Raw genomic sequence first — 72089 nt, 5'->3', positions numbered from 1 at the left:
GCGTTGGATGCTCAACAAGGTTCAACAAGTACGATGACATTGTTTGTTGTTGCATCAACTTAGCCGTCCCCTTCCTGGGCTACATTCATTTTGAACTAATTTGATGTCTGATACATGTGCCTGGTTCTGTTCTAGGGGGATTGTGTTTTGTAGAATGTGTACACATAAGTTTTAGTTTACAGTGATGAGCAGGACTATAGTCAGTTACACTTTGACATAGTAATGGCGATAGAGCGATGTGATGTTAATCTTGTTCTTTCCAGCCTCCCTTAGACCTTTATCATCTTGTGTCTTGTTCAGCTTCAACATAACTGTTTATTTTGTAATTACTGCTAATCTTGGTGTCAGAGCAGTTAATTTGGGCTAAATATCAAGTGTTGGCAGAAATGCATTTCCCACTTTAAGAGAAGCATATATACATGTCCAAAAGGAAGAGATTAGGAGGATTTCTATGGTGCAATCCCATTGACAAAGTTTCTGGTTAAACAAGGCATACCAAAACTAACGGCAAATTTATATGGTAGACAACCGGATTTGCATTTTTTTGGGGATAATATCAGAAACATTCCCTCATGTTTCTCTAGATATCACCTAGCAACCTTAAGGTTTTAAAAATATCACTTATCTCCCTTACTTTTGTTATTTATGTAACAAAATTTTGAACAGCTCTAAACTAGACTTTTGCTCACTAAATAAACATACTCCTAAACCACTTTGTTTACTCCAAAAAAACTATCTCCTAAAAAATAATTTCTAATTGTACTACCACGTCACAATGTTATAGTCCATAAAAATATAAATTTGAAAAATAAAAAAGATATTTACAAAGAAATACAGTAGCAGCAATTTAACTCTATATGCTCCCAACTTCTTAATCCGTGTCTAAACCTTCAAATTGTATTGATTATTATGAAAATCAACTCAAAATAAATAAAGAGATCATATCTCACTTTATCACAATCACAAAAAGTAAAAGATAAAGAAAATTTAATTTACTATAATTTACAAATAAAAAATTGCATAGTCATCCAAGAAAAGTGAGTAAGAGAGAATATTGAAAAAAGGACAAAGTGAAGAAAGTGACTTTTATTTCTTTTTCTTAATTTTTTGAGCTCCATTTATTTGATATGCAAATTATTTATCAAGTGAGGGTTAACATAGTCTTTTTACAATTGCTTGGAGAGGTAAGTGATATTTATAAAACTTCAGGGGTGTCAATTGATATTAGGAGAAACCTTAAGGGAGGTTTCTGATGTTATCTTTTTTTTTTTTTGAGCGAGACAACTAGATTTGCTTGCTTGGAACTATCATGTGCGGCACGCATGGTATGTGAACTGACTAAATTACACTCCACATGCTATTTATAATTAATAAAATAAGTCAAGATGACTTTGGATAACTACCAGTTTTATAAAAACTTTTAAAGTAATAAAACGTAATGTACATAACAAGCACATTTCTTTAATACAATTTTCAATTGTAACAAAAGATACAAAACTAGAAGCCATAAGCTAATGTATATTATTACAAACTTCAAATATGATAATAACCGGTAGTTGCACCAAATTTTTTTTTTCTGGAGATATAGGGAATAACTAGAATGTTTCAAAAGAATTTTTATTATGAGTAGGTAACTAAAAAAAATTGGTAATTAAGAACTTGTGGGAATAATTTGGTGAATTCATAAATCCATGTGTGCTGCACAAGACCAATGCATCTAGAAATTGGGCTGTGAAACACAATTGTATTTAATTTAAAAAATTATAGTAGCACAGGGAGTAAATTGGTTCAATTATACATTCGGGGCGTGATATGATGAAAAGGCATTTGTCAAGGGGCTTTTTTGTAATTAATCCTTAAAATAGTATGTATCTATAGTATTACAAAAGTGGTTGGCATTTTTTCTGTTTTGGAAGTAGTCTATAACTATATCCTACTTTAGGATACTTCAAGGTTGGTTAGCAAGAAAAAAATGAAGGTTGGTTAGTGATAGAGTTGATTTGTTCAAAGGAGTTTTCTAACAGGTGTCGGGCACTCGTTAACACACCTACATTTCATTTAATTTATTATGTATATAAACACACTAACAATTATTACCTTTCCTTACATTTATATACTTTCCATAATTAATCCCCTTGCATTTATATATTTTTCTTAATTAATTTTGTATTTTTAAAAATTTAACACTTGAAATATATTTTAACGAGTGTTCATGGTTATATAAACAATTGTTCAAATTATGGATATTTGAAGATAAAAGCCTTTTATTGGTGTTGACTGGGCAAGATCTATTAATGATTGTGTTATGCGGTGAAGTGACAAGCAAAGAGATATAGCTTACTGACGTTTAAAGTAGAATATAAAGGTACGACTATAAAATTTGAGAGGAGAGCAACGTCTCTCAAGATTGAAATTAGATGCATGACAACTAATTTGAATTTTAATTTGAAATCCAAATTTTATTCATGTATTATGCATTAACTCATGATAGTCTATACAATATTAACGTATATAAGATTTACTAATTGTATATTTGGTAACTAACAATTAAGTTTGGACCAAAAAAAAAAGTGTCGTCATAACCACCAATATCTTTAATCAACATTTATCCGTCTGAATTCATGCCAGTTCTATTTTTAGTAGAAAGATTAAAGAACCAGGTTTACATATCTCAAAAGAATTCAAGGCAACCGGATACTGGATAGACAAAAGGATTGATGGACTGGCTAAATAGAAGTAGTTGGATATGGCTTTATCATCATGTTGTAGATTTTGCCCCATAAAGTGATGAAGATTTTTGTAGATTTGTGTCCCTAGGAGAGTCGATCACGGGATTTACGGGTAACTATGGAACCAATCGAACTACCTATGGGGGCAATCATACAAGTCCAATCATTGATGAAGATTTTTGAAGATTTGTGTCCATTTAGGATAATTTCTATCGTTTGGATAGATGTTGAGAGAGATATGGCTTTGACATTTAATGCTTTGGATATTGAAAGAGTGCTTTATCAAGTACACCTAACCAAACCACCAGTCTTTGAGCTGATGGCCACCACCAAAGTATTAAAGTTTGGTAGGAAATCTTGCCTCCTATCAATTCGCAACATTAAAAAAGTGGCTCTATTTAAAAAATTCAAATGGGTATGTAGTGCATCCGTCTGGTTCGATGGTGATTTAGTCCCCTCTGAATTACCCTTGGACCTCTTCTGATCCTCCCCCCCTAGTGTAGGAATCTATCGTATCGACAAAAGAAAAAAAAAATACACCTACCCAACATTGAAAGACAGAATACTCACGGATCATGTCCTACTTGTCATTTTCACTAATAAGTGAGGGTGGAAAGTGTAAAACTATGAACGAACAATCTGTCTTCATTATGTATGAGTTTGAGATTAAAAGTTAAATATTCTATAGATGAGATACCATTTTGTATTACTTCAAAGAAGAGCTTAAAAAGATTTATGTGAAATGTGATGGCCCTTTTCCTTCGTTCTTCCGTTATCATGTGCACCTACTCGACGTTCAAAGATCAAGAATAGTCAGAAATCACATCCTGTTTGATCCTGGTTGCCGGCGACGATGGGGAAGTGCAAAACTAGGAATCAACAATCAACTTTATGTGCCTAGTTAGTAAAAACTCGTATAATATATGTTTTATCTATAATTATAAAAACTTTCATGTATTTTGTACATTTTAAAAATATTTTAAAAAGTACTCATACTTTTCAGATAATCGTATGAAACATGTAATAAAATTTTCAAGTATACTTAATGTATTATACTTTGATATTTGGCAAAATGTGTAAAAATACTAGCATATCTTCTGAATTATATACAAAATAGCAACAATGTGGATCATAATTTTTATAGGTTATACACTTAAACATAATAAGGTGATAAGATTTTAGTAACATATAATCTCTTATGGATAATAATAAGAGTTAAAATTGGTATTGATATACATAATCTTTGAAAATTATAGTTATTTTACCCTTATATTCAATTCTACAATCCTCAAATATATTCATAATATTCATGTAAGAATTTGTATACATAATTTTATCAAATTTGTTCTTGTACGCCAAATTTTTAGCTGTATTTAAAAAAAACTTATAGTATATGTACATACAATATGTTATATTATACTAGTGTCATGTTTTACTAACTATGTTTATATTTATAGATTTGTGAATTTGAGTTTAAACTAATGATTTTATACATTGAGATTGACATTTTGCATTACTTTTAAGGTGAGAAATTAAAAAGATTTTGTCAATTGTAAAGGAACATTTCCTTCATTCTTCCAAATGAATAATTTCAATGTTTAATTTTCAAATCCAATTTTGCTGGCCATATAAAGATGATGACGTTAAAATACTATATGAAAACAAAATAAAAAGCAAAAACTTGTGTAGACCCAATCTACGTACCTCACCCACAGACCGAGTGACTTAAAATTTGCCACACCATCAATTCAAGTATTAAATGCACAATGAAAATATGAAAAAGTTTGGATGACTAGGTCTAGTAGACTAGATCTATCCAAGTTTTTGCTAAATTAAAAAGTCACAATTAGTTTATATAAGTGATACAAATGGTCCCTCAAAAATCCAAAATCTCACCTTTCATCAGCTAACTTTGTACAATGATATGAGACATCGACCCATGGATTTTGATTCTAATTAAATAGCTTTAATGAAATAACTCACACAAACAAAATTTTATAGGGTTACTAAATGCCATTGTATTTGGGGTTGCAGGCAATTAGTGTTCTATTTTTTTTTTGGCAATGTTACTCTATTTCCTTATTTTGCTAATTATTTCCTTCTTATTCCTAGCGTAAAACAAACAATTTTGTACTAAATTAGCCCTAATGAGTCAATTGGATGACATCGAAGTTTGCAAATTTTTATGTTGCGTGCAGTCAAGTTGTTTTTCCAATTTATTAGAAACTTATTGAAGAAGATCAAGTGTCTTCCACTCATGTTATCCCTTTGGAAAAGCCATTTTTTCTCAAAAAAATTTTATGTTTTCTGTGAACATATTTTTCAATTACTTTTTTATCTCAATACATCAAATCGCTATAGTATATTTTTTTTACAAAATTTTCAAAAATGACAATCCAAATGAGCCCTTATGAATAGAATTGTTCATGAACATGTTTGTGTTCTGCACATTTGAGTTTGGAAAAGGCTCGATCATATGACAAACGAATCAAATTCGAATACAAAATTAGACTCATTTAATAATCAAATCAAACATGAGCCTATTCACAAATTGTTCAAATAAATTCATGACCATATATATAATTATAAAGAATAAGTAAATACAAATATAAGTACCTTATATATTATTAAATATAAGTATATAGACCTTGTATATTCTCTCAAAAATATAATTATACATAAAATTAGCATTATTTAAAACAAAACAAATGCAATTACACTTATTTTAAATCATGTATTAGTTATAAGATATAAAATTAAATTATTTTCAAACTCAAATTCGAGCTCGAACTCAAGTTCGAATTTGGCTTTTTTGTTTAACGAGTCCAATTCGCATAGACCAGTTCGAATATTTATACACATTAACAAATCGAATCCAAACAACACTTATAGTTTATTTCATAAGTGATCAAACTTGAATCTTGTTCGTGTAATATACAGAAAAAACCTAACCATTAAATATTTGACTCAATACAACTTGTTAAAATCTCTATTCAGAGGGGTCGTTCTCAGCTAAAAATTAATTAAAGAAGGTCATGTGGATTTTGCTAAATTGATACAGTTCACACTTGCAAGAGATTAATTTGTTTTTTTTTTTCAGTGGAAGGGATTTTAAAAAGATTTTTTGTGCAATGCGAGGTACTATTTCTATCATTTTCCAAGGTGCATTTGATAGAACTGAAGTCTGAAATCTAAAGTTTGAAATCTGAAATCTGAAATTTGAATATATTAAATTATTGAATTGTTAAATCCTAAATTTGATACATTTGAGTGCATATCACATTAAATGATAAGTGAATAACTTATTACTTATTTTTTAAAACAGGTTGTGCCTACGAAATTTAGTATCACTTAATTAATTCAGATGTTCAATTTTTCATTATCAAATATGTCTGGATATATTAAAATTTAAATTCATTAAATTTAAGTGCTAAATTGAGTTATCAAATAAGGCTTAAGCTTCCTTATCAGTTGGAACATTACTTTCCGTGTACCCTTCGCAGTTGGATGATGCTTCTAGGAAAAAAGTTACTACCGCTAGTACTTGCCACGATGAATTGTATAATGACCTGGTCTACTGGCTTCTCTAAAGTCGTCAAACTCTATCATATCAGGAATGGCAATGAAGCCAGGGTGGGGGCCAAAGACCTCTGTTTTCAAACTCGGACCGGACCGGCCGGTCGAACCGGGAACCGGCCAGGTAGCCGGTCCGAGTCACATTAAAAAACCGGAAATTTAAAACCCGGTCAAAGCCGGTCAAAAACCGGGTTTGACCGGGAAAAAACCGGTTTTTCCGGTTCAACAGTAATTTTTTTAAAAAAAAATTCAAACTTTTTAATATTATGTTTTGACCCCCTAAATTGTTAAAACTTATTGATATACCTCAAATATTTGATACTTTATAAATATTGTCCTAAAATTTGATGTTATTTTTCAATTAAATTCATAATTTTAATTCTAAACTTGTTAATATTTATTAAATAATATAAATTGCTACTTGATTGTTCTAATTTCTTTGTATTTTCTTGTTAAATATATTTGAAACATCAAATATATATGGATATACCTTTATTAATATCAATATATTATTAGATATTATATATATAATATTTTAATTTTTAAATAATTTTTATTTATGACGTCATCCGGTTCGACCCCTATCGACCCCCGGTCGAACCCATTGACCCCTGACCCCTGACCTCGGCCGAGCCGCTATCCGGTCCGGTTCTGAAAACATAGCCAAAGACCCCATCCCATCTTGTAAAACTTTCCTCTATCCCTGCCTCATCCCTCGCCACCCACGAACACTTCCTCCCCCACTCCCCTACCCTGGTCCCATTGATTGCAACAGATGTAAAGTTGATTAGATTTTCATGGGCCATAAAAGAGAAAATGGAAGTGAGGAACATGAGAAAACTGCAAAAGTCCACTATTCTTTTGTAGTTACCTAATAAAATTTCACAAGCTAACCAAGTATGAAGTCAGAATTCAAACACAATAAAGCCAAACCCTTCATGCAATCCGATGGGGAAACATAAACAAAATTATGTGTATTTACCTTTATTATTAACGATTTTAGCAGTTGTGCTGGCAGATTTCAGTGACGGCAATGGTTGATTCGAGATACGCAAAAATCGTGTGTGTTAATTGTCCATAAGGGAGAGGGAGAAATTAAGGTGAGACTTGTACAGGTAGGTATGTGTGACAGTGTTCAGTGTTAGCCAAGAGAAAGGAAAGAGAAAGAAAACTAGGTTAACTTTATTTTTTTGGAGAAGTATGTTAACGTAAATCTCAGATTTTATGAACATCATTTTATTTTTTACTACTGGAAAAGCACACCTTATAGGTGCGCAAATTAAGAAAAAAATTAAGTTATTTTTATTTAAACTGATGGAGGTTATTAGAAAATTTATTCTTTTTTGTTGCAAACCAAAAGAAAAATAAAATGATTTTATGAATATTTTGTTTTTAAAACAAAAAAAAAATTATTGGAGGTTAAAATAGTGGAAGTTTCTTGAACTCTAATAGTTATTTTTAGTAAATTTTACTTTTGTGAGAATAAAATTTAAAAAAATAAAAGATGACAAAAAATTTTAACACCAAACTTAATGATATTATAGAAGGACATCATTATTACTATCATACTAGTATTTTAATCTGTGCATTGCATGAGTTTATATAGGAGGGAGGGAAAATATAGCCAAATACAATATTACTAGTGTGAATACCCGTGCTAGGCACGGTGTTGACATTATTAAAAAAAATAAAAATAAAATAGTGAATAAAAAAAGATTAAAAAATTGTACCAACATAATTAAAATGTAATATCTGTCTAACAATAGTTTAAAATATGATAGAATGTGTATATCATTCAAGAACTGCTCTTTTTTAGAAGATAGATCCTGAAAAAATAATAAAAATTTATATTAGAAAATGAATGATATATAAATAAAAATGAATGTAATTGAATGTTGTTAAAATGAAATACTTACAAATATTATGCATTCGATTTGATAATCTTATATGAAGGTGCGAACACTCTTCACACCAATCAACTTTTAGTACGAAAGCCAAAATTGGTGATTTAATTAATTCTGTTAAATTTTGTGGAGTGCATACTACAAATGAAAATACACGATCTTTGCATGAATTGATTCGTTGGTTGAACAACCTATCACCAATTTCCTGAGAATTAAGTACGTACGAAATTCAAAATTAGTGTATTTTTTACATAGTTTATAAATAGCATTATAAAAAATAAATATATATCAAGAAATTCTACATTCCTTTGTAATTCTCTGAGATAAGAAGCATGACAACCAAATACGAATCGTACATGTCTGTCTTGTAGATTAAGATGCATGTTACCACTGGAATCTTTGATTTGTATGTTAACATTGTACATGTTTGACAAATAAAATGTTATATACAATACATAAAAATATGTTGAAATTAAAAGTACATGAAATTAATTACCTAACAACAGTGTCGACCCCGTCATTACAATGCAGACCAAAGTGACAAAGAATCAGATAATGACAATCTTTTTGTGATAAGAAACATTAACTCTTTTGACCTCAAGGTACGGAAACTGTCATCATGACAATATCAAATACTATACGTAGTTATTGAACTCCAAAAATCCAAACTAAGTCGCAAACAATTTGAAGATGTAAATTTTCTATTGTAAGAAATTTTTCATATCAAATTTCATCATTTTTGTATCTGGAGGAAATTTGATTCCATCAAAAGTCAAATATCAATACTTGTGCCATAGGGAAAAAGATGACATAAAAACAGTGATGGACATCTATTGCTCTGACAATAAAATAAATTTTTATGCTTACTGTTGCATAATAAGTTGTTATTGAATCATGAGAAAATGAGTATAAATCGATGACCTACTACATAACATTTCACTTCTATTTAAAGATGAAAGACAATAACAGTAATAATTAATCGAAAATATTACATTATTGGGAATAATATTTAAAAAAACAATGGAAATGCAAATGTTTAAAGAATAAACAGTACCGAAATTTCTAATTTGATGCGAACGACGTTTTAATCGGTGTAGTTGGGATTTTGTCCTTCGAATTTGATGTGAGATTTCTCTTTCATCAACTCGAAGTTGCTGAAACTTTTCGAATTGTTGTGTGGAATCGTTGCAGTGTACGTTTCGTTTTCTAAACAAATCTTTCCTCCATTGCAATCTTGCGAGTTTGAAATTTAGCTATCATTGAAATGCTTGTAGGCGGGCATGTTCCATAGTGAAATTAGGTTAAGGGCTAAGATGGACACCATAAAAAAAGTTGAAGGAGATAATAAGTTCTTGGGGAAAACGCAAGAAAGTTCTCTTAATTGGAGTGAGCATACAAGAAAGTTGAATGAGGATGCTATGTTTTGGAGGAATCTTAATTGGAATGGAAAATGTGGGGGAAATGTGGGGAAAATGTGAGCATGATTATAGGATTTGTAGTATAGTCAATAACTTGATAGTATATTCAAATCACCGATGAGATAAAGTTTGCTTAAATAAGCTTTACAGTGTCCTAATTCCTTGCAAAAAAAAAAGCGCTAAATAGTTCTAATTGTCATTGCAAGTTACGGCAATGTGCCAGTAGCATCTAGTGTGACGCCCCTATTTCTCCCTAAGTCGAACCAAAGGGTATCCGCGGGACGCCTGTCCAGCTCTCGCTAGGATTCGGTACAATTCCCGTTCAAGCTTAATACAATAGTAACTAATTCGACAAGACAAAGTAAGGAAGTGCGGAAACTTCTATAAATAATATCCAATCTTACACTACAAGTTCAAAATATATCAATTCCCAAAATATACAATTGCCAAAAGATCTAGTCGATTACATTTGAAACCCTAATACAAAAGTACATCCTAAGAGTTTCTTCGAGTTTCACTTCAAGTCCGTTCCTGTTAAGAAAAACAAATCTACGGGGGGAGCAATTGCTCATGAGGCCAAGAAACACACATGCAAGCACGTTGTCCAAATAACAATCCCAATTAACAAGAGAACGATAATATTCGAGTAATTAACAATTCAAGCGAAATATAAACGGAAACAATTCAAGAATATGGTAGCTCTCAGGAGTTAAGTTCCACTTGCTTTGCCAGATCTCAATCGTGTACCTTCCCGTGATGACACTTCGTCAACCGGGTTGGTATTTCCGATCCGTAGAACTCCACTTACTTCTCATGTCATTCCACTGTACACCGCACCGGGCCCAAACATCATTTATGAGGCAGTACTCCACGAGTATGCCAAGCAAGACCTCTCCAATAGATCAAGTTTATCATATTATTCTCATGGCTCACTGAGATTCCCGACCAGGCCCATGCTGACTCGAGTCCCAAGGTCGGCCTATGAGATTGGGCGTCTCCCATGTAATATTTGTGAGTCGAGGAGGTTCACTCCAACGATGTATGCAGCCATAGCATACCATTCCATTTCATTCAATCATTAAATCATTCGTTTCATTTCAATCAAGTCATTCATGATTCATTCATTTCATTTCAATCAATTCAATCATGAGTCATTCATTTCAAATGAGAACGAGTGTGGTAAAGTACACACTCGACTCCATTTTCAAAATCTCCAGTCATTAATAACAGTTAAGCATGCATCAAGTTCGCATACACTTGACACTCACCAAGTAAAATAAGGAAGCAAGCACAATCGTGTGTCTAGGCGTCTCCTGTGAGATCCTCTTGAAGGTCCTCTTGAGTGCCTAAGCAATTTATAATGAACTATTACACACTATAGGTTAAAACCCCTAATTATCGAGGAAGATTGCACTCTTGTACAATCTAAGAAGAAATCATGAAAATGAACCTTAATTACTCGCAAATCGAAGCTCAAAAGTGGGGTTTTAATAATACAAAGAAATCTGATTTTTATCTTTGAAATCAAGTGCAAAACGGTCAAGCAATATCGAAGGAAAATGGAGAGTTCTAAAAACTCAATTTCCTTTAAGGTTGGGAATTTCAGATTTGACAAGCAATCTTTGAAAAATCGTATCTCACTCTCTGTAGGTCCAAAGTTGGAAAACTTGATACCGTTGGAAACTACTTCCAAAGTACTAAAAGTTCTTAGAAGACACTTTTCGATGATTCAAAATGGAAGACACTCAAATTTTGGCTTCAAGTTGCTGATTTGGACTACCAAGATAGTTCCGGTGTTGGTTTTTGGCCAATTTTGGAAATTTGGCAAAATTCACAAAATGCGAACTCTCAAACTTGAAACTCAATTAGAGTTACAATCAAGATTTAAAAAAAAATAAACGGAACAAGAATCGGAGTTTTGAGCGCCAAGATATAACAGCTCAAAGTTGCTGAAAATTTTCTCACTAAACAAGAATTTCCAGGTTTGAAACGTAAATTTTAGGACTTCAGTTGGGCATTGAAATAGACTTGGAATGGCACCAAATTTGGTAACAATACACTACCACATAAGAGCTATTTCTTTGTCAAATTTCATGCAAAAATTCGTATGGGAAGTCAGTTAAGAAAACCACTAAAATTCCAAGAATTTCCAAGGCAAATCTGCCTTGTACTTCCATTTTCCTTTTCTAACTTTTGGCCAAATGAAATCAGCTCAAATCTGGTTCATTTATGAAGGCAAGGTCTAAGAAACATCCAAAATATGTTTGGTAGGTGATTAACACCAAGAGTTTCAAAATAACAAGTCCCAATTCAAAATAAGCCATTGGCTAGTCCAAAATTAGGGTTTTCAATCATTAACGCAGTTCTGAAATTCAGCCACAACTCACTCAATTCAACTTGGAATTGTGCTTGGTAGGGTTGGAAACTGCATTCATAAGGCTACAATTTCTCAGAAGAAATCATTTTGAAATTCTATCCATAACTAGTTCATATTCGAGCAACAAGTTCCAGCACATAACAGGTTCTCTAACACAGCTGAGAAACAGGGCAGGTGACTTTGAAAGGCTGGTACGGTTCGCTCAAGTGGAATCAGGGATGCATTTTATACCGTTAGAAAACTGGAAGTGTCTATTTTCTAATGCTGGAAACGGCACTCGATTTCGACATTGGAGCAAAGAGTTATAGTCATTTGAAATTCACTACCAAAGCAACTATGGACACGTTTTCCAGCCATGAAGAAATTTCGAAATCCAAACAGTTACGCAACCAAATTAAGTGATTTTTGGTGGGAATTTTCCACATAACCTATACAATATATCTACATCAAAATCAAGTCAATTTAACCACAAAAAAATCGCACCAAAGGTTTGACAATAACAGGGCAGATTTGGCCCTTCCACATGCATCACCTCCTTTGATTTTCTTTTCATTTTTTCCACTTATATCTACTAGATTAACACTTAATCAACACAAATAACATCCAATCTCATCAAATCATATCATCAAGTCCATTGTGGGATTTCATAGAGCCTACTCACATGATTTTCAACAATCCAAAGCTACCTACATGAAGCTACAAGCTTCTAAGCGTAATTTAACTTACAAAAGCTAAGATTCAAGGGTTGGATGATTAGCTACCTCCTTAGATGATGAAGACCAGAATCTTCAGCCACAAGAAGCTCAAGAAAACCGTGAGAATGAAGCTCCTTTCCTAGCCCAAGATGATCTCCAAGTTATTTGCAAGTTGTGGTATGAATTTGAGAGGATTTGGTGCAAGAAAGTGAGGTGAAATGGTGAAGGTTTTTGCTCCTTCTTCTCCTTGGGTGGCCGGCTGTCTTGAGAGAGAAAAGAGAGAGTTGTGGCTGATGAAAAAGTTTCTAGAGTAAGCTTGGTAGTTGTGAGGTTTAAATGCTCAAAAGTCAACTCTCCAATAGTGCGCTTATGCGCGTGTTTCGTACTCGTTTCCTTTCGGGTTTGTTTCACTTGTGCACTAAACCTCTAATGCACTTCCATTAACACTATTATTATTCGCTCTTGATAGTCTAATAATAATTTTTAAAATCCTCCAATTAGTCACGCACTCGAAAACGCGAACTTTCGATTTGAGCGCGATAAAGTGAAATTTCTAAGAAATTCATATGACGATGATATAACTAACTAATACTTGAGTACTTAAACTTAAAAATACCTATTTTAGTAATAAAAAAATGAGTCCTCACATGAGTCTAGTATTTCTTTCTCAAATCTCCAATTAATTTGTATCAGCGCGTCTTTCAGAAAACTATCGACGTGCAAGCGGTATGCGCTTAAACAGAACTCATTCACCTTTAATTCCTCAATTAACTTTTCTTAATCTACTATTGATCATTCTTAATTTCTCAAGATAATTGCACTCTTGGATAGAATATCACCTCGAAACACATGTACTCATTATTTCTCACTTAAATGAACCTCCGAAAAATTAAATTTGCTAACGCAGCGTTTAAAACATAAGGAAGACATTGTTCCATACGAATGGATTTAAAATGGTTGAAATAATTTATTCGGAGAAAACAGGTGAATAGATATTTAAATAAACCAATAATATTCGATAAAAATAAGAAAATTTTCGGGTCATCACATCTAGTCCTAATTTTTTTTGGGGTCAAAATCTAGTCCTAATTGGTTTTGCTGTTTCTTGATCATGTTGTATGCTTCCGAATTCTACTTAGCGTGTAATAATTGATAATGACTTATTCTATTCTTTCATGATATTGGATAGGCGAAAACCACGCCAGAAGTGTGGTAAATTTACTATAAATTTCTAATATTATCTCCCCTAATTTTTGTATACTTTTTAAAAAATTTAAACTTTTATCAACAATAGACTAGTCATGCAAATAATAAAAAAGGGGGACTGGCCACACATCTCATTATTTGTCCTAAAGAACTCAATTTAGCAAATTTCTTAGAATAATGGTGAAAAAAATCATAACAATGAAGGAACCTGGGTTTGTTTCTTTTTTTTTTTTTTGGATCTGAAACAGCCGTATTCATTTTTAAAAAATAAATAGATCGGCCATCTTACGTTCATTAAGAAAGAAAAATTTTTTGGTCACTACACATGGATGTCCGACCATCCTAAAGAGAAAAAAAAATCAATTGTTCCGTTCTTGCGATTTTTTTTAGGATTAAATATAGTAAACCCCTTAACTTTACATTTATTGCACTTTACCCCCTTAACTTTACATTTAATTGCACTTTACCCCCTTAACTTTACATTTAGTTGCACATTTGTGATTTTATTGAAACGTGATTGTAATTTGCAAAGCTCATTTGTAGTAATGGTTATAGGATTAGTTTAGTGATAAATATTTCTTAATTATAAAATGTAAAATTGTATTAAAATAACATACGAATGAGCATTTGTTTTTAATTAAGGAGTAAAAAGGATTTAAAGTATAAATAATAAACTATAAACGGTTTATGAAATAAATAGTGAGAAAGTTTTAAATTTTAAATTTGACTGGTGATAGGATTGGTTATAACTCACTACTTTTATGTATTAAAATAAATACAAAAATCTAGAAAAAAGAATGAGAAGTTTGGAAGCCATTGAGAGGCTCTCTTCTAAAAACCCACTCTGCAATACATATAGATATAGATACTGAGACGCTGAAATGGAGATATGGTGTGGGCGCCCTGTCCTGCCTCCTCATCCTTCAGTCCCATTCCTTTTGTGTATGCCTACCTCATGGGTTATCTCTGTATCATGTTAGTCGAGAATGGAGTTATCGACAATTGGCAACAATCATCGTAGCCCAGATGGGCTAATATATATATATATATATATACTAGAAACTTTTTCGGCTGTGCCTTGCCCAATGTGTTGGGCTAAATATGCAGGAGAGGTATTTGGTTTTCCTATATAGATGTATGGAGATGCATATCATAAATTTTAAACATGAAAAATTAAACTACTCGTTTGGAACCTTAAAAAATACTGATCTGATTAGATGATGATTCATTTAAGTCGAATAGAATGTCTAACGATGAAATTGTTGTGCAGAGAATATAGTTGACAGCATACAGAATGTAAACCATCCTCATTGGACCATTTACTCATTGCAATACTTGCACCATTTTATATGTGCTAGCATTTCTGGTTGTAGTTACAAAAAAATCTTGATTCGTACAATGGCTCATTCACTCAACCCATAACCCATTAACATGTTTGAACTGATTCTATCTTCCCAATTTCGAGCAAAAACTAAAATATCTGTCCCCTGGAAATCATTTCACTCTAGCAAGTGAAGGACCTCAGGAGTAACAACAGCAACTTCTGATTTCAACCACTAAAAGCATGGGCACAGGCCCCAACAGAACCTAGCCGGATAGTCCTTGAGATAAACCTCTCTACCGTTTTCGATAATATAGAAACTGAAAGAGCAATTATGATGGGCCATAGTCACACGAGTGACTGGGACAACAGAGATGATATGTCTCTCACTATAACCCTTGTAGTATGAGGGACCGAAGCCCTTTCTGCAGTTTACTTCAGAGGAAAACTTGTTGAGGAAGAATGAATCGGCAAAAAAGGCAGGAGTGCATTGGTAGGCTTGGGTATTGCACAACTGGATGCCTTGCACTCTGTGGAAAACATCGTCAGGAACTGTAGCAGCTCTACTTGTTGCACTCACTTTCCGAGTTGAAAGTGTCTTCCTGGACAGCCAAAAACACAGACAAAATGCATAATCGGTACTTAAAACAATTATGTTTTCCTTTATTTCTCCATCATGGCACAACTATGAGGCAAATTGAAATAGGCAAACAACATAACTTGAAGGAATGCCAGGCAAGAAACAACAAAACTGAAACAATAAATCTTGTGGACAGAGTGATTTCACATTTTCTGGTCGGGTTCACTAAAGCTCTTTTAGCTTTGGTAGGGATCTCAACATAGCATCCAAACGCATAAATCACAAGCCAAAGTTGTTGTAGGCTTAAGTGACCTATTACGCATGTCCACAGGGTGTACTTGGCCATCCATGACAATTACTTCAAAGGAGGGTTTCAAGCCTAGCACATTTAAGTTTGTCCAATGAAGATTCTGTGAATACTTGACTTGCCATTCTTGAATGATCTTGAATGAACCAACATACTTGCCATTCTTGAATAAACCAACAAACTGAAAAAGTAGTTATAAAATTATTCAAAAGAAATCAGATGGTACTGCTTCAATATCTGGCCCTGAACTGACTGTCCAATGGATCATGGACTAAATAGCCCTTACCTATGAGGAATGTGCATAGGGACCAACTTTTAATGACAAACTGAACCCCAACTTTTACTTAGTTATGTTCTTTTAGCATTTTAACAATTTTTCTCCCAAAATGCTTCAGGCTAGATTCAAAATCAATTTACCTGTCATGATAACAAGTTCATTTAGTTATGTTCTTTTAAACTAAATCCAAAATGTTCTTTTAGTTATGTCCTAAAGTCTGTAAGAGATATGGCATGCCAAATATATTGTGCAAAACAACATAGGCCATACCATCTCATAACAGCCACTTTTCGAGTCAAAAGAGAACCACCACCCATGCACGTCACACATTTGATAGGCCCACAAGAACCACAAGTTACTCAAGGCACCATACACTTCCCATTACATTTTGAGCATCTGCATGGAGATTTTTCGACAAGCTATCAGCTAAATAGAAAAACTTATATCCGATAACAATAATTACAGAGAGAAAGCTGCTAACGATCAAGATGGGCCTAACATAGCTAAACTATGAAGTGTGTAACTTTCAGTTTATGGTATGAAGTCTCCCTACAGATACAACAAAGTCAGAGTATGGAATACAACTTTACATTGTATCAAACCCATCTCTGAGCAATTAGACCCCTCCCATAGCACGCAGGACAATGCATCATTTTATTTTCTTATTTATCTCCCAAAGGCAGAGCATTATTCTTTTCAGAACTTTCCATTGCAGGAACCTCTGATAAGCCTATGTAATCATGTTCCTCAAAAGGCATAGACATCAAAGTTATTTTTAATAAATCTTAGCTCAGCCACAAAAAAGATTCTGGAAAAGTAACGAAAAGATGAAGAGTTGAAAGTATACATGGACCAAATTGAACTTCAAAGGCATATAAAGGTTGAAAGAATGAACAAAATTTTTCAAAAATCAAACTGAAAGATCAAAATTAAACTTCCATATGACATCTATCACCAGCAAAAATATAGCGAACGTCAACATAGAATGAGCAACATGAGATCAAGATCAGAACCAAAAAAGGTCGAAAAGGAAAGATAAAGTGCCCTAGAAAACACAAAAAGAATTGGCCGTAGAAGAAAAAAAGGATATAGAGCAAAATAGAATTTACCTGTGTAATCTTTCTCTCCAGGTTTTCTCTGCTAATTATCCCAAGTTTCATATAGACATTTCATCAAACGCTTGATAGTCATTAGTCTATGAGATTTCACATACTTGACTTGTTTGAACATCTGTATTTGTTTGCAACCAAAACAAACACCACCAACCAAAAAAAAAACTCAAACATCAGAACATCATTTAATAAAAAAGATGAGAAAAAGAAATAACAAAATGAAGAACATCTAATCAAAAACTTAAAAAAAATGAAACAAACCTTGTCAACGAAGATAAAATCCAAAAAGAGACTATGATCAATAATGTGTATACATTAGTTTCTTTATTTATCTACTATTGTTATTTGTTATGTAAAGAAATTAACAAAAAGTAAAGAAAAAATATGTCTTACCCAAGAAGGCACCAGAGAAAAAGCAGCGAAGAGCAAGGTGGGATTTTTTGCTACTCCTATTTCCTTCCAATAGTAAAAGCTCAGATTGCAAGACAAAATAAGGAGTGATAAATATGTCTGTTCCCTTTCTGATTCCATATTTCCGCAAAACGTAAAGACCTAAATTGCTAAGAAGCCTATCTGTCATCATAACTGGAAAATCGATCAAATCTGCAAAAATGTCTTTTTTGCAATAATCACATGATTGAGAGATGAGAAGAATAGTCCAAGAAACGGGAACAATGAAAAGGAAAGGAGGATTATCATCTTTTGTGGAACAATCCCACAGTTCGGATATGGATGGGCAGCCATAATTGACTCTTTGTGGGAGAAAAGAAACTTGAAAGAAAAATTAACGGGAAACAAAGAGAGACAGAAAGGAAGAAGAAAACAAAAGATGATGGGCTAAAGTTGTAAAATGAAGTAGAAAGGGAGTGTTTTGCTTTCCTGCCATCAGTGCACTTCCAGATTTTTATTTGACTTTTTGACTCCTATGACTTCTTGTCTTTGATAACGGAGACAAAGAAGTGAAGAACAACAGAGGTGATGGCAACTACGTCTAAGAAAAGATGACAACTGAGAAATAAAACAAAAGGCTATTTGCGAGAAGTCAAAAATAGCCCTCAACAGTAAGTTACTGTTTTGGAGCTAGTTATTTTTATCTGGGCAAGATAGTAATTCCATGTGAAAAGACAAAAATGACCTCAACAGTGATACACTGTTTGGAGAACTAATCAAGATTCTCAGGGCATAAACGGAAGAAAATTTTTCTCTCTTCCCTCAGCCTGCCACGTGTCTAAACCTGGGAGTAGAAGTCTTAGCTTTTTATATATATATATGTAAGATATATATATATATATATATACCATGTTAGCAAGTTCAATAAAATACAGGTTAGTGTTAGAATATTGAGAAACCTCTCTTCCTGAAGAATTTCGGCAACTTGGTCTTCCATTTGCTCAATCATTTGAGACCACGTAGTTGTGGACTGCTCTGCCACAATTCGGCTCTTCAACCTGGACCCAGCTCATTTAACCTGCCAGAATGTATCACATTTACATTTACTAGTATAAACATCCTTCTCAAGCAAAGAATGTACCATCTCTGTGACGCCCCCACTTCTCCCTAAGGCGCACCAAAGGGTATCCGCGGAACGCCTGCCTAACTCTCGCTAGGACTCAAGCAATAAACGTTCAACCTTAAAGCGATACTAGATACCAAAATCAAATTAGTAGGAATACATATAGTGCGGAAACGTTCATGCTTAACAATATCCATCCATTACCCAACCTGTCAGCATATGGCTCTGATGCCAACTGTGACAGTTCTCATGGTTACATCACAAGGTACCTATCAGCTTGCCACCCGCACGTCGTGCGTTCATAATACAACTTAAATTTCAAAATATACATCACAGATATCCGAATGATACATTAAACTTCCAAGGTACAATCATAAAGGGGTCAAGCCAAAATACACCTAAAACCCTAAAACAAAATATATCCAAAAGGAGATTTCTCCGCGTTAACTCCATTTCCAGTCCTGTTAAGGAAAACAAATCTACAGGGTGAGCAAAACGCTCGTGAGGCCAAGGACACACATGCAAGCACATTGTTCAAATAACAATCTCAACTTTATTAAATAAAACCGTGATATTTCAATAAAGTACCATTTGAGCAGGAAAAAAAATAATCAGAAACAATTCAAGGATATAGTAGCTCTCGGGAGCTAAGTTCCACTCGCTCTGCCGATGTCATTCGTATACCTTCCCGCATTGACCCTCCTGTCAACCGGGTCGGTATTTCCATTTCCGTAGATCACCACTTACTTCCCTCCGTCCACCGTACACCCCAAGGGCCCACAAGTCTTTTGTAAGGCGATACTGCACGAGTATGCCAAGCAAGACCTCTAATTAGGTCGAGCTTATAATCTCATGGCTCGCCCAAGTTCCCGACCAAGCCCATTGCCGGCTCGAGTCCAAGGTCGGCCTATGAGTTTGGGCGTCCCCCATTCATTTGAAAGTCGAGAAGGTTCACTCCAACGACATATGTAACCATTACATAGCATTGCATTTCATTCATTCATTCAATACATTTCATTTGAAAGTCGAGGAGGTTCACTCCAACGACATATGTAACCATTACATAGCATTGCATTTCATTCATTCATTCAATACATTTCATTCATTCATTTGAAATCAGAACGGATGCGATAAAGTACACACCCGCCCTTATTTTTAAAATCTCTAATAATTACCACAATTAAGCAAGTATCAAAGATTCACACACTTGACACTCACCGAGCAATTTAATAAAGATTATTCGTTGGAGGTTCAAGTGTCCACGGTGAGATCCTCTTGAAGGTCTCCTTGTGCGCCTGGCATTTAATAGTGGATAATTACTCAAGTATCTCAATTATCAAGTAAGATTGTACATTAGTACGATCTAAGGAATATTTCACAAAAATGAACCTCAATTACTCGTAAATCGAGGTTCAACTTGCGTTTTATGAAGTATAATATTAGTTGAGTTTTTATCATGAAAATCGTGGGCAAAACGTTTAGATAATATCAAAAGAGTAAAGAGTTCTTGAAAAACTCTATTTCTTTGAAATTGGAAAATTTTCAGCTTTATTATGAATCTTTGAAAAATCGTAACTCACTCGGTACAAGTCGAAAATTGGAAAAATTTATACCGTTGGAAACCTCTTAGAAAGTACTATAAGTTCCTAGAAGATGCTTTTCCATGAATCGAAGTGGAAAGTGTTCAAAAATGGGCTTGAAGGTGCAGACTTGGTTTCAAGGCAGCATTAAGTTGGATTTCGGCCAACTTTGAAAATTCGGCACGATTCACACGTTGCAAACCGGCCTCTGAAATTTGCAGCTCAATTAGTGTTGCAAGTGAGGTGTATAACAAAACAAGCGGATCAAGAATCGGAGTTTCGAGCACCGAGATACGGTAGCTCAAAGTTGAGCAAATTCAAGACTGGATGAGAATTTTCCAGATTTGAACCTCTAACTTTAGTAATTTAATTGGGTATCGAAACGAACTTGAATTGGTACCAAAATTGGCAGTATTTCAATACTATATGGAAAGTATCTCTCTATCGAATTTCGGGGAAAAATACCTTCGGCAAGGTAGTTAATTAGCCAACCAAAGTTCAAGAAAAATCCTAAGGCAATCTGCCTTTGACTTTCATTTTCCAAATTTCCAATCGTTTAACCAAGAAAGTTATCCAACCATGGTTCATTTGTGAAATAAGGGTCTAAGATACATCCATGATACCTTTGGTAAGTGTTTAATATCAAGAACATCAACTAACAAGTTCACTCCAAGATTTTGTTCCAAACCAGTCCAAACATTAGGTTTTTTTCCAAAACAGAGCAGTCCACTTGTTTCAGTCACAACTCAGCCAATATAGCTCGAAATCGAGCATGGCTTACGCCGTTGGAAAATAAATTCATAGAGTTAAAATATCACAGAAGAAATCGTTTCCAAATTCGGCACCCATCTGGTTCAAAATCGGGCATCAAGTTGCTGCCTGAACACTTCATTCCAGATGAACAGAGCAACAGGACAGCGAACTTAAAACATTTGGTTCGGCTTGCTCACAAAGAATCAGAACGTACATTATATACCAAATTAAAGCTAGGAATGTCTAGTTTCACACGCCACTGACGGCACATGATTTCGACATCCGAGGACAGAGTTATAGCCGAAATACCACAGCTGGTCTGAGCCATACGGGAACAGTTTCCAGATTTGCTAGTTTCGAACAAAAATTTCATTTGCCCAACCAAACCTCATTATTTTTCAATGAAATTTTCCACACCTCTAATACATCATATAGGCATCCAATTCAAGCCATTAGTTCATTAAAAACTGGCCTTAAAATGGTCGAACATGGCAGGGGCAAAATCGGAAGTTTTTGCTTCTTACACCCAATGAAGTTTCTACTAATTACCCACCACTAATGCATCATTATAACCACTAAACCAACAATATAATCACCATCACTCATCAAATCAGCAACAACAACCCAAGTGTGGGAATTCAAAGAGCCCACAATCACATTTTTACACCATACACAAGCTAACCAAATGCATGCATGAACTTAACAAGGTAAGATAGCTTCCAAACTTCAAGTTTTCAAGAGTGGATCATCACTTACTTTGGGTTGGTGTTCAAGCAGAAATTTCGGCCCTCTAATGCACCAGAAAAACCGTGATTTCCAGCCCTTGTTTGCAGCTCAAAATGATCCTCAAGTGTCAAGCTAGGTGTGGTGCAAGTTTGGTTAAATTTGGAGATGATTTGGGGTGGTTTTGAGTGAGATTAGTGAGCAGAAATTTTGTTGCAAATGAGTTAGAGAGAGGAGGGAGTTTGGTCGGCTGTGAGGAGAGAGAAAATGGAGGGAAATCTGACTTCCTTTAGCTTCCAAGAGAAGGTGAAATAAGTGGTGGTAATTCACCCAAAAGTCAACTCTCATTAGGGGCCGTTTGGTGCGATTACGGCTCGATTTTCTCGCGCGTTGGGTTCACTAGTGCACTAAACCTCCAAGGCATATATATTCATGTAAATATTATTCACTCTTAATTGTCCCGAAATAAGGGTCTAAAGTCCCTCAATTGAAGTCGCGCGCGTGAAAACGCGTACCGTCAAATTTAACGTTATAACGCGAAACTTCCGAGAAATTCTTATAACGATTGCACTACTAACTATCACTTGAGTATTTATTCATAATATTACCTATTTTAGGACCGTAGTACAAGTCTCCAATATTCCAAGTTCATTGTGCTCCTACGCGGTTAAAATCTCCAAGCACTATTCACTATTTTTACTAAACGCGCTCTAGGAAATTAATTTTCGAAACGAATCATTTTAAAAATATAACGAAGTTATATTACCATGTATTTAGGTCTAATAAGACTAGAAAATATTCCTTGGAAATAAAATCCAATTAAATAATTTATTAAGCCATAAATTAGGTTTAAATAAAATAATAGTTTTTACGAGTCCTCACATGAGTCGAGTATTAACTCCTCAAATCTCCAATAAATTTGTATCCATGCGTCTTTTGGAAAACTATCCACGCGTGAGTAGTATATGCTCACTTAGAACTTATTTACCTTTAATTCTCGATTAACTTTTCTTAATCTGCTATTGTCCGTTCTTAATTTCCCCAGGATAATCATACTCTCGAATATAATATCACCTCGAAACACTCGTGTTCACTATCTCGCACTTAAACAATCCTTCCGAAAATTGAAGTTGTTAACGGGACATTTTAAAAACACAATGAAGACATTATTCCATACGAATGGATTTAAAATGGTCGTAATAAATTATTTGGGGAAAACAGGTGGATAAATACTTAATGAAACCATTAATATTCGATAAAATAAGAAATTTTTCGGGTCTTCACAATCTCTCTTTCAGGTCTAAACTACTAAAGAAAAAGGAGGGGTCAAAAAAAAGAACACCCTGTTGCATCACCAAAATCATCTGAAATGAACTTCTCATGTAGTGATTCATTCAGAAGGACCAACACTGATTGATTGGCATATTTCTCATTCAAAAATGCAGCAGGGTATCAATCTAGGGGGAAAGGCTTAACGTTAATATAGAGTTATAAAAATCTTAAGAACCATGAAATTACTCAAATTAGTGGCTAGAAGCTTGAGAGGTATCAGCAGGTATGTTGCAGTCCGAGATGGCATCACATTGCAGACAAAAGAATCACAGCCAAAACCAGCTACTTGCAGGCAAGATCTCAAAACCATTTTTACCTTTTTGCCTTTAGAAAAGTGTGGCTTGTGGGCATGACCAAAATCCAAAATGGTTCTGACTTGTGGTGCAATATTGAGTTTCAATCATAGAAATTTCCCCCGTCACTAGATGTAATGGAGCATAGCAATATCATATTAAGTTAAAATACAATTACCAATCACTAGAACACCTTCTCATTGAAGCATAAAAATCACAAACATGCACAAAATGCAAAGCATTCTACAATTGCAACTCTGCAAAAAGAATATGAGGCTCTTACAATGGCTTTCAGAAGAGACCGATCATTGTCAGTCACAAAAGTAACAGCATACCCTTCCCTACCAGCTCTAGCTGTACGACCGACTCGATGAACATAACTGGAAATAAAATTAAGAAGAAAAAATTAACAGAACAGACAGAATTCAAAGATACAATCAATCCAAAGAAATTCAATTTTCAGAGACCAGGGAAGGCTCCAAAGAACAACATATCCATAGAAGAAACTGCATATGGCTGCATACAAATACGGAATCAAGAAGAGAAAAACAACTGAAATCATGTAATTCCAAGCAATTTTTTGGGGGGATCAATATTGCAAACCTTGTAAGATCGCGAGGACATGCAAAATTGACAACTGTTTGGAGTCCAATAATGTCAAGTCCCTAAAAAAAGAAAAGAAGTTAGGCCATAAGCACGTGATATTTTAAATTTGTGTTTTAACTGCGCTGCCGAGTTTTCAGACTGTACAATATAGACAAAATAAAGAATTGAAAGCAATGCTAAAATAAAACCCTACAAAAGATGGACTAATTATCTTACTCAAGCAGCAACATCAGTTGCAATCAAAAAATCCACTTGTTGCTTCCGAAAAAGTTCCAAAGCTTACAAAAAAAGTACCAATGAGAATATGCTAGCTGAACAGTTACAAAGTAGCCTACTTTAATTTTTAAAGCAGGATGCAGGATGCAAAGTCTCACGTCTAGGCGTTGAGCCTGGGTCAGATTTCCATGAAGCTCAGCAGCTTTTAAGCCAGCCAACCCAAACAAAATTTTCAACCGATGGGCAGCCTGCTTTGTCCCACTGCCACATGAAAATGAAATTTCTGAGAAAATGTAGACTTAAATCAACACTAACTAGTGTTAAGACCTGAAAGGTTCTCAATTATCTGAACTCATAACATGGATGATGTAAACATAAAACATACACTCGAATAACCTATTTATCAACCATATTTATACATCAGGAGTCGAACAAAAATTTAACGAATGAACTCGTATCACTTTATCTGCGGAAACCTGAAAATAATGACTTTAGATGTGAATGCCCTAGAGCACACAGCAAGAAGTACTGCCTCCTGATTCCCTTCACGCATCCGGCGTATCCTAACCACCCTACATAAATGCAGAACAGGATAATAAATTCGCAATGTCTAAAGAAAACCAACTTTTTCAGAAAACCAGTTGACATGGTGAAGAAAATGAATAGCGATGTAGTACATAATAAAAATACAAGGCTTTGAGAACCCTTTGCCATCAGCATAAGCTGCTAAGTGCCAAAGCATCTCTAGGATGACTTACTCTTCAGTTAAAGTTGCTGGCCTTTTTGTGGATGGATCAGCTAAAAGTCGCAGAGGTTTGTTCAAGGATAGCTTGATAAGCTCATCAACTTCCTCTGTCATGGTAGCTGAAAATAGCATGGTTTGTCTACGTTTAGGACACAGTCTTACCTGAGACAAGCCCTCCAATAATCACTTAAAGAAAGCACACCCAAAGTACAAAAACAACCACAGAAGGGATTATTAAAAACGATTGAAAGAAAAGAAAAATATTAGAGGAGTTGAAGTAAAATGGATTCTCATTGCAAAACTTCCTAAAAATGCCCATTCTCCATACAAGGAAAAAGACACAGTCGTCAAACATACCAGCTCACGAATTTCAGCACTGAATCCTAACTCCAGGAGACGATCCGCTTCATCAAGGATCAAAACAGCAAGCTCATCCAAATCTATGGACAGAGAATTGCGGAGATGATCTATCATACGTCCTGGAGTAGCAACTACTATATCCGGCTTGGACCTCAAAGCTGCCTCTTGCGTCTGAAAATTGCTCAAGGTTAGCAAACTTTCTTTGGTAGACAACCAAATGCTATGAGTAGACAATATATGATAAACCATCAGTAGTGTCAAAGTAAAGTCCTTGAAAAAACACTAATAGTTAGATAATGTAATCACATGAGGAACTGCCATGATCTGGTACCTCCATGCATTTTTTAAATAGAAACTGAGACTAACAAAATTCCCAAATATGTACCACCAGTCCCTACAGAAGAAAATTAACTTCAACCCTAGGCAATTGTTTCTTCTACTTTTCCTTTTCAGCATTTAGGGGCAGAAGGGAAGAAGTTCTGCATACTCTACCCAATTTGTATTTGCAAACAAATGCAACCAAGTTCCAACTATTACCTATTATGTGATACAAATGCCTAACTCCTATTCACTAGTAGCATGCCACCTTTCCATCTAACTCCAAACTAATGTGAAGCTTGACAATGTTTTAAGCTTACTCATATGTAGAACCAAATTCAGCTCAAAATCCACTCTAATTCTAGAAGCAAAGGCAGTGGGGGGAAAAGGAAGTAAAGAAGGCATTGACTAGCATCATACAACCCAAAAGATATGGGAGAACTGAAAACGAACTAAAGAGCGTTTATCTGGCAGTCAATACAACTACATTTAAAAGATGCAGCACAGTGAAAATGAATGATAAAAAAGCATAAGATGAGATGGCATAGTTCTCTTGCAAAGCAAGCATGATAAACAACAAACCTTCAATGAAAGCCCACCAACCACCAGACAACATCTAATATCTGTCATGAATTGAGCAAGCTTTTCTATCATGCTGTGGACCCTGATTCAAATGGTTGAATAAAAATTAGCCAATCAATTAAATATAATTCAAACATAAACCTGAGCAGAGAAGTCAGTGCACCACTTTTATCATCATTAACATATTTCGGTTGACTTTGAAAAGAAAGAAAGAGTTTTATTGAGGAGAAGAAAAGACACAATTAAGATCATGGGGAATGATTGAGGAAATGGAATAAAACTATTTTAATTTTATATGACAAATCAAGTGAATCGACTGACAGCCTAATCTCAAAACTTACTGCACAGCTAACTTCCTTGTTGGCGTCAGAATTAGAACTCTAGTGGCAGGGCGATTCTTTGGACGGAAATGTAACCTTTCCAGTGTTGGCAAGGCAAAGGCAACCGTCTGCATGAGCAAAGTCAAACAAGAAAACATACCAATAACTGCAATTAATTTTTTTTAATATCTCTTTCTTATTACTACAATTTTTTTAATCCCTTTCTTATTTCTACAAGCATAATGGCATAAATACAGCATACATCAGTTAAAAGAAACAATAAGCAAATAAACCCCATGAAACATCTCCATTTGTATATAACTTCCATGGACCTATTATTGCACTTCCAACTTTTAAAAAAAAAAGTTCTCTCTCTTTTTCTTCCAATCATAATGGCAAAAAACCAGCATACATCAGTTAAAAGAAATAAGGAAATAAAGCCCATAAATATCTCCATCTATATTATATACCTTCCCTGAACCTGTTATTGCACTTCCACATATATCACGGCCCGCTAATGCCAACGGAATACATGCAGCCTACAACAAAAGATCCTCAAATATTTATCATCTCACAAAAACATAAGACTACTGGATGCGTGACTTTATCATATATCCATCAAATTAAAGTCACATTTAAAAAACCAAAAGAAAAAAATGGAAAAGAAACAGAAACCTGAATTGGTGTGGGCTTGGTATAGCCCAATGCTTCACAAGCTCGAAGTAAGGGCCTCGAAAGATACAGCTCCAGAAATGAATTTGCGTGGTAGGAAACTTCCTCCACCGACCCAAAGAATGGTTTTTTATCGCTGACAGCATTACTATTAGCCATATCATCATCATCTTCCTCCCCATAGTCCTCCTAAATTTTAAACCCATAAAAATTATTATTATTTGAAAAAAAAGAGGCTAATGATCTTGACACTCCAGCATTAGCTTCAGGCACTCTTCTCTTACTTTATATTAGCCAAAATAATACAAATACCCCCAAGTTTAGGTTTTTTAACAACTTAAATGCCTAGGTATAGGGACAGTTACAAACTAACAAAAAAGTATTACTTTCTAGCTTCCTTTCAATCATACTAGTTACTATTTGGAGTACATATTACAGTTTTAACCCAAGAAACAAAGCAAAAAAAAAAGAAAGAAAAGTATTTTTATCACGTTTACAAGCTAATACCATAAGAGAAGTGCCAAGATCATAGTGTATGTATGAACTTGATAACATGACACAAATTGACAATTCAATCAGTAGAAAAGTGAAGGTGGATTGCGTAACTTCCGGGATTAAATACTGAAGTAGGGGTGAGCATTAGCCGGAATGAATTAGATTCCACTAGCCTCATTCAAAAGAAGGAACAAGAAAAGGAAGAATTACTGTCTAGGTAGGTTTATCGAAAAGGCAATTCCACCCAAAAGAAAAAGGAGAAAAGAAAAAATGAAATGAGAAATTAAGGGGAGGTTGAGAGCTACTAACTTGACGGTCAGGTTAGGAATTGGAGTCGTGGTCATGGTCGTGGTCGGAGGTGGGGATAGGCGGGGAGGAGGCAGGGGCGGATCGTTGTTGGAGGAGGTCTGGGGAGATTTTGAAGTCAATGGAAGTGGTGCAGCGGCGGGCATGCTCGTCGGCAACTGACTGGGAGTAGGAAGAGAAATTCCAGGGAGAGTGCTTGGATTTTTTATTCTTTTTAGCTGGAAAAATTGATATTTCGTCTTCCTCCTCGTTAACGGCGTCGTTTTCCGCTTCTCCGTTTTCTTCGCCTGAGTCGTCCTTACTGTCGTTGTGCTCGTACTCGATTTCCTCATCGCTCGGGGGTTCAAACAAGAAATCTGAAGCCATTGAGTGGCGACTAGCGAGATGATGTTGTGTTTGGTGACTTATGGGGATTGTCAATTTCAGCTTTTAGGAGAAGGAGCTGCTGTTTTTTTGGACCTTACACACCAGCAGTTGCCTAGTGACGTTTTGTTGCGCTGCGCGAGACATATTGTGGGTTTTAGCTAAATTAGTAGCTAAATTGCCAACCAAATAATATACTTAAAAAAACTAAAAGATTAGGATCCTGTGTTCCACCTCCCAATTCTACCTCGATTTTACCCATTGACATTTAGCCACGTATTCAATCTTTTCTTTTTTTTTTGGTTTGGACAAGCTTTTACTTGTAGTCGTAGTAATTTTAAAAATCAATGTACCGTACAACAATCGTTTACTGAAAAAGCATGCTGGAAGTGGAAGTGAAATAGCAGAAATCTACCAAACCAATATTGGGAACGCTACGACTTTCTAGTTCCAGGGGCAGCCATTCTCACGAAATCTCATTAGGAGGAGAGAAGATCATCATCAAGTTCTCGTTTGAAATCTGTTTCTTCACCCCTTTTCATGGGCGGGGGCCAGAATGAAAGCTTCCCAGTTCGCGGCTAGGGATTCAGCATTGAGAGTGCACGGGCATTCATCAAGCTAAATGCACAAAATTACAACATCCTAAAATTGTAGTAAAACATGATGCATCTTTACATCAAGTTTCACTTCAAGCTACGGTTGATTTTTTTTATTATTATTATACATAAGAACCAGGAATTCGAACTCAAGAACTTCTTAAAATAAATATCTGCTCTCAACTCCATACGAAGATTCAAGATGAAAACGCATCACACAACAGGAGCAGAAAATGCAAGTCATGAATTTTGCACACAAATAAATAAGTAAATAGGCACTTTACAATCTCGGTGGCCAAGACGCGTTTTCATGCATTAAAACAGCAAAACGCTAATGAGAACTTGAATCCAAGCACACAAGAGATTGTGCAAATCATACGCCTTTCCGCAAATCTCCGACCAAGTATCCTGCATTACACTGGGAGCTAGCACAGGCAGCAGCATTGACTGACGTTCAGCAAAGATTCAGCTTGAATACACTGGGGAGATCATTACGGTCAGGGTTTCTAAAGAATACATCAATGTTCTGCATCTGCAGTTTCAATTAAAGGTATAACATCTATTATGCACGCAAAGAACCATCGATGTGAACACTCCTTTAATAGCTGCGGTTTGCCAGACTGAACAAATAAAGATTATTACAAGAAATTAGAAATTAACTGCATTTTATGACATAAGTAAAGCTCCTAAAGCACCCAAATGCACATGTTAAATTGCATACCTCAATAGCATAGCATATCATGTTTAAAATGATATCATTAATTTCATAGGTGCAAATGTTTCAGTTTCCATGTTATCTAACCCCAAGAACACGATGCTCGAGATAAAGAAGAAACAAGTTTTTTATCAAAGTAAATCTTATTTACATTAACAAGAAAAGAAGAAACAAATTTACAATTTCTCAAGCTAGTCCACAAATAAAGTTCCACGAGTCAAAATATCTGAAACCATAAGCTAATTCTTGAAAAAGAAAATCAAAAAATAATTGCAGAAAGTAAACGTATATGCCACCAGTGTGATTAGAAGAACTGAATCTCGTAATCACCACTAATACCGCCAATGCCACCGGAAGAAGAACTCGGGGCAGCGGCAGCGGCAGCAGTAGCTCTCTTTTTCCTTTCTTCCTCGTACTCTGCATCATCTGTCGACAACTCATACCTACATACAAGGCACGAATTTCTCGACCCCAACCATGGTATGATACAATCCTCATGATATCCATGTCCACAAGGCAATTTCTTTACCATTTCTCCAACACCAACTATATCTTTACATACAGCACAAGCCAATGCCTCCGGTTTTGACTTAATCTCCGTGGTTTCTAATGCTTCTACAGAAGCTTTTGATGCGGGAGATGCTCCTCGCCGCCCATCGCTATCAGTTTCGGCCAGGTTTTGCTGCAAAGCTTCATAACCCGCCGTATCTACGTAATCGTCTGGATTCCCAATATACCCTTCTCTTTCAGGCACGGCCAATCGAAACTCAATTGAGTGGTCCTCAAGTGGTGCAGCGGCGGGCATGCCCGTCGGCAACTGATTGGGAGTAGGAAGAGAAATCCCAGGGAGAGTGCTTGGATTTTTTTATTCTTTTTAGCTGGAGAAATTGATATTTCGTCTTCCTCCTCGTTAACGGCGTCGTTTTCCGCTTCTCCGTCTTCTTCGCCTGAGTCGTCCTTACTGTCGTCGTGCCCGTACTCGATTTCCTCATCGCTCGGAGGTTCAAACAAGAAATCCGAAAGCCATTGAGTGGCGACTAGCGAGATGATGTTGTGTTTGGTGACTTATGGGGATTCTCAATTTCAGCTTTTAGGAGAAGGAGCTGCTGTTTTTTTGGACTTTACACACCAGCAGTTGCCTAGTGGCGTTTTGTTGCGCTGCGCGAGACATATTGTGGGTTTTAGCTAAATTAGTAGCTAATTTGCCAACCAAATAATATACTTAAAAAAAATAAAAGATTAGGATCCTGTGTTCCACCTCCCAATTCTACCTCGGTTTTACCCATCGACATTTAGACACGTATTCAATCTTTTCTTTTTCTTTTATTTTTTGGTTTGGACAAGATTTTACTTGTAGTAGTAGTAATTTAAAAATCAATGTACCGTACAACAACCGTTTACTGAAAAAGCACACAGGAAGTGGAAGTGGAATAGCAGAAATCTACCAAACCAATATTGAGAACGCTACGGCTTTCCGGTTCCGAGGGCGGCCATTCTCACGAAATCTCATTAGGAGGAGAGAAGATCATCATCAAGTTCTCGTCTAAAACCTGTTTCTTCACCCCTTTTCATGGGCGGGAGCTAGAATGAAAGCTTCCCAGTTGGCGGCTAGGGCATCAACATTGAGAGTGCACGGGCATTCATCAAGCTAAATGCACAAAATTACAACAACCTAAAATTGTAGTAAAACATGATGCATCTTTACATCAAGTTTCACTTCAAGCTACGGTTGATTTTTATTATTATTATACATAAGAACCAGGAATTCGAACTCAAGAACTTCTTAAAATAAATATCTGCTCTCATCTCCATACAAAGATTCAAAATGAAAACGCATCACACAACAGGAGCAGAAAATGCAAGTCATGAATTTTGCACACAAATAAATAAGTAAATAGGCACTTTACAATCTCGGTGGCCAAGACGCGTTTTCATGCATTAAAACAGCAAAACGCTAATGAGAACTTGAATCCAAGCACACAAGAGATTGTGCAAATCATACGCCTTTCCGCAAATCTCCGACCAAGTATCATGCATTACACTGGGAGCTAGCACAGGCAGCAGCATTGACTGACGTTCAGCAAAGATTCAGCTTGAATACACTGGGGAGATCATTACGGTCAGGGTTTCTAAAGAATACATCAATGTTCTGCATCTGCAGTTTCAATTAAAGGTATAACATCTATTATGCACGCAAAGAACCATCGATGTGAACACTCCTTTAATAGCTGCGGTTTGCCAGACTGAACAAATAAAGATTATTACAAGAAATTAGAAATTAACTGCATTTTATGACATAAGTAAAGCTCCTAAAGCACCCAAATGCACATGTTAAATTGCATACCTCAATAGCATAGCATATCATGTTTAAAATGATATCATTAATTTCATAGGTGCAAATGTTTCAGTTTCCATGTTATCTAACCCCAAGAACACGATGCTCGAGATAAAGAAGAAACAAGTTTTTTATCAAAGTAAATCTTATTTACATTAACAAGAAAAGAAGAAACAAATTTACAATTTCTCAAGCTAGTCCACAAATAAAGTTCCACGAGTCAAAATATCTGAAACCATAAGCTAATTCTTGAAAAAGAAAATCAAAAAATAATTGCAGAAAGTAAACGTATATGCCACCAGTGTGATTAGAAGAACTGAATCTCGTAATCACCACTAATACCGCCAATGCCACCGGAAGAAGAACTCGGGGCAGCGGCAGCGGCAGCAGTAGCTCTCTTTTTCCTTTCTTCCTCGTACTCTGCATCATCTGTCGACAACTCATACCTACATACAAGGCACGAATTTCTCGACCCCAACCATGGTATGATACAATCCTCATGATATCCATGTCCACAAGGCAATTTCTTTACCATTTCTCCAACACCAACTATATCTTTACATACAGCACAAGCCAATGCCTCCGGTTTTGACTTAATCTCCGTGGTTTCTAATGCTTCTACAGAAGCTTTTGATGCGGGAGATGCTCCTCGCCGCCCATCGCTATCAGTTTCGGCCAGGTTTTGCTGCAAAGCTTCATAACCCGCCGTATCTACGTAATCGTCTGGATTCCCAATATACCCTTCTCTTTCAGGCACGGCCAATCGAAACTCAATTGAGTGGTCCTCAAGTGGTGCAGCGGCGGGCATGCCCGTCGGCAACTGATTGGGAGTAGGAAGAGAAATCCCAGGGAGAGTGCTTGGATTTTTTTATTCTTTTTAGCTGGAGAAATTGATATTTCGTCTTCCTCCTCGTTAACGGCGTCGTTTTCCGCTTCTCCGTCTTCTTCGCCTGAGTCGTCCTTACTGTCGTCGTGCCCGTACTCGATTTCCTCATCGCTCGGAGGTTCAAACAAGAAATCCGAAAGCCATTGAGTGGCGACTAGCGAGATGATGTTGTGTTTGGTGACTTATGGGGATTCTCAATTTCAGCTTTTAGGAGAAGGAGCTGCTGTTTTTTTGGACTTTACACACCAGCAGTTGCCTAGTGACGTTTTGTTGCGCTGCGCGAGACATATTGTGGGTTTTAGCTAAATTAGTAGCTAATTTGCCAACCAAATAATATACTTAAAAAAAATAAAAGATTAGGATCCTGTGTTCCACCTCCCAATTCTACCTCGGTTTTACCCATCGACATTTAGACACGTATTCAATCTTTTCTTTTTCTTTTATTTTTTGGTTTGGACAAGATTTTACTTGTAGTAGTAGTAATTTAAAAATCAATGTACCGTACAACAACCGTTTACTGAAAAAGCACACAGGAAGTGGAAGTGGAATAGCAGAAATCTACCAAACCAATATTGAGAACGCTACGGCTTTCCGGTTCCGAGGGCGGCCATTCTCACGAAATCTCATTAGGAGGAGAGAAGATCATCATCAAGTTCTCGTCTAAAACCTGTTTCTTCACCCCTTTTCATGGGCGGGAGCTAGAATGAAAGCTTCCCAGTTGGCGGCTAGGGCATCAACATTGAGAGTGCACGGGCATTCATCAAGCTAAATGCACAAAATTACAACAACCTAAAATTGTAGTAAAACATGATGCATCTTTACATCAAGTTTCACTTCAAGCTACGGTTGATTTTTATTATTATTATACATAAGAACCAGGAATTCGAACTCAAGAACTTCTTAAAATAAATATCTGCTCTCATCTCCATACAAAGATTCAAAATGAAAACGCATCACACAACAGGAGCAGAAAATGCAAGTCATGAATTTTGCACACAAATAAATAAGTAAATAGGCACTTTACAATCTCGGTGGCCAAGACGCGTTTTCATGCATTAAAACAGCAAAACGCTAATGAGAACTTGAATCCAAGCACACAAGAGATTGTGCAAATCATACGCCTTTCCGCAAATCTCCGACCAAGTATCATGCATTACACTGGGAGCTAGCACAGGCAGCAGCATTGACTGACGTTCAGCAAAGATTCAGCTTGAATACACTGGGGAGATCATTACGGTCAGGGTTTCTAAAGAATACATCAATGTTCTGCATCTGCAGTTTCAATTAAAGGTATAACATCTATTATGCACGCAAAGAACCATCGATGTGAACACTCCTTTAATAGCTGCGGTTTGCCAGACTGAACAAATAAAGATTATTACAAGAAATTAGAAATTAACTGCATTTTATGACATAAGTAAAGCTCCTAAAGCACCCAAATGCACATGTTAAATTGCATACCTCAATAGCATAGCATATCATGTTTAAAATGATATCATTAATTTCATAGGTGCAAATGTTTCAGTTTCCATGTTATCTAACCCCAAGAACACGATGCTCGAGATAAAGAAGAAACAAGTTTTTTATCAAAGTAAATCTTATTTACATTAACAAGAAAAGAAGAAACAAATTTACAATTTCTCAAGCTAGTCCACAAATAAAGTTCCACGAGTCAAAATATCTGAAACCATAAGCTAATTCTTGAAAAAGAAAATCAAAAAATAATTGCAGAAAGTAAACGTATATGCCACCAGTGTGATTAGAAGAACTGAATCTCGTAATCACCACTAATACCGCCAATGCCACCGGAAGAAGAACTCGGGGCAGCGGCAGCGGCAGCAGTAGCTCTCTTTTTCCTTTCTTCCTCGTACTCTGCATCATCTGTCGACAACTCATACCTACATACAAGGCACGAATTTCTCGACCCCAACCATGGTATGATACAATCCTCATGATATCCATGTCCACAAGGCAATTTCTTTACCATTTCTCCAACACCAACTATATCTTTACATACAGCACAAGCCAATGCCTCCGGTTTTGACTTAATCTCCGTGGTTTCTAATGCTTCTACAGAAGCTTTTGATGCGGGAGATGCTCCTCGCCGCCCATCGCTATCAGTTTCGGCCAGGTTTTGCTGCAAAGCTTCATAACCCGCCGTATCTACGTAATCGTCTGGATTCCCAATATACCCTTCTCTTTCAGGCACGGCCAATCGAAACTCAATTGAGTGGTCCTCAAGTGGTGCAGCGGCGGGCATGCCCGTCGGCAACTGATTGGGAGTAGGAAGAGAAATCCCAGGGAGAGTGCTTGGATTTTTTTATTCTTTTTAGCTGGAGAAATTGATATTTCGTCTTCCTCCTCGTTAACGGCGTCGTTTTCCGCTTCTCCGTCTTCTTCGCCTGAGTCGTCCTTACTGTCGTCGTGCCCGTACTCGATTTCCTCATCGCTCGGAGGTTCAAACAAGAAATCCGAAAGCCATTGAGTGGCGACTAGCGAGATGATGTTGTGTTTGGTGACTTATGGGGATTCTCAATTTCAGCTTTTAGGAGAAGGAGCTGCTGTTTTTTTGGACTTTACACACCAGCAGTTGCCTAGTGGCGTTTTGTTGCGCTGCGCGAGACATATTGTGGGTTTTAGCTAAATTAGTAGCTAATTTGCCAACCAAATAATATACTTAAAAAAAATAAAAGATTAGGATCCTGTGTTCCACCTCCCAATTCTACCTCGGTTTTACCCATCGACATTTAGACACGTATTCAATCTTTTCTTTTTCTTTTATTTTTTGGTTTGGACAAGATTTTACTTGTAGTAGTAGTAATTTAAAAATCAATGTACCGTACAACAACCGTTTACTGAAAAAGCACACAGGAAGTGGAAGTGGAATAGCAGAAATCTACCAAACCAATATTGAGAACGCTACGGCTTTCCGGTTCCGAGGGCGGCCATTCTCACGAAATCTCATTAGGAGGAGAGAAGATCATCATCAAGTTCTCGTCTAAAACCTGTTTCTTCACCCCTTTTCATGGGCGGGAGCTAGAATGAAAGCTTCCCAGTTGGCGGCTAGGGCATCAACATTGAGAGTGCACGGGCATTCATCAAGCTAAATGCACAAAATTACAACAACCTAAAATTGTAGTAAAACATGATGCATCTTTACATCAAGTTTCACTTCAAGCTACGGTTGATTTTTATTATTATTATACATAAGAACCAGGAATTCGAACTCAAGAACTTCTTAAAATAAATATCTGCTCTCATCTCCATACAAAGATTCAAAATGAAAACGCATCACACAACAGGAGCAGAAAATGCAAGTCATGAATTTTGCACACAAATAAATAAGTAAATAGGCACTTTACAATCTCGGTGGCCAAGACGCGTTTTCATGCATTAAAACAGCAAAACGCTAATGAGAACTTGAATCCAAGCACACAAGAGATTGTGCAAATCATACGCCTTTCCGCAAATCTCCGACCAAGTATCATGCATTACACTGGGAGCTAGCACAGGCAGCAGCATTGACTGACGTTCAGCAAAGATTCAGCTTGAATACACTGGGGAGATCATTACGGTCAGGGTTTCTAAAGAATACATCAATGTTCTGCATCTGCAGTTTCAATTAAAGGTATAACATCTATTATGCACGCAAAGAACCATCGATGTGAACACTCCTTTAATAGCTGCGGTTTGCCAGACTGAACAAATAAAGATTATTACAAGAAATTAGAAATTAACTGCATTTTATGACATAAGTAAAGCTCCTAAAGCACCCAAATGCACATGTTAAATTGCATACCTCAATAGCATAGCATATCATGTTTAAAATGATATCATTAATTTCATAGGTGCAAATGTTTCAGTTTCCATGTTATCTAACCCCAAAAACACGATGCTCGAGATAAAGAAGAAACAAGTTTTTTATCAAAGTAAATCTTATTTACATTAACAAGAAAAGAAGAAACAAATTTACAATTTCTCAAGCTAGTCCACAAATAAAGTTCCACGAGTCAAAATATCTGAAACCATAAGCTAATTCTTGAAAAAGAAAATCAAAAAATAATTGCAGAAAGTAAACGTATATGCCACCAGTGTGATTAGAAGAACTGAATCTCGTAATCACCACTAATACCGCCAATGCCACTGGAAGAAGAACTCGGGGCAGCGGCAGCGGCAGCAGTAGCTCTCTTTTTCCTTTCTTCCTCGTACTCTGCATCATCTGTCGACAACTCATACCTACATACAAGGCACGAATTTCTCGACCCCAACCATGGTATGATACAATCCTCATGATATCCATGTCCACAAGGCAATTTCTTTACCATTTCTCCAACACCAACTATATCTTTACATACAGCACAAGCCAATGCCTCCGATTTTGACTTAATCTCCGTGGTTTCTAATGCTTCTACAGAAGCTTTTGATGCGGGAGATGCTCCTCGCCGCCCATCGCTATCAGTTTCGGCCAGGTTTTGCTGCAAAGCTTCATAACCCGCCGTATCTACGTAATCGTCTGGATTCCCAATATACCCTTCTCTTTCAGGCACGGCCAATCGAAACTCAATTGAGTGGTCCTCAAGTGGTGCAGCGGCGGGCATGCCCGTCGGCAACTGATTGGGAGTAGGAAGAGAAATCCCAGGGAGAGTGCTTGGATTTTTTTATTCTTTTTAGCTGGAGAAATTGATATTTCGTCTTCCTCCTCGTTAACGGCGTCGTTTTCCGCTTCTCCGTCTTCTTCGCCTGAGTCGTCCTTACTGTCGTCGTGCCCGTACTCGATTTCCTCATCGCTCGGAGGTTCAAACAAGAAATCCGAAAGCCATTGAGTGGCGACTAGCGAGATGATGTTGTGTTTGGTGACTTATGGGGATTCTCAATTTCAGCTTTTAGGAGAAGGAGCTGCTGTTTTTTTGGACTTTACACACCAGCAGTTGCCTAGTGGCGTTTTGTTGCGCTGCGCGAGACATATTGTGGGTTTTAGCTAAATTAGTAGCTAATTTGCCAACCAAATAATATACTTAAAAAAAATAAAAGATTAGGATCCTGTGTTCCACCTCCCAATTCTACCTCGGTTTTACCCATCGACATTTAGACACGTATTCAATCTTTTCTTTTTCTTTTATTTTTTGGTTTGGACAAGATTTTACTTGTAGTAGTAGTAATTTAAAAATCAATGTACCGTACAACAACCGTTTACTGAAAAAGCACACAGGAAGTGGAAGTGGAATAGCAGAAATCTACCAAACCAATATTGAGAACGCTACGGCTTTCCGGTTCCGAGGGCGGCCATTCTCACGAAATCTCATTAGGAGGAGAGAAGATCATCATCAAGTTCTCGTCTAAAACCTGTTTCTTCACCCCTTTTCATGGGCGGGAGCTAGAATGAAAGCTTCCCAGTTGGCGGCTAGGGCATCAACATTGAGAGTGCACGGGCATTCATCAAGCTAAATGCACAAAATTACAACAACCTAAAATTGTAGTAAAACATGATGCATCTTTACATCAAGTTTCACTTCAAGCTACGGTTGATTTTTATTATTATTATACATAAGAACCAGGAATTCGAACTCAAGAACTTCTTAAAATAAATATCTGCTCTCATCTCCATACAAAGATTCAAAATGAAAACGCATCACACAACAGGAGCAGAAAATGCAAGTCATGAATTTTGCACACAAATAAATAAGTAAATAGGCACTTTACAATCTCGGTGGCCAAGACGCGTTTTCATGCATTAAAACAGCAAAACGCTAATGAGAACTTGAATCCAAGCACACAAGAGATTGTGCAAATCATACGCCTTTCCGCAAATCTCCGACCAAGTATCATGCATTACACTGGGAGCTAGCACAGGCAGCAGCATTGACTGACGTTCAGCAAAGATTCAGCTTGAATACACTGGGGAGATCATTACGGTCAGGGTTTCTAAAGAATACATCAATGTTCTGCATCTGCAGTTTCAATTAAAGGTATAACATCTATTATGCACGCAAAGAACCATCGATGTGAACACTCCTTTAATAGCTGCGGTTTGCCAGACTGAACAAATAAAGATTATTACAAGAAATTAGAAATTAACTGCATTTTATGACATAAGTAAAGCTCCTAAAGCACCCAAATGCACATGTTAAATTGCATACCTCAATAGCATAGCATATCATGTTTAAAATGATATCATTAATTTCATAGGTGCAAATGTTTCAGTTTCCATGTTATCTAACCCCAAGAACACGATGCTCGAGATAAAGAAGAAACAAGTTTTTTATCAAAGTAAATCTTATTTACATTAACAAGAAAAGAAGAAACAAATTTACAATTTCTCAAGCTAGTCCACAAATAAAGTTCCACGAGTCAAAATATCTGAAACCATAAGCTAATTCTTGAAAAAGAAAATCAAAAAATAATTGCAGAAAGTAAACGTATATGCCACCAGTGTGATTAGAAGAACTGAATCTCGTAATCACCACTAATACCGCCAATGCCACCGGAAGAAGAACTCGGGGCAGCGGCAGCGGCAGCAGTAGCTCTCTTTTTCCTTTCTTCCTCGTACTCTGCATCATCTGTCGACAACTCATACCTACATACAAGGCACGAATTTCTCGACCCCAACCATGGTATGATACAATCCTCATGATATCCATGTCCACAAGGCAATTTCTTTACCATTTCTCCAACACCAACTATATCTTTACATACAGCACAAGCCAATGCCTCCGGTTTTGACTTAATCTCCGTGGTTTCTAATGCTTCTACAGAAGCTTTTGATGCGGGAGATGCTCCTCGCCGCCCATCGCTATCAGTTTCGGCCAGGTTTTGCTGCAAAGCTTCATAACCCGCCGTATCTACGTAATCGTCTGGATTCCCAATATACCCTTCTCTTTCAGGCACGGCCAATCGAAACTCAATTGAGTGGTCCTCAAGTGGTGCAGCGGCGGGCATGCCCGTCGGCAACTGATTGGGAGTAGGAAGAGAAATCCCAGGGAGAGTGCTTGGATTTTTTTATTCTTTTTAGCTGGAGAAATTGATATTTCGTCTTCCTCCTCGTTAACGGCGTCGTTTTCCGCTTCTCCGTCTTCTTCGCCTGAGTCGTCCTTACTGTCGTCGTGCCCGTACTCGATTTCCTCATCGCTCGGAGGTTCAAACAAGAAATCCGAAAGCCATTGAGTGGCGACTAGCGAGATGATGTTGTGTTTGGTGACTTATGGGGATTCTCAATTTCAGCTTTTAGGAGAAGGAGCTGCTGTTTTTTTGGACTTTACACACCAGCAGTTGCCTAGTGACGTTTTGTTGCGCTGCGCGAGACATATTGTGGGTTTTAGCTAAATTAGTAGCTAATTTGCCAACCAAATAATATACTTAAAAAAAATAAAAGATTAGGATCCTGTGTTCCACCTCCCAATTCTACCTCGGTTTTACCCATCGACATTTAGACACGTATTCAATCTTTTCTTTTTCTTTTATTTTTTGGTTTGGACAAGATTTTACTTGTAGTAGTAGTAATTTAAAAATCAATGTACCGTACAACAACCGTTTACTGAAAAAGCACACAGGAAGTGGAAGTGGAATAGCAGAAATCTACCAAACCAATATTGAGAACGCTACGGCTTTCCGGTTCCGAGGGCGGCCATTCTCACGAAATCTCATTAGGAGGAGAGAAGATCATCATCAAGTTCTCGTCTAAAACCTGTTTCTTCACCCCTTTTCATGGGCGGGAGCTAGAATGAAAGCTTCCCAGTTGGCGGCTAGGGCATCAACATTGAGAGTGCACGGGCATTCATCAAGCTAAATGCACAAAATTACAACAACCTAAAATTGTAGTAAAACATGATGCATCTTTACATCAAGTTTCACTTCAAGCTACGGTTGATTTTTATTATTATTATACATAAGAACCAGGAATTCGAACTCAAGAACTTCTTAAAATAAATATCTGCTCTCATCTCCATACAAAGATTCAAAATGAAAACGCATCACACAACAGGAGCAGAAAATGCAAGTCATGAATTTTGCACACAAATAAATAAGTAAATAGGCACTTTACAATCTCGGTGGCCAAGACGCGTTTTCATGCATTAAAACAGCAAAACGCTAATGAGAACTTGAATCCAAGCACACAAGAGATTGTGCAAATCATACGCCTTTCCGCAAATCTCCGACCAAGTATCATGCATTACACTGGGAGCTAGCACAGGCAGCAGCATTGACTGACGTTCAGCAAAGATTCAGCTTGAATACACTGGGGAGATCATTACGGTCAGGGTTTCTAAAGAATACATCAATGTTCTGCATCTGCAGTTTCAATTAAAGGTATAACATCTATTATGCACGCAAAGAACCATCGATGTGAACACTCCTTTAATAGCTGCGGTTTGCCAGACTGAACAAATAAAGATTATTACAAGAAATTAGAAATTAACTGCATTTTATGACATAAGTAAAGCTCCTAAAGCACCCAAATGCACATGTTAAATTGCATACCTCAATAGCATAGCATATCATGTTTAAAATGATATCATTAATTTCATAGGTGCAAATGTTTCAGTTTCCATGTTATCTAACCCCAAGAACACGATGCTCGAGATAAAGAAGAAACAAGTTTTTTATCAAAGTAAATCTTATTTACATTAACAAGAAAAGAAGAAACAAATTTACAATTTCTCAAGCTAGTCCACAAATAAAGTTCCACGAGTCAAAATATCTGAAACCATAAGCTAATTCTTGAAAAAGAAAATCAAAAAATAATTGCAGAAAGTAAACGTATATGCCACCAGTGTGATTAGAAGAACTGAATCTCGTAATCACCACTAATACCGCCAATGCCACCGGAAGAAGAACTCGGGGCAGCGGCAGCGGCAGCAGTAGCTCTCTTTTTCCTTTCTTCCTCGTACTCTGCATCATCTGTCGACAACTCATACCTACATACAAGGCACGAATTTCTCGACCCCAACCATGGTATGATACAATCCTCATGATATCCATGTCCACAAGGCAATTTCTTTACCATTTCTCCAACACCAACTATATCTTTACATACAGCACAAGCCAATGCCTCCGGTTTTGACTTAATCTCCGTGGTTTCTAATGCTTCTACAGAAGCTTTTGATGCGGGAGATGCTCCTCGCCGCCCATCGCTATCAGTTTCGGCCAGGTTTTGCTGCAAAGCTTCATAACCCGCCGTATCTACGTAATCGTCTGGATTCCCAATATACCCTTCTCTTTCAGGCACGGCCAATCGAAACTCAATTGAGTGGTCCTCAAGTGGTGCAGCGGCGGGCATGCCCGTCGGCAACTGATTGGGAGTAGGAAGAGAAATCCCAGGGAGAGTGCTTGGATTTTTTTATTCTTTTTAGCTGGAGAAATTGATATTTCGTCTTCCTCCTCGTTAACGGCGTCGTTTTCCGCTTCTCCGTCTTCTTCGCCTGAGTCGTCCTTACTGTCGTCGTGCCCGTACTCGATTTCCTCATCGCTCGGAGGTTCAAACAAGAAATCCGAAAGCCATTGAGTGGCGACTAGCGAGATGATGTTGTGTTTGGTGACTTATGGGGATTCTCAATTTCAGCTTTTAGGAGAAGGAGCTGCTGTTTTTTTGGACTTTACACACCAGCAGTTGCCTAGTGACGTTTTGTTGCGCTGCGCGAGACATATTGTGGGTTTTAGCTAAATTAGTAGCTAATTTGCCAACCAAATAATATACTTAAAAAAAATAAAAGATTAGGATCCTGTGTTCCACCTCCCAATTCTACCTCGGTTTTACCCATCGACATTTAGACACGTATTCAATCTTTTCTTTTTCTTTTATTTTTTGGTTTGGACAAGATTTTACTTGTAGTAGTAGTAATTTAAAAATCAATGTACCGTACAACAACCGTTTACTGAAAAAGCACACAGGAAGTGGAAGTGGAATAGCAGAAATCTACCAAACCAATATTGAGAACGCTACGGCTTTCCGGTTCCGAGGGCGGCCATTCTCACGAAATCTCATTAGGAGGAGAGAAGATCATCATCAAGTTCTCGTCTAAAACCTGTTTCTTCACCCCTTTTCATGGGCGGGAGCTAGAATGAAAGCTTCCCAGTTGGCGGCTAGGGCATCAACATTGAGAGTGCACGGGCATTCATCAAGCTAAATGCACAAAATTACAACAACCTAAAATTGTAGTAAAACATGATGCATCTTTACATCAAGTTTCACTTCAAGCTACGGTTGATTTTTATTATTATTATACATAAGAACCAGGAATTCGAACTCAAGAACTTCTTAAAATAAATATCTGCTCTCATCTCCATACAAAGATTCAAAATGAAAACGCATCACACAACAGGAGCAGAAAATGCAAGTCATGAATTTTGCACACAAATAAATAAGTAAATAGGCACTTTACAATCTCGGTGGCCAAGACGCGTTTTCATGCATTAAAACAGCAAAACGCTAATGAGAACTTGAATCCAAGCACACAAGAGATTGTGCAAATCATACGCCTTTCCGCAAATCTCCGACCAAGTATCATGCATTACACTGGGAGCTAGCACAGGCAGCAGCATTGACTGACGTTCAGCAAAGATTCAGCTTGAATACACTGGGGAGATCATTACGGTCAGGGTTTCTAAAGAATACATCAATGTTCTGCATCTGCAGTTTCAATTAAAGGTATAACATCTATTATGCACGCAAAGAACCATCGATGTGAACACTCCTTTAATAGCTGCGGTTTGCCAGACTGAACAAATAAAGATTATTACAAGAAATTAGAAATTAACTGCATTTTATGACATAAGTAAAGCTCCTAAAGCACCCAAATGCACATGTTAAATTGCATACCTCAATAGCATAGCATATCATGTTTAAAATGATATCATTAATTTCATAGGTGCAAATGTTTCAGTTTCCATGTTATCTAACCCCAAAACACGATGCTCGAGATAAAGAAGAAACAAGTTTTTTATCAAAGTAAATCTTATTTACATTAACAAGAAAAGAAGAAACAAATTTACAATTTCTCAAGCTAGTCCACAAATAAAGTTCCACGAGTCAAAATATCTGAAACCATAAGCTAATTCTTGAAAAAGAAAATCAAAAAATAATTGCAGAAAGTAAACGTATATGCCACCAGTGTGATTAGAAGAACTGAATCTCGTAATCACCACTAATACCGCCAATGCCACCGGAAGAAGAACTCGGGGCAGCGGCAGCGGCAGCAGTAGCTCTCTTTTTCCTTTCTTCCTCGTACTCTGCATCATCTGTCGACAACTCATACCTACATACAAGGCACGAATTTCTCGACCCCAACCATGGTATGATACAATCCTCATGATATCCATGTCCACAAGGCAATTTCTTTACCATTTCTCCAACACCAACTATATCTTTACATACAGCACAAGCCAATGCCTCCGGTTTTGACTTAATCTCCGTGGTTTCTAATGCTTCTACAGAAGCTTTTGATGCGGGAGATGCTCCTCGCCGCCCATCGCTATCAGTTTCGGCCAGGTTTTGCTGCAAAGCTTCATAACCCGCCGTATCTACGTAATCGTCTGGATTCCCAATATACCCTTCTCTTTCAGGCACGGCCAATCGAAACTCAATTGAGTGGTCCTCAAGTGGTGCAGCGGCGGGCATGCCCGTCGGCAACTGATTGGGAGTAGGAAGAGAAATCCCAGGGAGAGTGCTTGGATTTTTTTATTCTTTTTAGCTGGAGAAATTGATATTTCGTCTTCCTCCTCGTTAACGGCGTCGTTTTCCGCTTCTCCGTCTTCTTCGCCTGAGTCGTCCTTACTGTCGTCGTGCCCGTACTCGATTTCCTCATCGCTCGGAGGTTCAAACAAGAAATCCGAAAGCCATTGAGTGGCGACTAGCGAGATGATGTTGTGTTTGGTGACTTATGGGGATTCTCAATTTCAGCTTTTAGGAGAAGGAGCTGCTGCTTTTTTTGGACCTTTACACACCAGCAGTTGCCTAATGACGTTTTGTTGTGCTGCGCGAGACATATTGTGGGTTTTAGCTAAATTAGTAGCTAATTGCCAACCAAATAATATACTTAAAAAAAATAAAAGATTAGGATCCTGTGTTCCACCTCCCAATTCTACCTTCGATTTTACCCATTGACATTTAGCCACATATTCAATCTTTTCTTTTTTTTTTTTTTTTTTTTTTTTTGGTTTGCGCAAGCTTTTACTTGTAGTCGTAGTAATTTAAAAATCAATGTACCGCACAACAATCATTTACTAAAAAAGCACGCTGGAAGTGGAAGTGGAATAACAGAAATCTACCAAACCAATATTGAGAACGCTACGGCTTTCCGGTTCCGGGGGCGGCCATTCTCATGAAATCTCATTAGGAGGAGAGAAAATCATCATCAAGTTCTCGTCTAAAATCTGTTTCTTCACCCCTTTTCATGAGCGGGGGTCAGAATGAAAGCTTCCCAGTTGGCGTCTAGGGCTTCAACATTGAGAGTGCATGGGCATTCATCAAGCTAAATGCACAAAATTACAACACCTGAAAATTGTAGTAAAACATGATGCATATTTACATCAAGTTTCACTTTAAGCTACGGTTGATTTTTATTATTATTAAACATAAGAACCAGGAATTCGAACTCAAGAACTTCTTAAAATAAATATCTGCTCTCATCTCCATACGAAGATTCAAGATGAAAACGCAACACACAACAGGAGCAGAAAATGCAAGTCATGAATTTTGCACACAAATAAATAAGTAAATAGGCACTTTACACTCTCTGTGGCCTAGACGTGCTTTCTTGCATTAAAATAACAAAACGTTAATGAGAACTTGAATCCAAGCATATGACAGCCCCACCTCTCCCTAGGGCGGACCCTAGGGTATCAGCGGACTGCCTACCCAACTCTCGCCGGGGCTCAGTCGATCAAAGTACTAATAACTCAAATGAAACGGTTGAGATATCTTCCAAGCAAGGGAGTGTAACCCTAATTAAACATAATCACTACACCAACAATCCAAAATCTTAGTATACATATAGCAAAAAGTCAACTTACCACTCCACACATAATAATACGAACTCGACCCAGCAAGAACCTGTCTTGAAGAACCAAGTCGATCAGGCAGCGGAAGGATCTATCTTTACCAGGTTATGGAACAATAACTACTTTGCTAGACCTAAAGAGAACCCGTCTCTAAAAACCTAATGGATTGGTTATTGGCTTGAAAGAACAAGATGATGTGATTATCTTGCCTTGAACACCACAAGTATCCAAGCTAAATACTTGATACTGTTCAAGAAGAAACTCAAGTTCCATCAAGGAACTCCATAAAAGGAGACAACTCTCTTTTTATTAATTCATCTTCAATATCATATGTCTAAATAGTTAAATAAAGTTGGCTATTTATAGCCTTACAAGACTCAAAACCCTAATCTAAATTGGAAACAATACAAGCTTTCTTATTTAACTTGACACAACTTCCTAAATAAATTTGGAAGCAATTAACTATTTTCCTAAAACTCTAATTCAATTAGAATAGGAAACTAACTGACTCAATTGGCTTAATTATGGTCAACATGACCTTAGCCTTTATTTCCCTTAATAACTCAAGACTAACTAACAAGTATTGCTAGAAACTTACTTAAATAAATAACAAGAAATAAGCATGACAAATCTTCAATGATTCTTGAACTCGATTGCACCATCAACCATCAATTGAATTTCCTTGAATTTGAAAGGAATCCAAATCTTCATGTTCTCATCAAATAGATATTAATCTGTTAATCTGGATTTTCAGGAAGTGTAATCTAGTAAATGTGTAAGGGGGAGTTATCTTGAGGGGGAGTGGGTACTTACAAACTTTTTGGATGTATTATGTGAGGGGGAGTTTTGATTCAACTATTTTTTTCCCTACATCCATTGTTTTGTTATCATCGAAAAGGGGGAGATTGTTAATTTTAGTCCCTAACTTTTGATGTTTACAAAATAAATGGATGTTACTAATATCTCCTCAAAGATCTGTTCAGAAATGAAGCAAATCAGGTTCAAAGATTAAGTTCAAGTAAAAGAGGCAAAAAGTGATGAAAGCTGTCGGACGCTGGTGAAGACTAGATCGGACGTCCGATAATCATTACGCAACTTCGGACGTATAAAGAACCCCACCACTGGATGTCCGAAGAAATTAAGTCATCCTTCTAAGATCACTGACTTCGATCGGACGCACAACATTAGAGCACCGGACGTCTGATAAACATTGCAACACTTCGGACGCAAAGCATTGGAGGCACTAGACGTCCAAAAGGATTGAAGAATAATTCTCAACTTCACTATCCACTGTCGGACGCAAACATTAAAAGTATCGGACGTCCGAAAGGATTGAAGTAAATTTCTTGAGCTTACTGCCTACTGTCGGACGCAAGAAACAGGTCTACTAGACGTCCGACACTACTAACGGCTAGTTGACTCTTCAACTGCCTTCTATCCGTTAGAAGCATTAATAGAGGAACTTTTTGGTCTCATATAAATAGAGCATGGTCAACCACTTTCCTCCAACTTTTGCACATTAAGACTACAAAAGATCTAAAGTGATTTTAGTGAGAAAATACTCTTCAAAGAAGATTTGTACTCTTGTTTGCGTGAATTTCGTGTAAGCTCTTCTTGTGTGTGAAAAATACTTCAATAGTATAGTTTTGTGAGGGTTATCTGAGTAATTGTAAAACTTTCCAACTTAATCAAGTGTAGATTGGGGTAAAGAGGAAGTGATCCTTCCTTTGTACATATAAATTGGTTGTATTTAACCAACTTGAAGAGGTTTGTTCTATAAAGTGATACTCAAGCTCAAGAGGAGCTTGGAAATACTTGGTTTGCCATTCTTTCTTTTTTACTTACTGTCTTGCAAACATAAATTGATTATCTCTTCTACTCCTAAGCAATCTTGCTTTCTTAATCAATTGTTCATTGTGTGATCATCTAGAAAAGAGGATAAATTTCATATCAAGTTAACAAGTGTATCATAACTTGATTAGTTTTTAAATAACCTAATTCACCCCCCTCTTAGGTTATCTTCGATCCTTACACCTTGATCTTTTTATTGAATCTTAAGTATTAATAGGTCAATTGTCCCTGATTTAGTGGCTTTTGAAAAATGAAGGCCCAACTGTAAATCAGCAATTTGGGCAATTTTTGTTCATTCTTTGTAAAAAAAAAACTAAAGCCAGAAATGGATTTTAAGTGAAAAATAGAGTCTAAAATGATATTTAGGTGCATTTTGGTGACCAACGGCTAGCAACAGTTCGGCAACGACACCACCACCGGCGTTGCCATGGTCATTGGCAAGGAGTTGTAGATGTGGCTAGAGATAGGGAAGAAGGAGGAAAAAAAACAGAGAAAAAGGAAAAAAAGGAAAAGAAAAGAAGAGAAGTAGGCTTGTGTTTATTTTTTAGAGTCATACCCAATGTTTTTATTATATTTAAGTTTATATATGTTTCAATTGAGTTTGCTTGTTCTTTTAATAAAGTGGTTTGCATATTTTTTTCTTTGCGGTAGAAATAGTGTGGCCGAAACACTACGAATAGCCCAAAAATTGTTTCTTTGTATCTTCCTAGAATTAGAAAATTGATTCTACAATTTGACCCCTAAACTTTGGTATAATTTTTCTATGATCCAAAATTATTAGAATTCTTTCATTTATGTCCTTATTTGAATTGCATTTTGGCACCTAAACTTTATGTTTCTTTAATTTTGACCTCTAATCTTTTCAAAAATTATGTTTTAACCTAAAAAACTTTCTAATTTTTGTAATTTAGCGTCTAAGAGATTTTTGATTTCACAATTATATTTGTTTCCTTTCTTTATTTGTTAATTATGCTTCACTTAAATGCATTGAATTTGTAAATTTTAAGTGTTTTAAGATTATTTACATTTTTTGGCATAAGCAGGTGGATTTAGTACATGTCAACATTTTTTAATATATTTTCAATTTAAATTGGTACCTTGATCTTTTTATTGAATCTTGAGTATAAATAGGTCAATTGTCCCTCATTTAGTGCATCCCTCATTAAGTGGTTTTTTAAAAATGAAGGCTCGGCTATAAATCAGTAACTAGTTTTGTACCCATTCGTGGAATGGGAATTGTCTAAAAATAATAAATTATTTAGTGTAGTTCATAAAAATATTTTCATAAAATACAAATTTATTGTATAATCTATTATAACCTTTCTTAAATACATTGTTATTAAAAAAATAGTCTTATAATGTATATTTAAACATCTAATTCAGTGATTAATAATTCAAAATGCAAAAAAAAAAATCGACAATATGATGACATTCAAAAATTTGAAAATAGGGAAAATCAAATCTTGGCTGATCTTCTGTAAACAAAAGAATGGCCAACCTGTTACCAAAATATCAATTTTGGTACTTAATATAAATGGCTTAAAGGTTAATGTGAAAAGAAAAGAAGCCGAGTGAAATATTAATAAAAGATAATAATTCAGAATCAATCAAGTCACAGGAATATAGCAACCTTCTAAATCTGTTCATGGCTAATAGAAACCAAAACGAAAACATAAGATGTATTTTGCTATTAAGTCAAAAACATAAAAAATCTAAATAGTCTGATGTATATTGCATGACGTGAATTGCTGTATGACAATGAACTTAATGCCTTGCCATTTATGTAATCAATGACACCTTCTTGTTCTTTAGAAGTTTTCTATCAAAGTCTAAAAAAAAACCATTGAAAACTGCACAAAATTTTTTTAAACCCAGAAACCCAGAAAATAAAAAAAATTAATACGTTGTTGAAGACAATTAATAAATTGTCAAAGGCAATTAAAAAATCGTGTGAAAACACATAGTTTAAAAGGTCACTTCTAAATCACTAACCAAAAAAGCAATATGTGTTCTACTTAAATTGAAGAGTGAATCCATAAATTGAAATAACAAATTAATTACAAAAACCTTGCCAGAAATAAAAATCAAACTGTAACTTTTGAAGAGTTAGAAAATTCAAATTCAATGACCTAACTATGAAAAAGGTGTAGGAAATTACAGATCACATACAGCGAGCATAAACAAAGTCTAAATGCGGTCCTTGCATTGAAGGGAATAAAAAGGAAGTTCCAAATCCGGTCCTTACATTGAAAAAAAAAATTTCCAAAAACATTGCGGAAAAGTGTAAACATCTGCACTGCTTGATAAAGTGATAAGTAATAGATCGATAACCATATATATGAGTAAAAATGTAGAGTATCTTCGATAGCGATAATCTGATAAAGATAATCTAATATTTGAATTGATATTTTGAACTTTTGAGTTGAAGATGAGAGAGAGTTAAAAACATAATTCAAAATTATTTATACTAATCCCCTGAAAATTTAGGCTTGACGATTAGGGTTAAGGGGAAAAAAGTGAGAGAATGGAAGAGATAATTATGGAAGGATTATCTAGAATTGTAAAGTCAAGAGAAAAAAGAGAGATAGAATAGCGTAGGTTATTAGGGGGTTAACTCATAGAGCGCGTTGCACCTACTTGCTGTGTCGATAAGCCACGTAGGAAAGAGATAAACTAAAAGGATAAAGATGAGAATAAGATTTTATTATATATATGATACGAACCAAGAGACACCATTGAGGGTCATTCGAGTGCCTCTAGGACCCGTGACGCGAGCACGGGCTAAGAAGATGAGAGAGGAACTCCAAGAGCTTGTTCGTGAGGTACAAAGCCAAGTAATTATCCCCAAGACCATTGAGGGACTTGAGCATGAAGGAACGAAGGTTGTTCACGTTGTTCAAATCCAAGAGGACCACGATTGAAGGCTTCATGGTTCGAGTAGTTGCTCAGCCATCTCTCTAGTTATGTTGGAGTCTAGTTTAGTCATTTTATTCAACAAATAAAACCGGCCAGCTTGTCTAGCTAGGAGAGCCGATTATAGGCTCCTAAAATGTAGGAGCTCCTACAATGTAGGAGCCTTGCCTCTTTCCGTTTCACTTTAGGTTTTAATTTTCCATTGCACTTTAGGTTTTCTACAGTTTTCCATTGCACTTTAGGTTTTCTATTTGTAAGGCTATAAATAGCTTACCTTGGGTCATGTTTATTCATTCAATCAATATAATACAATTTGAGAGTTTTCTTGGTTTCTCCAAGGCTCCTTGAATACCTTAGAATTTTCTCTAGGTGTTCGTGACTTATCAATCTAGAATCACACTAGATTGTGGCGTCTTCTACCAATATACCAAGGTTCGTTAACCACATGATTAACAGGTTGAGGTCATCCGCTCCAAGTTTGGTATCCTCTTGTCGATCCTGAGTCTAATCACTTACAGGTTTCGTCACAAGGTTGGCGACGTTCGTATCAATATATATATATGATTTATTAAGAATCCTATTAGGAAACTACTTGCCGTCTGGTTAAGCCATGTAGGAAAGAGAAAACATGAAGGGATAAGAATGAGAATACGACCGACTTTATTATATATATATATAAATATATGATTTGAGCAATTTTGTTCATTTTTAGTAAAAACTAAGGCCAAATATGGATTCTACGTGAAAAACAGTATCCAAAATGATATTTTGGTGCATTTTGGCAATCGGCGGCATTCCAGCAACAACGCCACTACCAATGTTGCCATGGTCACCAGTGAGGAGTTGCAGGTGTGGCCGGAGGTGAGGAAAAAAAAGGAGGAAAAAACAGAGATAAAGGAAAAGAAAAGAAGAAGAAAAAGGAAAGAAAAGAAGTCGGCTAGTGTTTATTTTTTGGGGCTATACCCAATGTTTCAAGTGGGCTTGCTTGCTCTTTTAATGAAGTGCTTCGCATATTTTTTTGGGGCAGAAATAGTGGGGCTGAAACATTGAAAATGTCCCAAAAATTGTTTATTTGTATCTTCCTATAATCAGAAAATAAAGTTTGCAATTTGATTACTAAACTTTGGTGCAATTTGTCTTCTTTTATTTATTTACTTTAAGTTTTATTCATTTCTATGTTTATTTAATTTAAAATTTATAATTATTTGGGGATATTTAAATATCCAAACTATAATAGATAGGCAATATTTCTTCTTTTTCACAAAAAATGTAATTAGATAGACAAATGTAATAGATAGATTTATTATCCAATATTTTCCCTTTTAGATTATAGTTAGGGTTCCAATGTTATAGTTAGATATTGTGTGCTTATGTTTTTACCCGCTTTCCTTAAGATTTTGCATTTAGATATTATACCTATTTGCTATGTGATCCTATGTGTTTATTTACTTTAACCTATGTTTTATATGCTTTATTATAAATGATGAATGCGTGAAATCGTCACACTAGTTCAAAACTAGTTATGGTTTCTCTTTTCGTTCTCTTATTAGCTCAATGCTAGTAAGGATTTATAGAAATGAATTTGACTAATATTATACCCTTAGGTCGCCCACGTGTTCGATCCATCCTTTGTATGTTATCCATTGCATTTTTATGCATTCTTCTATTTTAGGTTATTTTTCGCATTTGCATGATATTTTCTCTTATATTATTTCATATCCCTATATGCATAAACCATATCATTTAAATTTGTATTTCACTTAGGAATTTAGAAAAATAATAGGTTAGTTCATCTGCTTGCTTAGATTAGAAAAGTCATCATTCGAATATGAAAAATGGGTGAGTATGATTTTCTTCGCCTTAATCCGCTACTACCCCTCTATAAAAAGGAAAATTATGTCATGAGTTTAAGTTTTCTGTACCCGTTATGTTGCATCCCCTTACTTTGGCCACTTATATCTACATATATAAGATTTAATTTCCCTTTTTTTGACTCTTCTATTCGCATATTCGTGACCCCTTCAAGGATTTATCTAGAGTCTTGCAATTAATATGACTTGTATCAACTAGACCTTAAAAGGATATTTTGTCCCTCCTGATATCCATTTTAGGTTTAGATTTACATCCATATAGAAACGTCCAAATGTGTTGAGTTTGAGAGTTATATTGAAAAATTTTTGACAAAATGTTGGAACTAATTTAAGTTAGGTTGAAAGGGTGCATTTGTTTTCAAGCAGAAATAGTGTGGCCGAAATCATAAAATTGATTTATAATTTTACTACGACCCAAAATTAGTAGATCTTCATTTATGTCCCTATTTGAATTACATTGTGGCCCCTAAACTTTATATTTATTTAATTTTGACCTCTAATCTTTCCAAAAAATTATGTTTTGACATCAAAAACTTTCTAATTTGCAATTTAGTCCCTAAGAGCTTTTTGATTTTGCAATTATCATTGTTTCCTTTCTTTAATTGTTTATTATGCTTCACTTAAATATATTTAATTTGTAAATTTTAGGTGTTTTAAGATTATTTACATTTTTGGCATAATGAGGTGGATTTAATACATGTTTACACTTTATTTTTAAGTATTTTTAATTTAAATTGGTGTCTTGATCTTTTTGTTGAATCTTGTGTGTAAATAGGTCAATTGGCCCTCATTTAGTTACTATTTCAAAAGGGAAGTACCCCTATTACCCTTTTAAATTTTTTATTATGCGCTTTTATGTGATCCTACATGCTCCTATGCATTTATATATTTTTTTGTGTTTTCTTTTGTTTATTTACTTTAAGTGCATATTCATTTTTATGTTATTTTTTCAAGTTTTACAATTATTTTGGGGTATTTAAATATCCAAACTGTGATATATAGGTAATATTAATTTTTTTTGCAAAAATTGTAATTACAAATGTAATAAATAGGTTAGATAGATTTATTATCTTATATTTCCTCTTTAAAATTGTAGTTAGGGTCCCAATATAATAGTTAGATCTTTTGTTCTTATGTCTTATGTGCTTATGTGTTTACCCATTTTGAATAGAATTTTGTATTTAGATACTATAATTATGTGCTACGTGCCTGACGTAATCTTATGTGTTTATTTGATTTAATCTATATTTTATATGCTTTATTAAAAATGATGAATGCATGTCGTCACCATACTAGTCTAAATGCTAGTAAGGATTTATAGAAACGGGAGTCCAATGCTAGTAAGGATTTTCCTTCATTTCCTTATTAGTCAAATGCTAGTAAGGATTTATAGAAACGGGAGTCCAATATTAGATCCTTGTGTCGTCCATGCATTAGATACTTCCTTTATATGTCATCCATTGCATTTTTATACATTTGTCTATTTTAGGTTATTTTTCTCATTTGCATGATATTTTTCTTATGTTATTCCTTATCCTTAAATACATGAACCATATCATTTAGACTTATATTTTACTTTGGAATATAGAAAAATAATAGGTTAGTTCATTTGCTTGCTTAAGTCAGAAGAATCACCAATCGAATATGGGAAGTGATCGAGTATAGCTTTTTTGGCCTTAATCCATTCCTATCCCACTATAAGAAAGAAAATTATGTCATGAGTTTTAGTTCTCCGTACCCGTTATGTTCCATTCCCTTTCTTTGGCCACTTATCTCTACATATATAAGATTTAATTTCCCTTTCTTTGAGTTTCATCTTGGTATACTCGTGACCCTCTTAAGGGATTATTTTGGATTTCAGAATTAATGCGACTAGTATCAACTAAATCTTGAAGGGACATTTTGTGTCTCCCGATATCCTCTTTAGATTTACATTTATATCCATATAGAAGCATCTAAATGTGATAAGTTTGAGAATTATATTAGAAAATTTTTGATTAGTTCTGACAACTACTTTGGGTTAAGTTGAAAGGTGCATTTATTTTGTTGAAATGACTGATATGGGACGATATAAAGCATGGGCGCAATTTTTAGTTTGAAGTGTATTTTTTCTTGAACTTTAGATCAAAAGACAGTGAATGTATTTTTCTAAATGGTGACTATTTGATTTATAAATTTGTATACTCATGTTTTTTTGTTAAATTATAACTATGGTTGTATTGAGGGATTTTGAGAGTTGCTTGCTGTAATTTTTTGTGAATTTTAGGTTGATTTAAGTGATTTTTGAAAATTAAAGGTTCGGATTTAAATCAGAAATTTGACCAATTTTCATTAATTCTTTGTAAAAATTAAAGTCAAAAATGAATTTTTCGTGAAAACATAGTCAGAAATGGTATTTGGTTCATTTTGGAGATTGATGGCCGGTGGCGATTCGACAACAGTTCTACCACCGTCAAGGAGTTGTATGTGTGGCCGGAGGTGAGGAAGAAGCAGCACAAAAAAAAAGAGAGAAAAGGGAAAAGAAAAGAAAAAGGAAAGGAAAGAAGAGGAGTGGGCTTCTGTTTATATTTTGGTATTAAACCCAAAGTTTTCATTAGTTTATGTATGTTTCAGTTGGGCTCTGCTTGTTCTTTCGATCAAATAATTTGCATATTATATTCAGGTCGAAGCAGTGTAGCTCAAACACTAAGAATGTGCCCAAAAATTGTTTCTTTGTATCTTCCTATAATCAAAAAATAGATTTTACAATTTGACCCCTAAACTTTCATGTAATTTTACTATGACCCAAAAATTATTAGAATTCTTTCATTTACATGGTCAATTGAATTGCATTTTGGCCCCCTAAACTTTATCTTTATTTATGGGGTTAATTTCATTTTGTATCCTTTAACTATATTCGAATTCTCAATTTGGTTTCTAAACTTTAAAATAGGACACTTTCGTCCCTATATTATAAAATTTATTGTACTTTAATCCTTAAAATATAGTGCTTGTCCATTGTAGTTCTTAAAGTATAAAATTTACCCCAATTTAGTCCCTAAAGTATATCCGTTTAAGCATAAAATTTATCTCACTTCCTTCATGATTTTACTTAAGTGAGACAAATGTTACAATTTAAGGATTAAAGTGTACCATTTTAAAGTTTAGGGACCAAAATGAAATTTTGGATATGGTTGAAGGGTGCAAAATGGAATTAACCCTTATTTATGTTTTGACCTTCATTTTCAAAAATTATGTTTTGACATTAAAAAATTTTAATTTGTAATTTAGCCCCTAAGAGCTTTTTGATTTCGGATATATAATTGTTTTCTTTCTTTAATTATTAATTATGCTTCATTTAAATGCATTTAATTTTTAAATTTAGGTATTTTAAGACTATTTATGTTTGTTGGCATAATGAGGTGGATTTAGTACATGTTTACAATCTCTTTTAAAGTATTTTCAATATAAATTAGTGGTTTGATCTTTTTGTTGAATCTTAGCATAAATAGGTCAATTGTCTCTCATTTAGTCACTACTTCAAAAGGAAAGTACCCCATTACTCTTTTAAACTTTGATTATGTGCTCTCATGTGCTCCTACATATATAAGATTTAATTTTCCTTTCTTTGAGTCTCATTTTCACATACTCGTGACCCTTTCAGGGAATTATTTTGGATCTCACAATTAATGTGTGTGACAGCCCCACCTCCCCCTAAGGCGAACCAAAGGGGTCAGCGGATCGCCTGCCCAGTTCTCACCGGGACTCAGTCGTTCACTTCAATTCTCAAACAAAACCAGAATAAACCCACAAGAATAAATATAACGACGGTCCAAAACTTAAAGCAAAACTTATGTCCATTACTATCTCAAAAGGGAGTACAAACATCGAATATACAAAGGTTCTCAATTCACCATAAATCTAGCCCGTGCCGAGCACTAGGGCGAGAACCATTACAAAACCAAAGAAACTAGTCTAGACTAGTCTCTACCGAGCTCTCGTCCTTACTCGCCGTCCCCTGTTAAGGAAAACAAAACTAAAGGAATGAGTTAAAAGCTCAATGAGGTTCTATACATAGAAACAAGTAATTAAACAAGGACATTACTCATGTAATAACAAATAATCCAAAAAAACACATGTCCAATATAAAGCAATGATAATACATTCATTAAAAGGATACAGGCTCACAAGGAGCAAATTGTTCGTTCGTTCCCCTTTCATTCCCTTATTCCTCCAATTATTAAAAAAAAATGCATCTTTGTAAGTAAAACCCCTCATTTTTTACGTTCGTTCGTTCATTATCATTCACCTCCTCCTGGACGTTGGCCAGGCTCTTCACCCCCATCCGGACGTTGGCCAGACTCCATCCGACAACAAGGTAATACTCGAGTATACCAAACGTTCACCCAGGTCACCAAATCTACCGACCGAGTCCGCTTCTGACTCGAGTCGATCGGTAACAATGGCAAGGGCCCAATTCAGCCAAAAGGTTTACATTCATGCGCAACTAGTATTTCAACATTTAATCATCGAAAATTTCATATTTATTTAGGTCGAGTGCGATAAAGTACACACTCACCTAGCGAAAGTTCATTTGAGAAATCATAGAAAAACAATTAACATTTAATCAATATTCACAAATAATCACATAGTCACAACAATCTACATAGTCATAGAAACAAAACGTATATAGAACACTCACCTATTTAAGTAAAATAATGTCCAAAGTATCCTCCCGGATAACACTCTCAATCGCCAAGAAACCCTAATAATGGCCAAGAGAAAATATTACAGTTAAACCCCTCCAAAGTTTAAGTGAACCAAAGAAAATCCAAATAACTACTAGTACAAAATATAAGTATAGTTTTGGAAGTGAAAAGAGTACATTTAAACCAAAGGCTATGAGTAAAATATTTGTAAAACTTATGCTTGCTCGTAAAACTTTGAAATCTCCATTTAAGTCGAAGTGACAAAAAAAACGTACTCCGAGCAGTCATTACTTTATTTCTCAGAGGTATAAGTTTGGCCAAATCCTTACTTATATACCTCGGTAAAAGAAGATGCAACTATCCTAGATGGTTCAAGTGATATTCACTCTTAACCCTTACTCAAGTTGCAAGTATAGTTCTCGAGTTCTCGAGCGTAAATTTGGGCAGCACGTCCTTTGTGTTTACCTAATTTTTCCAGCCATTTATGGCTTCATTATTTTCCTCAGCCAATCCCAAAGTTATACACAATATAAATTCATCACAATAGCCATTCAATAGGCTCAAAGTCATATGAGTACAAAATCAAGTTAACAACATGTGCGGAAATGAGAACTAACAAAAGACAGATTTGACGTGTTTTTGCGTAACGGTCACAACCGAAGCTACGCTTATCGAATTGGGATGAAACGTATACCGTTTCGAAGCTAACACAAAGGCCTACAATTTTGATGAAGACCACTTAGTCCAAATTCCAGTGTAACCCAGTCAAATTCCCCAATCACAGAACCAAATTCCAACTAACCGGTCAGTTAACCATACTGCCTTCAAATGGCCATATCTCAAGCTACCAAAGTCCGTTTAAGGTGTTCTTGGAGGCGTTGAAAAGATAAGATAAAGTAATAAAACTTTAATGTTTTGTAAAATGGCTAAATCAGCACGGATCATAGTGAATAGACACGGTCAATTGGATGAACTGTCTAAAACGGATCACTGGATGCATCCTAGGGTAGTGAGGGTATTTTGGTCTTTGCACAGGCTACGTTACTCCGATTGGGTTGAAATTTTGTAGGCAACCATAAAACATCATTCTCTAAAACTTTCATGTTTTGTACTAAGCCAAATTCGGCCTCTAACATACTTAAATAGAATCGGGCAGAACTGAACCACAATTTTCCAGAAATCTGGAATTTTTGTTATTTCAAGCCATAATTCATATTTTCACCTTGAAACTACCACTACTTTCACCTTCACAAGATCATATACCATATATATACATCATACAACACCTAACCCACAAGAAACCCTAACTCAAAATCATCCATCCAATCCTCACAATCACTTGAAATAAGCTTCACAAGCACAATACTAACATTAATACTCAACTTAATCATGATTAATGGAAAAAGAATGGTTGATCAGACTTTATACCTCAAGATACAAGCTTGCAAGGATGATCCTTCACCTCTCCTTGAAATTTTTGGTTCCTCAAGCTTCCACCTAGTGATTAATCGGTTTAGTTTTCCTTGGTTCCACTCAAATGGTTGGATTCAAGATGGATTGAAGATTTTTCTCTCTTGCTCTCTCTCTCTCTCCCTTGCTCGGCCAAAAGACAGAAAGAATGAAGGAAAATAAGCTGAAATGAAGGATAAAAGAACAAGGAAAAAAAATTAATCAAAGAGCCATAGGGTGGTGACACTTGTCACCACCAAAGCCATGCAAATTTCTCTTTCTTTTCCTTGCATTTTTGGCCACAAATTTTGGCCTTATGGATGAGTATGAGGGGGGATATTTTGCAAAAATATCAAGGGTATGTGGTGGTAAGAAAATGGTGGTCAAGTGGTGGGTTCAATCGGTAGTGATCGATACCCGTCGGTTTGACGCGATTTCTCTTAAATCGCGTATACTCGGGTTTTTAACTTATAATCACTAACTTATTATTATCACTTCTAATCATATAGTATTCCCTCATCCAAAAGTCACTTTATCTATCAAATTTGATCCTCACTCCGTACTGAATAATCATACTACGGGAAAACGTGAAACCCTAATTCGCTCTTAACTTGGAAACGAAAAGTGAAACCCTACTTCCTAGATTCATTTGCTCCTATTGAGGAATGATTGGGTATTAGGGCCATAATAAATGAATAATTTTCAAATAAAAGGCATTTTTAAGAAAAATGTGAGGAATTTTACAATTCCAGTGATTAAAATTAGGGTTTCAATTAAAATATGAGTGATTTAAGAAAACCGATTAATCACAAGTAAATTAGGATTTTTGATTAAAATTTTTAGGGTTTCTAGTCTTTTAAAAGAAAATAAGGTTTTAAATCAAACCCAAAGAAATACACTTTAGTATTTTCTTTACAAACAACCTCCTAATTTTCGGGGTATCACAATCTCCCCTCCTTCAAAAAATTTCGTCCTCGAAATTCCAACTGGCATTAATCAAATTAAACAATCCTCGAAATTTTTACCTTCTATTGCCTCAGAGGACCCCGGAACTTGTTGCTGATCTAAGGCATAAACCTGTACTGATACTTTTGTTCGGTTTCCTCTTTCATTAGTTTGTTTCGGTTTGGTTCCTTCCACTTGTTGAGTACTACCCTCTCGTGACTGTTTCTTTGGACAATTGCTAAGTTGATGATTGCTATCCCCACAAATCAAACATTTTCCTCCTTTCCGCCAGCAATCATTCTCAGTGTGATTTCCTTTTCCACAGTATCCACAAGCCAATCGAGGAGCTACTGTTTGACCTTCTCGAGAAATGTCCTTTGACCCGATCTGACTTCCTTTCGTAGACCTTTCATCTAATGCTCTTAATGTCCAAGGTGGGCGAAGTGAATGGTTCACTTTTTGTACTTTAGAGAGCATTATCCTTTCTCCGGATTCCTCAGGTATGCTGCTGGATGTATCTCTTTTCCGCGTTTGAAGGGCTTTTACTCGGGCTTTCACATCCTCAATTCTTTGAACCTTCTCAAGAGCCTCTGTAAACGTATTAACTTGAACCGCCGCTAATGCCTCCTGGATTTCCAAATTTAGTTCTTGTATAAATCGTCTTATTCTCTTTCGCTCTGTAACCACCAATTCGGAAGCGAATTTAGACAATCTAGTAAATTTGGTCTCATATTCGGCCACACTCAGGGTTCCCTGACACAACCCATTAAATTCGTCCTCTCTCCTTTCTTAGACCAAAGGTGGGAGATATTTTTCGTTAAATTCCCTTACAAAGTTCGCCCATGTCCATACCGTCTGTTCTCTTTCCCACTTGACCCTAATTACATTCTACCACGTGCAGGCTGGTCCTTCGAATTGAAATACAGCAAAATTTACTTGTCTTTGCTCCATGTAATTCAAAGCCGCGAAGATATTAATCATTGCCTCCAACCACTGCTCAGCTATATCCGGATCAGGCCCCCCTTGAAATTTCGGAGGTAGAAACTTTTGGAACCTATTAAGAGCCCTATCCTCTCCTATCTCAGGATTCCGGGGTTGATTCACTGGCATTTGACATTGTTGATCTACCAGTCGTGCTAGGATATTTGACATTTGTTGCATCGCCGTCGCCATTTGATCTCCGGCCTCAACCCTCGGTCCATGTTCTTGCTCGGCCACTGTTTCTCTTTCTTCTCTCGGTTCTTGAGCTTGCCTAGCCCCACGGCCACGACTAGCTCCACGTCCACGACTACGTCTCCCCTCCATTCTTTTTTTTTTTCAAAAATGATTTAGTATGTAACAAATTAAATTGACTAGAACGGCAAAATTTACCACACCAAGTTCACAAAGAAACATATCAAGTAGACAAGATCAAATGCAATAAGTACTATACATGTGGATATTACCATGCCACAAGCCAAATACACACGGTAGCAGTACAAAGACAAAACAAGAAGATAACACGACAAGCCGTTTCACACTTGGTTAACATAGCCCCCGTCCGATCTCTCACGTCACTTCCTATTCACTAGATGTCCGTTAACCTCTTATACTCATTATAGCCGAACAAAGCCTGTTCGTGTTCCAAAATACAAGTCTCAAATACCCAGTAGCTAGCATCGCCTCAACTCCAGAGTACTCGAGCACGAGAATCCGAAATAAAACAGTTTACATCTCGAGCTGGCCAGTCCCAAGAGTAAACTATCTACATTCGAAATTCCTACCTGACGTACCTATCTATAGTCCTCAGATACTATGAGAAAGATTTAAGACCTATAACACTTCAAGATTCATAGCTTATGCTCGAACGAGCACTTAGTCCTTCATACTTATTCATCACTTAGCCCAAACTCACTCCGTGCAGAGACCACGCTAAGCAGGCTCTGATACCAACTGTGACAGCCCCACCTCCCCCTAAGACGAACCAAAGGGGTCAGCGGTGTGGCGACTCCACTTCCCCCTAAGGCGAACCAGAGGGTTGGCGTGCCGTCTGCTTAGCTTTCGCCAGGACTCACGCAAGAAATCTAGCCCAAATCCTTCCGAAGTATAGCCTAAACTATTACAATATTGATCCTCCAAAATAGACCAATAACTAAGACCACATTAACTTCAGAGATAACAGCACTTTAAGATAGCGACTCGTCGATTCTTAAATACCTTACGCGTTACAAACCACGGAATAAAGTCAAACAATCCCATTTAACAAATTCATACAAGCCAAATACATTCTTACAAGCCAAGTAACAAAACCAGGGTTTGCACTTTTCCAGCTTCAAGTGGCAACCCAAAACAAAACTACACTGTTTAATTCGAATTACATTCATAACAAGTAAAGTAGATTTCAGGCCTTTCTCATATGCCAGAACCTGTCAAGGAAAACAAAATACGTGGGGTGAGCTAAAGCTCAGTGGTGCCCCAAAACATACAATCACATAAAACAAATAGCGAGTAATAACTTCAATTAAAGTAAACAATTAGGAAAGCGTTTAACAGCACAAGATAGGATACAGGGACTCTCAGGAGCCATTTCTCCATGAGCTTGATCAAAATTTTCCGTAGTCGACCCTCCGTCAACTTTCACTACCTAAGGTCCGTGTAGATCTTTTTATTTTGCTTAACTCCGACCACCAATCATACCCCTGTACCGGGCCCGCACGCCAAGCACGAAAGTGGTAATACTCGAGTATACCTTAGGGACTGGTCGAGGAATTCATCCAATGACGTTACGTCCAACAAGAGATTAGGGATTAGTCGAGGAATTCATCCAACGATGTTACGTCCAACAAGAGATTAGGGACTAGTCGAGGAATTCATCCAACGACGTTACATCCAACAAGAGATTACCAGGTCAGGGTAAGAGTCCTTTCCACCCTTAAGGTGTAGTACACTCCCCTGCCTAGTGATTAATAAGTGCAAGCAAGTATTCATGAAAACATTTCAAGCAAGTCACCACTCGAACGGCTAGTGTGATAAAGTACACACTGCTCACTTCGATGGATCAGAAACCATTTTTTTTTCCAGATATCACATATCAAGTCAAGAAAGCGCTTTAATCAAATAAGCATAGAACAAGCAGGGACACTCACCAAGAGTGAAGTTCAGAGGTCAAGTTGAGAATCGAAATCCGCGTCCTCGCTAAACCCTAAAATATCAAATTTTAAAAACTATAAGTTGGTTATACCAGTTCTAGGGTTATGTAGGAAAAGTTGTCTGTGTGTATAACTAGTTTATCCTTTCGAAACTGAATCAACAATTTGTTTAAAAATCAAAACTAGTAAAAGTGTTAAAATATTTCGTAGGGTTTCTTGCCGAACAAGTTTTCCCACGCTTTTTTTTAGTTAAAGTTATTAAAATCTCATTTTTTGGACAATTTCCTCTGGAACAACTAACCAGGGACAATTTCAAGGAAAGAAAAGAAATAGAGGAGAACCTAGGGTTTTAAAACTAGTGAAATCATTTTCTAACAATAATAAGGTTAGTTTAAGCTAAAGGAAGAAATATCAGTTTGGCAAAGTTTAAAAGTCCCGACACACGAGTTTCTTAACGTTAGCGTTCAATACCAAATTTTATAGTTCAATACTAGGGTAAAATATATTTAAATAGCTTGACTAAAGATACTCAAGTTCACAGGATCAAAACGGACTTCATGATTCCGATTCACATGCACATTATATCTCAGATTTGCCAATATAGTAAAATCACATTTCAACCAGCAATTTCACTAGGGCTTCGTCAATCATTAGCCCTAGGTTTCAACAGATTCATTTCTAATCGAAATTTAAACAACTGACCAAGGCTTTGTCAATCATTAGCGCTTGGTATCCAACAATTACTTATTACAACAGATTAACCAAAATTTCAAATGTTTAAAGTCACTAACATGTATTTGAAACCAAGGACAGGATTTGCAACAATCTCTTATCCAAGATTGCCACCAATAATCTCATTACACGTAAACAAATGCAGATTAAACATTTTCTAGCAATTTATATTCCAAAGTATCCGTTCCAATGCCAAGAAATTCCATCGACTAAACCGCAAGTGGTTTATCAACCAACTAGAACTAATGACATGTAATTCCAGCAATTAATTCCATCAAAAATTTAACGCTCGTGAAAATCACTCAAATAGCCAAGAGCTTCATCAATCATTAGCTCTTAGCATCCAACAATCATCTGTTACAACAAATCAACTAACAACTCAACCCAAGAACATAAAAAAAATATCACGGCTAGCTCAATTCGCAACCATTCTAAGAATTCAGATTTTTCTTTTTTTTTTCCATCCTCGGCTCATTTCAGCAACATGCATGATCCAATTAACTAACTAACTATCGGTTTTAAATTCCAAAATCAGGTTTAATTCAAAATCAGGTTCGGACATCATCAAGAAAATTAACAACCAACCAGAATTCTATCAAGGTCTTCTCGGTTCGCTTGCATGCATCTAGATTCTGTTCTACTTCAATTTTTCTTGCTAATTCAGGACCGAAAAACCTCATGCAAAGCACAATCATCTAGTTTTTAGTTAGCTAAATGCATGATTGAGCTCAGATTACCTCAGATTATCGAATTAAAGCTACAAATTTCCAGCTCAAGCTCTCGGCCATGTCACCAAATTTCTAGCAGCTTTTTCCAACAATTTCAGCCAAGTTTGTCAATGATTCACTTGTTTTTACTTCAATCAAACCTCAAACCAAGCATGCATCCAAATTTCTCTAAAGTATATGGGAAAATTGAAGTTTCTAAGTCACGTTACCTTATTATTTTTTTTTTTACAAAACAAGCTGAAAGTTAGCTCTCCTTCCTTTTCTTTCTCCTTGGTCCAAGCTTGAAGAATGAGTAGCTTCCTCTCCTCCTTCACTCGCTAACTCTCTCGGCTGGAGCAAGGCAACAAGCCACTAAATGTCCCCCCAACTTTCTCTACTTTAACTTGGCTGGTACAAGGAGCAAGCCTCCAGATTTCCTCTTAACTCTCTCTCCTTTCTCTCGGCTGAAACAGGAAGCAAGACACCAGTTTTTTTTTCTCTCCACTCTCTCTACTTTTCTCTCGGCTAAATGGAGCAAAACATAGGGAAACTCTGACTAATATTTCTCTTAAAATTGCAGCAGCTTTCACTCTTCCTCTCGGTTGAAGCTAATCAGTGAAGAAGCTAACAAAGTTTCTCTTCCTATCCTTCACTTTAGTTCTCGATTTTTGGTCGGTTGAAGAATGCAGAAATGGGAAAGCTATTCGGATGCTCTGTTTTCTCTCTCGGTTGTTGCTGCCTAAGAAAAAAATGCAGAGTTCTCTCTCTCACTCTTTCTCACGGCTTTGGGTATGAAGATGGAGTGAAAGCTTTGCTCTCTGTTTTCTTTCTTTTATTTCCCCTCAGCCGTTAATATCAAGGTAGGAACACAAGGCTTCTTCAGTTAGTGGTTTGATGATTCCTAAGCTTTCCACTCAATCCATAGTCCACTGGTCGCATGGTGAATTTGCTAGAGTGAAGGGTTAGTTTAGTCCTTTAACATTATATCATTTATCTTACCAAACTGAAATTTTTCCTTAACTCACTTGTTAACTCCTAATCTTATTTCTATCTCCTTAATCTCAAAAATTCTCACACATTTAATTTTTAGGAAATCAATAAAACAAGTAGCTTAGCACTAAAATATATTTAATTCATACCAGTTACGGTATACCCCATGTTTTTATTTGGTTCGTACAGTTTGTTTTATACGTTTTAAATTTAAACGTTTAATTAATCTATGAATTAGTATTTAATAATTCTAACGGCGAAAATGGAAATAATACATGCCTGGTTAATTCGAGATGGAAGAAGGCTAATTAAATCTTTTCACATCTTGTCCGAATTTTCACTTAAGTCCTCATTCGTAATCTAATTCCGAAAATTTACCCCAAATGAAATTTGACTACTTACTAGTATACTAATCTCGCAAAACTTCAATTATCGAGATTTTAACGTCCTAAGTGTAATTATAAAGGGTTTTGACCTAGAATCGATTTCATCTTAATTCTAAGGTTTCCGATGGCACTTAACATTATTAACACTTAAAATTAGCTATCGACATTCAAGGAATTAATATTAAGGCAATAAATAATCTACATCAAGAAATATTAATTTATCTTGACAAAACCAAGTACTTTAATATTTTGGCACAATTATATTATTTATCATATAAAAATTGTTTTTACGCACTTATTTAAAGACAAGTAGAAATAATGCTAGAATTTATTAAAGAATCAAAATGCAAGTGAAATATGCATGAATATATATATATATATATATTTATATTTTCGGGGTTCTCACAAGCGGACCGCCTGCCCAACTCTCGCCGGGACTCAGTCGTTCACTTCAATCCTCAAACAAAACCAGAATAAACCCACAAGAATAAATATAATGACGGTCCAAAACTTAAAGCAAAACTTATGTACATTACTATCTCAAAAGGGAGTACAAACATCGAATATACAAAGGTTCTCAATTCACCATACATCTAACCCGTGCCGAGCACTAGGGCGAGAACCATTACAAAACCAAAGAAACTAGTCTAGGCTAGTCTCTACCGAGCTCTCGTCCTTGCTCGCCGTCCCCTGTTAAGGAAAACAAAACTAAAGGAATGAGCTAAAAGCTCAATGGGGTTCTATACATAGAAACAAGTAATTAAACAAGGACATTACTCATGTAATAACAAATAATCCAAAAAAACACATGTCCAATATAAAGCAATGATAATACATTCATTAAAAGAATACAGGCTCACAAGGAGCAATTCGTTCGTTCGTTCCCCTTTCATTCCCTTATTCCTCCAATTATTTAAAAAAAAATGCATCTTTGTAAGTAAAACCCCTCGTTTTTGACGTTCGTTCGTTCATTATCATTCACCTCCTCCTGGACGTTGGCCAGGTTCTTCACCCCCATCCGGACGTTGGCCGGACTCCACCCGATAACAAGATAATACTCGAGTATACCAAACGTTCACCCAGATCACCAAATCGCCCGACCGAATCCGCTTCTGGCTCGAATCGATCGGTAACAAAGGCAAGGGCCCAGTTCAGCCAAAAGGCTTACATTCATGCGCAACTAGTATTTCAACATTTAATCATCGAAAATTTCATATTTATTTAGGTCGAGTGCGATAAAGTACACACTCACCTAGCGAAAGTTCATTTGAGAAATCATAGAAAACCAATTAACATTTAATCAAATATTCACAAATAATCACATAGTCACAACAATCTACATAGTCATAGAAACGAAACGTATATAGAACACTCACCTATTTAAGCAAAATAATGTCCAAAGTATCCTCCCGGATAACACTCTCAATCGCCAAGAAACCCTAATAATAGCCAAGAGAAAATATTACAGTTAAACCCCTCCAAAGTTTAAGTGAACCAAAGAAAATCCGAATAACTACTAGTACAAAATATAAGTATAGTTTTGGAAGTGAAAAGAGTACATTTAAACCAAAGGCTATGAGTAAAATATTTGTAAAACTTATGCTTGCTCGTAAAACTTTGAAATCTCCATTTAAGTCGAAGTGACAAAAAAAACGTACTCCGAGCAGTCATTACTTTATTTCTCAGGGGTATAAGTTCGGCCAAATCCTTACTTATATACCTCGGTAAAAGAAGATGCAAATATCCTAGATGGTTCAAGTGATATTCACTCTTAACCCTTACTCAAGTTGCAAGTATAGTTCTCTAGTTCTCGAGTGTAAATTTGGGCAGCACGCCCTTTGTGTTTACCTAATTTTTCCAGCCATTTATGGCTTCATTATTTTCCTCAGCCAATCCCAAAGTTATACATAATATAAATTCATCACAATAGCCATTCAATAGGCTCAAAGTCATATGAGTACAAAATCAAGTTAACAACATGTGCGGAAATGAGATCTAACAAAAGACAGATTTGACGTGTTTTTGCGTAACGGTCACAACCGAAGCTATGCTTATCAAATTGGGATGAAACTTATACCGTTTCGAAACTAACACAAAGGCCTACAATTTTGATGAAGACCACTTAGTCCAAATTCCAGTGTAACCCAGTCAAATTCCCCAATCACAGAACCAAATTCCAACTAACCGGTCAGTTAACCGTACTGCCTTCAAATGGCCATATCTCAAGCTACCAAAGTCCGTTTAAGGTGTTCTTGGAGGCGTTGAAAAGATAAGACAAAGTAAAAAAACTTTAATGTTTTGTAAAATGGCTAAATCAGCACGGATCATAGTGAATAGACACGGTCAATTCGATGAACTGTCTAAAACGGATCACTGGATGCATCATAGGGTAGTGAGGGTATTTTGGTCTTTTCACAGGTTACGTTACTCCGATTGAGCTGAAATTTTGTAAGAAACCATAAAACATCATTCTATAAAACTTTCATGTTTTGTGCTAAGCTAAATTCGGCCTCTAACATACTGAAATAGAATCGGGCAGAACTGAACCACAATTTTCCAGAAATCTGGAATTTTTGTTATTTCAAGCCATAATTCATATTTTCACCTTGAAACTACCACTACTTTCACCTTCACAAGATCATATACCATATATATACATCATACAACACCTAACCCACAAGAAACCCTAACTCAAAATCATCCATCCAATCCTCACAATCACTTGAAATAAGCTTCACAAGCACAATACTAACATTAATACTCAACTTAATCATGATTAATGGAAAAAGAATGGTTGATCAGACTTTATACCTCAAGATACAAGCTTGCAAGGATGATCATTCACCTCTCCTTGAAAGTTTTGGTTCCTCAAGCTTCCACCTAGTGATTAATCGGTTTAGTTTTCCTTGGTTCCACTCAAATGGTTGGATTCAAGATGGATTGAAGATTTTTCTCTCTTGCTCTCTCTCTCTCTCCCTTGCTCGGCCAAAAGACAGAAATAATGAAGGAAAATAAGCTGAAATGAAGGATAAAAGAACAAGGAAAAAAAATTAATCAAAGAGCCATAGGGTGGTGACACTTGTCACCACCAAAGCCATGCAAATTTCTCTTTCTTTCCCTTGCATTTTTGGCCACAAATTTTGGCCTTATGGATGAGTATGAGGGGGGATATTTTGCAAAAATATCAAGGGTATGTGGTGGTAAGAAAGTGGTGGTCAAGTGGTGGGTTCAATCGGTAGTGATCGATACCCGTCGATTTGACGTGATTTCTCTTAATTCGCGTATACTAGGGTTTTTAGCTTATAATCACTAACTTATTATTATCACTTCTAGTCATATAGTATTCTCTCATCCAAAAGTCACTTTTACCTATCAAATTTGATCCTCACTCCGTACCGAATAATCATACTACGGGAAAACGTGAAACCCTAATTCGCTCTTAACTTGGAAACGAAAAGTGAAACCCTACTTCCTAGGTTCATTTGCACCTATTGAGGAATGATTGGGTATTAGGGTCATAATAAATGAATAATTTCCAAACAAAAGGCATTTTTAAGAAAAACGGGAGGAATTTTACAATTCCAGTGATTAAAATTAGGGTTTCAATTAAAATATGAGTGATTTAAGAAAACCGGTTAGTCACAAGTAAATTAGGATTTTTGATTAAAATTTTTAGGGTTTCTAGTCTTTTAAAACAAAATAAGGTTTTAAATCAAACCCAAAGAAATACACTTTAGTATTTTCTTTACAAACAACCTCCTAATTTTCGGGGTATCACAATGTGACTGGTACTAACTAGATCTTGAAGGGACATTTTGTCCCTCCCGATATTCCCATTAGATTTAGATTTGCATCCATATAGAAACATCCAAATGTAATAAGTTTGAGAGTTATATTAGAAAAATTTTGACTAAATTTGGCAACTAGTTTAGGCTAGTTGTAAAGGTGCATTTGTTTTGTTGAAATGACTGATTTGGGACGATGTAAAGCATGGATGCAATTTTGAGTTTGAAGTTTTTAGACCAAAAAACGGTGAATGTATTTTTCTAAATAGTGACTGTTTGATTTATAAATATGTGTACTCGTGTTCTCTTTTTGGTAAATTGTAACTATGGCTATATTGTGAGATTCAAGAGGGTTATTTGCTGTAATTTTTTGTGAAATTTGGTGTTGATTTAAGTGGTTTTTGGAAAATAAAGGCTCAATCGTAAATTAGCAATTTGAGCAATTTTTGTTCATTTGTTGTAAAAACTAAGGTCAAAAATGCATTCTACGTAAAAAACAGAGTCTGGAATGATATTTTGCTGCATTTTGACAACCGAGAGTTGGCAGCGATCCGACAATGGCGCGATCACCGGCGTTGCCATAGTCGCTAGAGAGGAATTGCAACTGTGGCTAGAGGTGAGGAAGAAAAAGGAGAAAAAAAAAGAAAAAAAGGGAAAACAAAAGAAAAAAGGGGGTTAAACCCAATGTTGTTATTATATTTCTTTTTATCTCTCTATGATCGAAAAATGGATTTTGCAAATTGACTTCTAAACTTTTAAATAATTTTGCAATGATCCAAAAATTATTAGAATTCTTTCATTTACATCCTTATTTAAAATTGCATTTTGGCCCCTTAATTTTATCTTTATTTAATATTGACCCCTAATCTTTTTAAAAATTATGTTTTGGCCTATAAACCTTTCTAATTTTAGCAATTTCAACCATAAGAGCTCTTTCATTTTGTAATTATAATTGTTTTCTTTCTTTAATTATTAATTATGCTTCAGTTAAATGCATGTAATTTGTAAATTTTAGGTGTTTTAAGATTATTTACATATTTTGGCATAATAAGGTAGATTTACTATAGTTTACAATCTCTTTTAAAGTATCTTCAATTTAAATTAGTGTCTTGATCTTTTTTGTTGAATCTTGAATATAAATAGGTCAATTGTGTCTCACTTAGTCACTAGGTCAAAAGGGAAGTACACTTATTACCCTTTTAAAATTTGATTATGTGCTCTTATATGTTCTTACATGCTCCTATGTATTTATATGTTTTAATGTGTTTTCTTTTATTTATTTATTTTAAGTTTTTATTCATTTCTATGTTTATTTAATTCAAATTTTGTAATTCTTTATGGGTATTTAAATATCCAAAGCATAATAGATATGTAATATTTCTTCTTTTTTATAAAAATTGTAATTAGATAGACAAATGTAATGGATAGATTAGATAGGTTTATTATCTTATATTTCCCCTTTTATACTGTATTTAGGGTTCCGACGTAATAGTTGGGTTTTGTGTGCTTATGTATCTTATGAGCTTATGTATTTTACCCGCTTTTCTTAGAATTTTGCATCTAGATAATGTACCTATATGCTATGTGCTCTATATGATCCTATATGTTTATTTATTTTAACCTATGTTTTATATGCTTTATTATAAATGATGAATGCATGAGTCACCACACTAGTCCAACGTTAGTTGTAGTTTCTCCCACTATTTCCTTATTAATTCAACGCTTGTGAGATTTATAGAAATAAGCTAGTTCAATACTAAACCTTTAGTTCATCCATGCATTAGATACGTCCTTCGTACATCATCCATTGCATTTTCATACATTTTTTTTATTTTAGCTTATTTTTCTCATTTGCATGATATTTTCTTTTATATTATTCCCTTATCTTGATATGCATGAACAATTTCTTTTAGACTTGCATTTCACTTAGTAATATTGAAAATAATAGGTTAGTTTATTTTCTTGCTTAAATTAGAAGAGTCACCATTCGGCTAAGGAAAATAAGTGATTGTGGCTTTCTTAACCTTAATCCGCTACTATCCTTCTATAAGAAGGATAACTTATGTCACAAGTTTTAGTTTCTCGTACCCATTATGTTGCATCCCATTTGTTTGGTCACTTATACCTAGTTATATAAGATTTAATTTCTTTTTCTTTGAGCCTAATTTTTGCATACTCGTCACCCCTTCAAGAGATTATTTTGAGTTTCGCAATTAATGTAACTGGTACCAATTAGACATTGAAGGGATATTTTGTCCCTACCAGTATCCCCTTTAGGTTTAGATTTACATCTATAGACACAAAAAATTGTGTCATTTATTTTATTTCTATTTCATTTTTTATTATTCTATTCATTTTATTTTATTTTATTTTTATTACTTACTTTTTCTAAAGAAAATCATCTCAAATTCATTTTTTTAGAAAAATTAAAAAAAGAGAG

General features: G+C 35.8%; 8 protein-coding genes and 1 pseudogene across 11 annotated transcripts in view; 1 reads left to right on the top strand and 8 right to left on the bottom strand.

The window, feature by feature from the left end:
- LOC113769946 (DNA repair protein XRCC2 homolog) overlaps positions 1 to 326 on the top strand; it is an 8100-nt gene extending 7774 nt beyond the window's left edge. For all 4 annotated transcript variants that reach the window (XR_003468359.1, XM_027314285.1, XM_027314283.1 and 1 more), the window contains one exon: positions 1 to 326. This exon is cut by the window's left edge and continues 402 nt beyond it. The gene's annotated coding sequence lies outside the window, so the exon portion shown is untranslated.
- Positions 327 to 15461: 15135 nt separating this feature from the next.
- Positions 15462 to 28648, bottom strand: LOC113771222 (annotated as a pseudogene).
- A 1646-nt stretch (positions 28649 to 30294) lies between these two features.
- LOC113771221 (E3 ubiquitin-protein ligase CIP8-like) lies at positions 30295 to 30795 on the bottom strand. Its single transcript, XM_027315830.1, has one exon. The coding sequence runs from the start codon at positions 30793 to 30795 to the stop codon at positions 30295 to 30297; it is 501 nt and encodes a 166-aa protein (XP_027171631.1).
- A 1837-nt stretch (positions 30796 to 32632) lies between these two features.
- On the bottom strand, positions 32633 to 33133 carry LOC113771220 (E3 ubiquitin-protein ligase CIP8-like). The gene has a single exon (XM_027315829.1). It carries the CDS (start codon positions 33131 to 33133, stop codon positions 32633 to 32635), a length of 501 nt encoding a protein of 166 aa, XP_027171630.1.
- A 1837-nt stretch (positions 33134 to 34970) lies between these two features.
- LOC113771218 (E3 ubiquitin-protein ligase CIP8-like) lies at positions 34971 to 35471 on the bottom strand. The gene has a single exon (XM_027315828.1). The coding sequence runs from the start codon at positions 35469 to 35471 to the stop codon at positions 34971 to 34973; it is 501 nt and encodes a 166-aa protein (XP_027171629.1).
- A 1837-nt stretch (positions 35472 to 37308) lies between these two features.
- Positions 37309 to 37809, bottom strand: LOC113771217 (E3 ubiquitin-protein ligase CIP8-like). The gene has a single exon (XM_027315827.1). It carries the CDS (start codon positions 37807 to 37809, stop codon positions 37309 to 37311), a length of 501 nt encoding a protein of 166 aa, XP_027171628.1.
- A 1837-nt stretch (positions 37810 to 39646) lies between these two features.
- Positions 39647 to 40147, bottom strand: LOC113771216 (E3 ubiquitin-protein ligase CIP8-like). Its single transcript, XM_027315826.1, has one exon. The coding sequence runs from the start codon at positions 40145 to 40147 to the stop codon at positions 39647 to 39649; it is 501 nt and encodes a 166-aa protein (XP_027171627.1).
- A 1837-nt stretch (positions 40148 to 41984) lies between these two features.
- Positions 41985 to 42485, bottom strand: LOC113771215 (E3 ubiquitin-protein ligase CIP8-like). Its single transcript, XM_027315825.1, has one exon. The coding sequence runs from the start codon at positions 42483 to 42485 to the stop codon at positions 41985 to 41987; it is 501 nt and encodes a 166-aa protein (XP_027171626.1).
- Positions 42486 to 44321: 1836 nt separating this feature from the next.
- LOC113771214 (E3 ubiquitin-protein ligase CIP8-like) lies at positions 44322 to 44822 on the bottom strand. Its single transcript, XM_027315824.1, has one exon. It carries the CDS (start codon positions 44820 to 44822, stop codon positions 44322 to 44324), a length of 501 nt encoding a protein of 166 aa, XP_027171625.1.
- Between the last annotated feature and the right edge of the window lie 27267 nt (positions 44823 to 72089).

The sequence above is a fragment of the Coffea eugenioides genome, chromosome 5 (assembly GCF_003713205.1).
Source record: "Coffea eugenioides isolate CCC68of chromosome 5, Ceug_1.0, whole genome shotgun sequence".
In the NCBI taxonomy this organism is placed as follows: Eukaryota; Viridiplantae; Streptophyta; class Magnoliopsida; order Gentianales; family Rubiaceae; genus Coffea; species Coffea eugenioides.
Note: the sequence above shows the minus strand (reverse complement) of the source record. Positions and strands in the feature narration are given on the sequence as shown.

Bases quoted from the DNA above. Each gene is read 5' to 3' on its own strand.
- LOC113771217 (XM_027315827.1), bottom strand. From the start codon at position 37,809: ATGCCCGCCGCTGCACCACTTGAGGACCACTCAATTGAGTTTCGATTG.
- LOC113771221 (XM_027315830.1), bottom strand. From the start codon at position 30,795: ATGCCCGCCGCTGCACCACTTGAGGACCACTCAATTGAGTTTCGATTG.
- LOC113771218 (XM_027315828.1), bottom strand. From the start codon at position 35,471: ATGCCCGCCGCTGCACCACTTGAGGACCACTCAATTGAGTTTCGATTG.
- LOC113771220 (XM_027315829.1), bottom strand. From the start codon at position 33,133: ATGCCCGCCGCTGCACCACTTGAGGACCACTCAATTGAGTTTCGATTG.
- LOC113771216 (XM_027315826.1), bottom strand. From the start codon at position 40,147: ATGCCCGCCGCTGCACCACTTGAGGACCACTCAATTGAGTTTCGATTG.
- LOC113771215 (XM_027315825.1), bottom strand. From the start codon at position 42,485: ATGCCCGCCGCTGCACCACTTGAGGACCACTCAATTGAGTTTCGATTG.
- LOC113771214 (XM_027315824.1), bottom strand. From the start codon at position 44,822: ATGCCCGCCGCTGCACCACTTGAGGACCACTCAATTGAGTTTCGATTG.